This window comes from Trichosurus vulpecula, chromosome 8 (assembly GCF_011100635.1).
Source record: "Trichosurus vulpecula isolate mTriVul1 chromosome 8, mTriVul1.pri, whole genome shotgun sequence".
NCBI lineage: Eukaryota > Metazoa > Chordata > Mammalia > Diprotodontia > Phalangeridae > Trichosurus > Trichosurus vulpecula.
Window position 1 is genome coordinate 130,830,515 of NC_050580.1, and position 72,089 is coordinate 130,902,603.

Consider the following 72,089-nt stretch of genomic DNA (forward strand, 5'->3'; position numbering starts at 1 on the left):
TCATCTTCTTACTGGAAGAAACAGGGGGATTTGGCAGTCCCGGTTGTCTTGAACAGCCTTTTAAGGTTTGTACTGCTCACCTCCTGCTGTGAGGAAGGGGGTAGAAAAGGTACCATAAAATTATCTGCTTCCACAACCCTAGACTGATTACCATGGCAGGCGAGGATCCTACCCTCTGGTCAAAACACAAATAAATGCACAAAAACTTCTGCAAAGATGATTCCACTCAGCACTGGTAAATGGAATGTGTGCACCCTTGTAAACAACACAAAATCCAGTAGATCTCAAAGATGAACACCTCTTGTTGTAAGAGAACTCAGCAGATATGAAGTTGGAGCTGGTTACACATTTTTCTGGAGAGGCCACAGTGAAGGGGAGCTCTGTGGAGCTGGAGCAGGTTTTGCAATCAGAACTAATCTAGTCAGCAAGGTTGTATGCCTATCAAAAGGAGTGAGAATGCAATTGCCACTTGTAGGAAAATGCTACGCCACCATCATCAGTGCCTATGCTCCCATCATGATGAACCCTGATGAGGTCAAAGAAAAATTTTATGAAGACCTGGATACCCTTATCATCAGTGTGCCAAAAGAGGACAAGCTGATAATTCTGAGTGACTTTAATTATAGTGTTGACTCAGGCTGCCAGACATGTCCAAGAATCCTTTGGAGGAATGGAGTTGGAAACAACAACTGCAATAGTCACTTACTACTGAAGACTTGTGCATCTCATGACCTTCTCATCACCAATGCTGTCTTAAATTTACCTAAATGCAATAAAACTTCATGGATACCCCCTTATAGCAAATATTCACATTTGGTAGAATAAGTGATTGTAAGAAAAGACAGACAAAATATGAGAGTGATGAAGACACGTGTGGTGCAGAGTGCTGAACTGATCACAGGCATATCTTCTCCAAGCTAAATATTTGCATTCAACAAAAGCAGAATCCCCAAGGCAAAATGACTATCAAAAGAATTAATGTCAACAGATTAGAATACTTCTCTGAGTTAGAACAGTTTGTTGCTAACTTGGAGGGAAAGTCTAGCCAACATGCAGTTGACAACAGTGTAGCAGAAAAGGAGTGGGCATCCTTCAAAGATTTGGTGTATAGAACTGCATTTGCTCATCGGGGTCAGAACATTGGCAGACATGAAGACTGGTTTGATGAAAATGATGGGGAAATTCAGAAGCTGCTAAATGAAAAACAAGAACTCCACAAGGTTTACCAGCAGGATAATTCATCTGTCTCTAAGAAGGATGTATTTAATTCCATCAAAAGTAAAGCACAAGTGAAGCTTAGAGAGATGCAGAATTCCTGGCTCAGTAAGAAGGCAGATGAAATTCAGTTTTATGTTGATAACAACAATCCAAAGTGCTCTTATGATGCCCTAAATGCTAATTATGGGCCAAAGACCTATGGTTTATCTCAGCTACTTAGTGCTGATGGAGCCACATTGATTAGTGATAAGGACATGATCCTAGATAGATGGACTGAATGCTTTCATAATGTTCTCAACAGACCATCATCAATCAGTGCTGAGGCCATTGACAGTTTACTCATGTTTAAGTCAATCCCTCCCTAGCTGAAGTTCCAATGGAAAAAGAGGTTTTGAATGCCATTACACTCCTTTTGTGTGGCAAAGCACCTGGTACTCATTCTATTTCAGCTGAGATTTACAAGTTGGGAGGGGAGATCTATTGTTCACACAAAGGCTGACTGAAATTTTCTAGGTTATATGGCAAGAGGAGGTTATCCCTCAGGAGTTCAAGCCTCCATTGTCTGTCTATGTAAAGGTAAAGGAAATAGATTGCCCTGTGACAATCACAGCAGGGTCTCTCCCTTAGTCGCTGTTGGCAAGATTCTTGGTCATGTTGTTTGAATGCCAAACATATGCTTGCCAAAAAGACTATTTTATGGAGAACTCACATAGGGCAAGCGCTCACATGGTGGTCAGAAGAAGTGATATAAGGACACTCTCAAGGTCTCGGCATGCCATGCTGAGAGAATCTACCACAAATGTTCACATGGATTATTTGTGCCCAACCTGTGGGAGAGCATTCTGAGCTCACATTTGTCTGATCAACCACAGTCGACTCTTTATGACTTGACTCTAATATAGTGATGTGATTTGGGTCCTCTTTGAGAAGGAAGGACAACAAGAAACTACATATTTTATTTTTATTTCAAATTTTAAATAACATTTTAATAATATAATCAACTATACTTGTTTAATAACTACAATGCTTATTTTTACTTAATTTCAGTGCATGATGTATTATTTTTCATTCTTAAAGTCTTCAAGATTTGGTGTCCATATGTTTTTATTCATTTTTCCTATTATGTAGTTGCAGTTAATGTGTTTTGTTATACTAATTAGATTTTTGGCTTTGCATTATTTCACAAAATTTTTTAGTTAATTATATTCCTTATACTTATTATTCTGGATTGCATTCTAATTTACTTTACATGTAATGGAAATCTATTTATTTAACTATTCCCCTATCTTTGGCTATTCAGATTATTTGCAGTTGCAGATTGTACTTTGCTGTATCTTTCCAGGCCAGGGTAGAAAGGTAGAATAGAGGTCTCCCATCCTTGAAGGGTCAGTTGGCCAATGCTGCTCTCGCTTCCCCTTCCTTCCTTCCTTCCTCCCTCCCTTCCTCCCTCCCTTCCTTCTTTCCTTCCTTCCTCCTCCTCTTCCTCCTCCTTCTTCTCCTCTTTCTCCTCCTCCTCTTCTCCTCCTTCTCATTCTCTTTCTTCTTTTGCTCTTCCTTCTTCTTCTGTCTCACTGTCTACATGGGAAGTCCTACCATTACATGTGGTTACTCTGTTCCAAGGAATATTATTTTTGATTTCTTATACTTCACAAGATGTCTTGGGGTTTGGGGGGTTAGATTTTCTCCTCCTATTTATTTTATCATCATTTTTATAATGTTTTATATAAAATGTTTTAATATAAAAAATTATAGTGTTTTATAAAAATAATTTATTCTTTGTCTTGTGTAGTTTTCATTTATGATTTCTTAAAATATAGCTCTGAAAAAACAGGCTTTGAAAAAGCCCAGTATGATTCAAATGGAGCTACTTGACTCTGCCTTTAAACCCAAATCACTCTGGCTTTCATTGATTAGCCAACCCATTGCTTTGGTTTTGATGGCTCAGAGTGAGTATAAACAGCAACTGTTTTCTGGTCAGAAACTTTGAGGATCTTTCTTTTCCAGACTGATTGTTTCATGGTGGTTTACTAGGCCATCTTTTGGTTTAATTCTTGCCTAACTCTTAATCACTGAATGGGCTTTGCCTCAGACAATGTGACACCGGGGAAAGACCTTAGCTTAAAAAGGCCGAGGTCCCTCTCTGTATCCTGGGCCATCCACATCAGTCATCTTGACTTATGTCTTGCCATTGGACTCCAGTGAATCTGGAGGAGAGAGTGAGGCTGATGACTTTGCACAGCTCTGCCTCATTTAAATCCAATTCACTCACAAGTTAAGACATCATCCTTGTGATGTTATTGGTCCTCTTTGAGAACAAAGGGTGAATAACATACAATCGTCTTTGGGATTGTTCTCTTGTGATCTGGTATCATAGAAGCTGGCCTGGTGAACTTTGGAAAAAGTATTCAAATCTTTTCCCAGTTTCATTCTTCACTTTCCTGCAGACGTGTTCTATCTGAGATTTCTAGCATCAGAATATGCACTTGGTGAGTAAGCATTTTGGAAGTTGGTTTGAAGAAAAGGCGGGGTTTACTTATAGATTTCCCTTATTCAGTTTTTTAAAAGCATGTCAAAGTTTACTGTCATTTTTTATGTTAGGAAATATACATGGTAATTTTTTCCTAAGTTATGTTTTCTATTAAACTTTAAATTCAGCTTTTGAATTTTATTAAATATTTAATTGAGCGAATTTATTTATTATTTGTAGAATTTCCTACAGATATTGGCTCTCCTGAGTAATTTTATTCTTGTAGCATCTGTTCTCAAAGGGGTTATGAATCAGAGTAGGACTCTATAAATAAAGGACAGACATAAATGGAGCTATCTTAGCCAAATTGCAGGTCAGGCCACAAAAATTCTGCTTAAATAATTTCAGTTGTTCTTGGTTTTAGTTCTCATTTCCTTTTCTAACCCTTAGGAGTAAATTGTCATTTTAAAATTTCCCAGTGGGAGGTACATTTTAGTGGGAGTGAAGTAATTCTTATCTACCCATAATTCACTGCATCACTCAGGGTTATGAATTCATGTGGATGAGTGCTGAAAATTTATTTGCCTGTAAAAAGTTTTACTGGTCCTTCCAACTCTTGATAAGGTCACAGCGATTATAGATCTGGTAAGAAAGACATTTTAACATGGAAAAAAGTTATCACTGCCAGGACTCATCCTTCTCTTCATCTATCACACATACACAGAAACACACATAGAAGATAATATTTATAAATGTGTGGAATTGTGAGATTTATTATAGAAATTCATGTATTTTATATATTTATATTACATGTACAAATTAATTATACATGTATACAGGCAGATATATACATATGTGCATATAATGAATTCAACCTGATTCATCATTTCACTTCTCTGGAGTTATAATGAGGAAACTGAAGCTCACAGAGGTTAGGTCTAAGTAATAATAAGTGGCGAAATCAGAGCAGTAGAATCCTGGTGTTTTGGCTCCAACATTGTCTAGTATTCTTTCTTCAACAGGATGGCATTTATCACAATTGATTTGAGATTTATAGATTCAATTTAATTCCATTTATCTAGCCTTTTTAAAGGGCCTTCTGTATACAGACAACTATGCTAGGTGTTGGGGGAGATGCAAAGATTACATAAGATGAGCATATAGGTTAGTAGGAGAAGACAGAATCATGGAAACACAGAGTAGGAAGTGATCCCAATTCAAGCCACATCTACAAAAGAAATCATCCTATAATATTCTCAAGAAACGGTCGTGTAGCCTTTGCTTGAAGACTTCCTGTGATGGGGAACTTGCTACCTTCTTGGAAAGACTATTCCACTCTTTAAAGAATACTATTTTTTTCAATTATGAAGCATTTTTTTTCTTCCTCTTACCTCCTCAGTGAAAAGAAAGGAAAGGAAGGAAGGAAAGGGAATAAACATCTATGTAACCCCCACTATGTGCCAGGTACTTTGTAAAGTGGGTTTTACAGATATTATCTCATTTGAGCCTTACAAAAAGCTGCAAGATAGGTATTATTATCCCCATTTTACATTTGAGGAAACTGAGGCAAATAGAAGGTAAGTGACCTGTTTGGGGTCACAGAGCAAGTAGGTGTCTGAGACTGGTTTTGAAATGAAGGAATGAGGAAAGGAGGGAGGGAGACAAGAAAGAAGGAGAGAGAAAAGGAAGGAAGAAACCTTTTATCAGTCTGCTGAAGCCTAAGGAAGTCCTTTCTCAGAATAATATATTTAAATGCATGAAATACAATTCATAGGATTGATTCAATTCAATGAAAATATATTAAGTGCCTATCAATCATGAGCATAGCATCGCATCTATAGAAGGGAGTGATATGGGCCAAGGCTGGGAAAGCAGAGTGGAACCATATTGCGGAGGGCCATGAATGCTGGGAAAAGATGTTTGGCCTTGACTCAGGCAATGAGGAGTCACTGAAGACTGTTGAACAGAAGAATGGCAAAACTAAATCTATGGGTAAGGAAGATAATTTTAGTAACCGTATGAAGAATTTATTAGATAAGAGAAAGTTTGGAGGTGAAAAGATCTATTAGGAGGTTATTTTCAGGACTATAGGAAAGTGGTTATAAAAGCCTCTGCTGGAGTTGTGATGGTGGGAATGCAAGGTAGCAACTAATTGGCACAGTGGATAGAGTGCTGTCCCCAGAGTCAGGAAGACTCAGTTTTCTCATCTGTAAAATAACCTGGAGAAGGAAATGGCAAACCACCCTATGATCTTTGCCAAGAAAACCCCAAATGGGGTCACAAAGAGTCAGACACGACTGAAACTACTGAACAATAATAACACAAGTGTGTTTAATTGTCCCCCACTGGACACAGCACAAATACAATATCATCCATTTAGATTGGTATGACTCTCAAATTATGAACCATGCATTAGATTTCCTATATGCCTTGGAAGCCAAGTGCTGCTGTAGGTTTTCTAGCAGGACAAAATCACTCTATTGACACCTGGGTGCTTAGTTATATTCTTTTTAAAATGGATGTGGCAAGTGGTATGAAATGAAAGCAAGTTGACTCAGTTTCTGTCACCACCTTCAGTTGTCTAGATGCTGTGGTTGGGGTCTGATCTTTGGTTTTGCAGAAGTGGTGGCTGCATATTTGTGTGATCAGGAAGCAACCAAGTTTCCCTCATGAGGGATAAGTTAGGTTGCAACAGTGAGTCGAGTTCCCTGGAAAGAAAAGCTTGAAATTTCAAATAATACAATACCTTGCTTAACTGTATGAACAACTAACCCATGAATGTCCTCTCTGGTAAGCAAACATTGTGTTACCAAGACAGCTGGGGTGAACTTCAGTATGTTAAGGCTTAGGCAACACACACAGAGCTGAAAGACGTGCTATATAGCCCCTTGAACAAATGTGCTTCCTCAGCAAATGTGATGCCAATTGCCATTCATATATTGCATTAAAAGGAAAAGAAAGGCAACCCAACCTCACTAAACCAACAAAGGTATTTGAAAAGGTTTCTATTCATTCTCATCATGTCCCACAGCTGCCAGTTTCAATAGCTGGTGACTAAAGTAGGCGTCACCCAGGAGCAGGCAGGTATTGTATCTGGAAAGCCTACCCTTATTCTTCCTAAGCAATGGCCTGCAAGGAATGTTTGAGTCACTAATCCCAAGGAGACAAAAAGAGAGTCCAGGAATTAAAGCTGATTATCATTATTTGGGGGAAAAAGAAAAAAAAAGAATGAGGTACAGCCACTGAAAATGAAACGAGGCAGGAAAGGATAAGGAATTAGTAAAAGAGAACTAAATTCCTTGATAAGGTCACCTTTTTAATTGCCTCTTCAGTAATAGAAAGGTCAACATTATTCTTCTTTACCTTTGCATTTACTCTTACCCAGAAGTCACTCTGTAGCTCTCTATATTGACTCCTTTCTGTATTTCATAAGGCTACATCTCCAGTTCAGAGCTGACTCCCTAACTAAGATGGTGGCAAGTCTGTGTTATAACTATTCCGATGATTTCTACTAACTGACTACATAAAGACAGCTTCAAATACATTGCGACAAGGATTTAGTAAACGTCTGTGTTGCAGCCATCATCCTGAGGATTGGGAATACAAAGTCAAAAAGGGGAATAGTCCCTCAAAAAACATCTTGCTGGAAGAAACTTCATGTACATAGAAAAGTAAATGAAAATATACATGAAATAAATACTAAGTAATTTAGTGGGAGTACTAACAATTGGGGGGAGTGTAGAATAGGGATTTAGGAGGTGGCACTTGAGACTTGGATGGGCATAGGGTTGGTAAGATGTAGAGGAGGGAGAACATTTTCAAGTAGGTTGACAACCTGATGCTGTGGAGATGTTAAGGAGATGCTATGTACGTCTACGTACATGCTATGTACCTACAATAGTAGGTAGGACAATTTTGCTGGGACACAAATTGCAGCTGACTTAGATTGGTGTCCCTCAGGCAATCAACTTAGAGTTAGCACCATCAACTTGTTATGGCAGAAGAGAGAAACAACCTAAACAACACAGAATTAGAGAAAAAAAACCCTAGCTTTGGAAAGGATTCAAGGGAATTTGGTCGAGTTTTGAATTTGGGGCAGGTGAGTGTTTAAACCATAATATGGTCTTCAACTAGTATGCCTTAAAGCCTGATATGGTAGAGTTCAAAGCCAATGGTTTCTTTTTTCCCATGTATGCATTTTCTAATATATGTAAAACATTTTCCAACCATAAAGTAAGATATAAATTTCAGTTGTTTTCATATGAATAAAATGATCATGTTCTTTTGTATTAGTTCAGCAAAGTTTTGAGTGAGTTTTATCTCATACACTTGAAATTCTTCTGGCGAAAGCAATTCCAATTATTTAGGTGACCAGAATAATGAATGAGGTTCTATGGTCATCTGGAAATGTTATAATGTGAAAGATCAAAAGAATCTGAAAACGAAAAGAAAGTAAAGGGGCCATATCTTACTCATTTTCTTATCCCTGAAGGTATCTAGAATAAAGTGTTGTAGATGATGGGAATGCAATACATATTTAGTATATATAAAATGAATTGAAGGAAGTCTTAAAACTGCATGTTTTTATTTTTTGCCACCTTATCTTGACCCCTTACAACTTCTCTCTCTTCCGCTGCCTCCGTTTCTTTCTGTCTCTATCTCTGTCTGCCTGTTTCTCCATCTCTCTCTCTACACACATACATGTATGTATGCATATATGTATTTACATGTACATGTATATATGTTATGATATTCCATTTTTATAAACTGTGTCTAGATGCTAAGTGTACCCCATATTTAATTTTTGTCTATAGAATGCCTAGGACCTTATGAATATACAGGAAATAGTAAATTAAGGGAGCAAATAGTTATGAATTAAGATCATTAAGGCAAAATTGGATTTAATAAATAACAGTGTAATTATTATATTGCATGTTGGTTTTGCTCCTTTCTTTGAAATTTCTATGCTGTAGGACCTTGACTGCTAAACAGATGATTTTGTATTCGATCCTAGAAACAACAGGGAGATGCTGGAATTTATTGAGTGGGGATGTGGCATGGTCAGACCTGTGCTTTAGGAAAATCACTTTGGTGGCTAAATGGATATTGTATTGTAGTAGGGAGAGACTTGAGGCAGGCAAACTCAGCAGCAGGCTATGGCAATAGGCCAGGTATGAGGTGATAAGGGGCTACAGCATACTGCAAAGGTGAAATCAGCAGGCCTTGGCAACAGATTGGATACAGGGATTGAGGGATAGTGAGGAGTCTCAAATGACTCCTAGGTTGCAGGCCTGAGGGACTGGGAGGATGATGTTGCCCTCTACATTAATAGAAAAGGTAGGGGATGGGGAGAGAGTTAAGAGGAAAAAATAATAAGTTCAGTTTTGGACATGTAGAGTTTAAGATGTCTACTGAAAGGCAGTTGGAGATACAAGATTAGGTATCAGTAGAGAGGTTAGGGCAAGATAGATTTGAAATCATCAGCAGAGAGATGAAAATTAATTCCATGGGAAGTGGTGAGATCATCAAATGAAATAGTGTAGAGGGAGAAGAGAAAAGAGTGCAGGACAGAGCCCTTTGTGACACTTACAGTGAGAAGACCTGATCTGGATAAGGATCTAGCAAAGGAGACTGAGAAGTGATCAGATGTGTAGAAGGAGATCAAGGAGAGAGTGATAGCTCCCAAAATCTGGAGAGCTGAAAGTATCAGGAAGAGAGTGACCAGCAGTGTTAAAGACTGCAGAGAGGTCAAAGAAAATGAAGACTGAGAAAAGGGAATTGGATTTGGCAGTTAAGAAGTCATTGGTAACTTTTGAGAGAGCATCTTTGGTGGAATGATGAGGTCAGAAGCTGAATTGTAAGGAGTTAAGAAGAGTGTGAGAGAAGAAAATGTACAGATATCCCTTGTAGATAATCTTTTCAAGGCACAGAAAGACCTCTTGCAGAAAGTGGACTTTTAGCTGAGCCTTGTAGGAGGCTAGGAAAGCCAGGAAGTGGAGGTGAGAAGAGAGAACATTCCAAGTATGGGAGACAGCCAGTGAAAAAGCATAGAACTGGGAGATCATGTCCTCTGTGCAAGGAACAGCAAAAAGGCTTGTGTCACTGCCTCTTGTAGAAGGAATAAAGACTAAGAACATTGGAAAGGCATGTTGAGAAGGGCTATACATTCTAAACAGAGGATTTTATATTTGATCTTAGAATTAATTGGGGTGGGCACTAGAGATTATTGAATGAGAGAGTGACTTGTGTTTTAGGAAAAATCACTTCGACAGGTGAGGGGAAGATGAATTGGAGTGGAGAGAGATTCGGAGGAGGGAGATCAACTGGGATGTTACGACAACAGTCTATGTGTGAGGTAATGAGCTCAGGGTAGAGACTATGTCACTGGAAATATGCGAGTATATAAAAGGATGTTGTTAAAGAGAACATGGCAAGACTTTTGATAAGAGATTAGATACATAGAGTGTGAATAAGGAGTTGATGATAATACCCAGGTTGTAATCCTGGGTGACTAGGTTTTGGGTGGCACTGTTGACAGAAATAGGGAAGTTGTAAAGAGTGGAGTGTTTAAAAAAATGAATTTTGTTTCAGCCATGTTGACTCCCAGATGCCTATAGGACATAAAGTTTGAGATATTCAAAGACAGTTGGTGATATGAGACTAGAACTCAGAACAGAGAATAGAGTTAGACATATAGATTTTGGAATTATCTACATAGAGATAATAACTGAACCCATATAATGAGATTACCAAGTAAATAGTATAGAGGGAAAAAAGAAGAAAGTTCAGGAAAGAACCTTGGGGACGCCCATGTTTAATGAACATGACCTAGATGAAGTTCCAGTAAAGGAGACTAAGAAAGAGACCAGACACAGATGGTGGAGGGGGGTTGGGGGGGAGTAGGAGAGAGTATCTTGAAAACCTAGAGGGGAAATAATATTCACAAGGAGAGGGTATTCTACAGTATGAAATGCTGCAAAGAGGTCTAGAATGATGAATATTGAGAAAAAATTATTGGCCAGCAATTAAGAGATCATTGGTAGTGTTGGAGAAGGTAGTTTCATTTGAGTGATGGAGATGGAAGCTAGGTCTTCAGAGGGTTTAGAAGGAAGTGGGAAGACAATAAGTAGAGACAACAACTGAAGAGGACTTTCTCAGTGAGTTTAGCCAAGTGAAAAACAAGAGATATAGGATAGTAGCTAGCAGGCATGGTTGGATCCAGTGAGAAGTTTTTTGTTTTTTATGTCTGGGGAGAGATGGTTGTATTCTAGGAAGGAGGAAAAGAAGGGAAGGGAATAAACATTTATATAGCACCTGCTATGTGCTGGGCACTGTGCTAAGAGCTTTTTACAAATGCTATATTTTATCCTTACAACATCCCTGAGAAGTAGGTGTTATTATTATACCCATTTTACAGATGAGGAAACTGAGTGGGAGGTTAAGTGACTTTTTAATTTTTGTCTTTCTATTCTGAGTCCTTTAAATAATCCATGAAATGAAGGATAAATAGGGAGATAATGTAAACAGATTAAGTCACTAAGGAACACTTGAAGATAGTAAATATTTGTTATGAATTGTCTAATACACACACATATATTCTGCATAACAGTTTGTGTTCTTGTCCTCCTAAAATTATATTGTTTTTACTTACCTGTTTATACTTGTCTCTCCTAGTAGAATGAAAACTCCTTGAGGTCAGCGGTTGTTTTTCATCCTAATCTTTTCTAGGGCCTGCCACATGGAACTAGAAGTGACTTAATATAAAAGTTGAAGATTTCTGATAACCGTTACAGTATGAGTAGGATTTAGGTAGGTGAGAAAGAAGACTGAGGGCTAACAGTGCTCTCTCTCTCTCTCTCTCTCTCTCTCTCTCTCTCTCTCTCTCTCTTTCTCTCTCTCTCTCTCCTCTCTCTGTCTGTCTCTCTCTGTGGGTTGGAGGGTAAGACAGGGCATAGGATGAGCAAAGGCATGAAGGATGAAGATTCCTGGGGTGGCGAGTGGGGGAAGACAACAATGAAACATTCTGCCTGGATGGAGGGGTCAACTGTAGCTCATCATGTGTTTAGGGTAAGCATGAGAGGTTCTAGGAACTTCTTTGCCTGTGATTCCCTGGCTATACTCCCAATGGCCAGAAAGGACCTGCTTAGTGTAGGAAGGGAGAAGAAATGGGATGAATAAAGCATCTGTTACGGAAGATAGGAACGATTCATGAAAAGTAAGGAATATCAGGTTTAGATTAATCATTTAGAAGCAACAACAGGTCTAATTCAGAGACTATTCCATTATCGCATACTTTATTTTAAATTATGACTTAGTCATAAAACTTCAAAATGAAACAAAATTAACTTTTTAGTTGGCCACAAACAGTGATGATATATGCCTTGTGGAGCAGTAGAGCTAATGAGCTAATTCACAAATGTAGACCATTAAAATAGTATTAAAATCCATTTGAAAGCCAGTGATTTCCCTCTGAAAGGATTCAGAATGTTTAGATTCAGTATACATTTTCACCTTTCCAAAGTCACCAACTCATATTTTAGCTTTAAAATTAGAGCTTCCCGTGAGGACATGACTTCCAGAGATGACTGTTGAATAATCATTTTTTGCGAGGATGTAGTATGCTTCTCTCTGCTTTTTTCTCATGCTTATTAATAATGCTTTTTGCCACAGATCTGATCTCAGACAATTTGTACAGGAAAGGAAGTGCTGCTATATTTACTCACTAATATGAATAATTTGAATCCAAGCATGCATGAAGTCTGATTATGGTTTATTTAAATCTCTGGATGTTGAAAAGCATTTGCCTTAGTGTTGCAAAAGTTTCCTTCACATGAATTTTCAAACACTTGTTTCACAAGGAAAAAAAAAACTACCAAGCATGAAGACAAAGCCAAACCCAAAAGAACAATATGGTAGATTAGAAGTTAGAAACTGACACATAGGTTGGATACTTCAAGGATCTGACAACTTCTGGGGTTAGGTATTAGGGCAGTAAACTACCTTAAAAAGTGAAAATTGTAGTTTTCCTAATTTTCACTAGTTTTCTGCCAGCTCTGAAAGAATGAAATAAAGTAAGTTTCAACATCTTTTTTTCCCCTGAAAAACAGTATTTAAAATAAACTTTATTTTGAAAAGTACATGCAAGCAATGGGTAAGATTCCAGGGCAATAAGCATAAGAAAAATATCTAAGGCATATCCTTCCAAGTCCCAGGGAATTTTTGAAGTCCATAAAGTAGAGAGAAACTTTGAATTGGCAAGGTTTTTATTTTGACTTCTATTCCCTTAAAACATACACAACACACAGAGACAAGGCTAAGTTGCTTTGTCTGCTAGGGGATGCTTGCTAATCCTATAGACTTGTCATTTTTCTTGTTAGCAATTTTCAATACTTTTTTAGACTGGTCTCAGGAAATAACTCTTTAAAATTTTTTTTTCTTTAACTACATTTTCTTGTTAATTTCTCATATTATCTTGCTCCATGCAGTTAAAAGGTCATCATAGGATAAACTGAAGCAATATTTTGTTTAAGTTCCTGGAAACATCTACTGACGCACTGTGCTTTGTAAGTTTTATGTTTTCTTTAGAGGTAGTTGATGCTTTGAGTTCAGACTTGGTAAAGATTGTCTGAGAAAATGTCTAAGTTTCAGCTGAAATGTGCCAAAGTCACACAGATTTATCTCACTTTCTAAGAGGCAGCACTGTTCAAGGCTGAGGGTTTCAAAGTGGAAGCCCAGATCCTGTGGGAAGCCATGGCCTAATTCAAGGGACTCAAGGCCTCAAAGGGCTTTGATCAACCAATCAGAGGATGGGAAAATGGGTTGTGTCTCACTTTCCCTGAAATAGACATTTATGAGATTTATCATCAACAAAACCACTATCCTTACTTTCCAAAACAGTCCCCACTCTGACTCTACCTTCTAATGTCCAAGCTCCAAATTTTGGCACCTCAGGGCTTACTTTACTCCCTTTCCCCCTACCCCAGTAATAACCTAACCCATTCCTGGGAATCCACAGCAGCGACTATGTAGGTACCACTTGAAAAATTACCTCCCATCCTTATCCCTGTCCTTCAAATCACCTTATGTCTATAGTAGGTGCTCCTTGGAGGTTGAGCTCTGAACTCCAGGCAATGAATGGCTGGTGAGTAAGAAATTCTTCTATCCATTTTTGACAGCAAGGAGTCATTTGCACAGGATGAGCAGGTATGGATGGGTTATGTTCCTCATTAGAGATCTCATTAAATTATCTTTCCCCTCAACTTCTGAAGTTCTCTGTTACCCTCAAAGGCACCATCCTTCTAGACATTCAGGTCCATAATTTCAATACTATCCTCAACTTTTCACTCACACTCACTCCATGTATTCTGGCAACTGCCGAATCTTGTCTTTTCTATCTCTACCACATCTTTCTTATATGTCTTCTTCTTTGTACACCACAACCACCATTCCAATTCAGATCCTCATCACCTCTTCCCTGGACTATTGAAACAGCCTCCCAGCTGGTCTCTGTGCCTCAAGACTATCCCTCCACTAATTCATCCTCCACCCTGCTGCCAAAGTGATTTTCCTAAAATGCAGGTTTGATCATGTCTGTTCTGTATTCAATAAACATTGGTGACTTCCTCTTTACTATAGGATCAAATATGATTCATATATATTATCTTACCCTTTCTTTAGTTTCTGTATTTGTATACTGAAAATAATTATCATATATATAATTTATAAATAAATAAATGCATGTATATGGAAGAGCAAAGTTTTTTTTTAATCACTGAGTGGAGTGAATTACCAAAAAAGTTTGGAGACTACCGGGTCTAGTGGAGAATGCGTCTGCTTAATAGAGGTATAGTTGTGGAATTTCTGAAAGACCTAGAAAGTTTTGTGGGAAAATATGTTAATATGTACAAATAAAATTGTGAAGTGGATTTTTGCTCATATGTCACTAAGTATATGTTGAGTAAATGTTGCTGTTTTTCTTGCCGTTCAGTTGTTTCAATTGTGTCTGACTCTTTGTGATCCCATAGGACTTTTCTTGGCAAAGATACTTAGTGGTTTGCTATTTCCTTCTCCAGCTCATTTTACAGGTGAGGAAACTGAGGCAAACAGGGCTAAGTGACTTGCCCAGGGTCACACAGTAAGTGTCAGAGGCCAGATTTGAACTCAGGAAGATGATTGCACTACCCAGCTGCACCCCCCTATTCAGTAAATGCTGGAAATCAGTGAGCAAATCTTTTACAATTGCAGACACAGCTCCTATGGAAAGTTCCTAATGATAGTGAGCTATTATGTAATTTGTACAATATAATACATTATTTGTGGAAACATTCATTGACTTTGGAATTAGAAGACGTGGATTTAGGTTCTAGCTACAGGGTTGAAGAGCTGCGTAATCATGGGCAAGGCACTTAACTTCCTGGGTTTTAGAAAGTTGTTGGCCACTTTTTTTTAGATTAGAAACAATAATGGTGACACTTCCTGCTTTACAAGTTTCATGAGTGAAATGCTTTGCAGTCTAACATGAAATATAAATGTGAGCCATTACTGTTTGTATCAGGAATTATTTGTCTTTTGCTCCTGTCAGGGAATGTTACTTTAAAGAGGTCATGTTTGATCTGTTTTGGAGATGCTGTGTGAATCAACCCTGTAAAACAGGTAGCATGAATAATTCACATTATATAGTGTTTAAAGAATTTGTAAAGAACATTCTTTATGGCAAGTCTGTGAGTTCCATAGAACATTTATTATTAATATCCCCATTTTACAGAAATTGAGGCACTAAGAAATTGTTATATAGCTAATATAGCTGAAGATTTCAAACCCAGTTCTTTTGCCCTCCTTCCCTCCAGTTCAGTTCTCATTCCATTATACCAGGCTTTAATCATCAATAAATGGTTATTTCTGTGCCTCAGTTCATCACTTTCCTATATTTTCCAGCATGTTATCGGGTAAGAAACCAAATCTAGGGCAGTGACTCTGAGTGACAACTGTATAAATGACATATGTTATCAGTAATCATAAGGTCAGACTGATTTATAAAATGAAGAGCTGGATCATTTTCACTATATTGATGAAATGGGGTTGTCAGAAACCATGTTGGTTGTGGTGTGTGTGACATTAACGTAATCTGTTGTCATGACTTCTGAAGGAGAAACGCTTCCCACCACAATGCTCAGAGAATGCTTGTGGTTGATTTTCTGTGAGTTCAAAAGTCTGTTTTTCACTATCATCTTGGTGATTATAATAAAGCCTGTGAAGCGGCATGGTTCAGTGGGAAAAGAGCTTGATTTGGAGTCAGAGGGCTTGAGTTTGAATACTGGTGTGACCTTGGTTAGATCATTTAACTTCCTTAGGCCTTGGTTTCCTCACCTGTAAAATTATGGGGTTGGGCTAGATACCCTCTAAGGATCCTTCTAACTCATTTTAATCCTTTGCTCCTATAGATGGAAAGACACAGAGGACAGAAAGAGCTTAAGAAAGTTTTGACAAATTTTTCTGAGCCGTATTTCACCAACTAGTCAGTCATATGAGTAGATGTTATAGGTAGTTGCCTAAACTGTGTGATTTTTGAGGTAAGACAAATTTTTCTATCTTATCTTACCCTCTAAGAAATTCTCTCCCACCTATTCCCCAACATTTAGAATGCCTTTAATAGAAGAAAAAAAAGACATTCATTCAAAAATTAAGGATCATGGTTTAAATGCAGCTACACTTAAGTCCTGGTCATTGTTCCTTATCTTGAGTGATTGACCACTCAAAGTCTGAGGGTTGAAAAATGCAATTTCTTTAATAAAACCAGTTAGTGGCCCCCAGGTGAATGTAGTTAACAGAACAATAAAAAACTGATAAAAGTAGTATACAAGGATGATAAAATCAGTCAGAAGGTAAGTACCCTAGGGTTTCAGGAATGCCCCGTCAGAGTCTCAAGAGTTGTTTAAATTCCTGGCCCCAAAAACCCACAACTGGGTCCTATATCAATCCATCTGGAGGCCAAACTGCACCCATTATGTTCCATAGAGTTTTGGCTTATGGCATCTGGGCACCACATTTGGTGGTATGGGATGTTGGGGTTAATTCTAGACACCTCAGTTTCACTAGTATCTTGGCCCACAACACTTCAAGGGAAGTAATATGTTAAATTCATTACAGCATAAATGACTAGTATCAAGTCTTTTTCCCCCAAGAGTAGTTTTTTTTTTTAAATCAAAGGGAGACAGTTACCTAGGGTGGAAGAGAATAAGAAAAGAAGGATCTCAGGGCAATGATCAAAATTTTTCCTTACAATTTTGCCTCTACCTCATCCTAACACTCATTATTTAAAGTACTATCCTATCATGTTTCTAAAGATGGTGACTAGAATAGCCTGTCTTGAACTTATTGAACCAAAATCCTCTATTGTGCATGACCTAATTGTTGGTCCTCCAGCATAATTAATTTGACATACAAACACTTCACTGAAATGTGTATCATTTTTGTAGGAAATGGTGCCAGTAATTAATTAATTTCAAAATACACAGCTTCTGCTTTCGATGCCACAGTTTCCATCTGAGTCAACACGTATTTATATTTCTGTCTGAGGGAGATAACACACCCAGCTTAAGGAGTAAACAATTACGGAAACAACTGAACAGTGTTATTTGCTTGACCTCTTCTTGCTTGTGCATTCAGAAAAAAAAAATTAAAAAAAAAACAAACAAAAATGAAAACCAGCCATGAATGGCATTGCCAAATGTTAACCAACAACAGGTATGTGGTAGCTTGCCCCCCCCAAATTAATGAATCTCAGAAGCTTCACAGAGCCCAACAGTTATTAGAATGTTCGTATGAAATCCTATATATTTAGGAATTATTAAAAAACTCTGTTTTTCCCCTTGCTTATCTCACCATGTCTCTGCAAGAAACATAGTTTCTTCTTCATTGTTTCTCCCAGGAGTCTCCTAATGTCTCATTTAGCCCAATAAGTTTATAAATCTGTGTTTTTATTATACTCCAATGGGCTTCTGTTAGCTTTCATTTAAACCTATGAAGTCACCATGGTGAATTATTGCTCCAGAGGGTAATAGTAGCTTAGATACTCAGTGACTTCTAAAATTTGAAAACAGGTGGAGATTGTTAATTCTAAGGACCTAGGTCACCTTCAAAAACATCTACCCTAGGAAGTGAGGGGAATGGGATGATGAGGAGATGGATTCTTGCTTCCTATAAAGGCAGCTAGATAGTGTGGTGAATAGAGCACTGGACCTGGAATGGTAAAGACTCAAGTTCAAATCTGGCCTCTGATTAGCTGTGTAACCTTGGGTGAGTCACTTAACCTTAGTCTGCCTCAGTTTCCTCAACTATAAAACAGGGATAATAATAGCACTTGCTTCTAAGGGTTGTGAAGATTATTTGAGCTAATACTTGTAAAGCACTTTGTAAATTTAAAGCTCTGTATAAATGCTGCCTATTATTATTCTTATCCAAAGCTTCAACCCCATTCTGGCAGTATGAGTACCAGCTTCTTCCAGAAATATAAAACAGCAAGTATTGAATTGACTTCTTACAAAATGGAGAGAAATAAAATGACTGATTTCTGAATTGTAAATCTTACCTGCCTGTTCAGTTATGGTCTGCTTCAATCATCTAGTTTCTTGTTTTCTCTTCAACAAACTTTATTCCCAGAAGGTGAAATATGATTTAGTTATTAAAATATGAAAAGAAGCTCATTTGTTTAAAGACGTATTTTTCCTATAAGGGATTTAGTGTTCATAAAATTAGTATGTCCTGATTATTTGGTATTCCTAGTCTGTGGAGCTATAAGAATAACCATTCTCTCACCTTCCCACCCCACCTCAAGTCTTAACCCCCATCATCTGCCATTTTATAAAGTAAATGCTATCAGTTGGAATGGCAGTTCAGATAAATCCCTATGCAGCATATAGGTCACTATAGCACCATGCAGTGGGATTCTTGAATGGGAGAAAGGCTCTTAAAGCCCCACACTGAAAATTAGACTTGTACCTTAACAAAAGGGGGAAGTGGCAGGACCTTCTTCAATAGATGCTGACTTCCTCTTTGCGACAAATTGAATGTTCCATCTTTGCAACATAGACCATTCATCTTATTTGAGGTGGATCATGGTTTGCTGCTTCAGGCTCTAGGTTAGCCATCTATATTCATTAAGATTGCCACAGTATAGAGGAATGGGGGTAAATGATGCTTGCTCATTTCATGAAGATCTAGTATCAGAATCCTAATTTATCTAGAAAACACAGGGTAATGTTCCCAATTCTTCTTGTCTTCCTTAACTGGTGTTCAATATGGGCCTGTCTAGCTATGTTACTGAGAAGAGAATGGCTTCAATGTGTCAGTCTAATCTTTTTAGGCTATTCTAAAGACTAATGCTGATATGTGAGACCAAGGGAATATACTTTGTTTATAGAGTAACTCTGTGAGCCAATTATGTAGTAAAAATTAAATACCTTTTTTTCTTCTTGAGAATGATAACATAGTAAAATATTTTTCCTTTTCGAATGAGGATTTCCTAGGTAGAAACTTGAGTTTCTCCTATTGGAATAGTAATTATATTATAATTTATATTACATATTATAGCAATTCATATTCTATATTATAATAATTACATTATATTTATGACATGACATAATGGATAAAAGGCCATTTTTTGAATCAGCAAGACCTGGGTTCAAGTCTTGTGTCTGACAATACTGTTTGTAGAACTATGAGCCAATCACCACTTCTCCATGTTCCAGGCAGTTCTCTAAGATCATAAGTTACTTGAGTTGCTGATTTGAGTTTGTGGAAGAATTTCCACATTGCATGTGTCTAACCCCAATTAAATAAAACCTTGACCAAAATGAAATAAAAATAGCTTATTTGTGTAGCACTTTGCTATTTGAAGTTACTTATTCTTAGGTGGTACAGTAGATAGAGTGCTGGGCCTGAAGTCAGGAAGACTCATCTTTCATCAGTTCAAATCTGGCCTCAGACACTTACTAGCTGTGTAACCCTGGGCAAGTCACTTAACACTGTTTGCCTCAGTTCCTCATCTGTAAAATGAGTTGGAGAAAGAAATAGCAAACTGCTCCAGTATCTTTGCCCAGAAAACCCCAAATGGGGTTACAAAGAGTCATACATGACTGAAAAACAACTGAAATTCCTCTTATGTTACTAAACTGGAATTAGATTAGCATCCTAAAGAGGAATATTTCTGTCTAGCTTTTCTTTCAGCCCTCCAGCCATCTACCTACTTTCTCATTTTTTCATCTGACCACAGACTTTGTATGCATCATCATAGAAAAGGCTATTTTATTGTCTATTGGTTATATATATATATGTATATATATGTACATCTATATATATAGTATCCAATTAGTATGTCCAACCTTAGTTCAAGAAGGGGAAATCCCAAAAGAAAAGTATAGATTTGAAGGTACAAATTTAAAACTCAGTTCTTATTGCTAAGGCTATTTGTGTGTCAAGAACAATTTCAGTGATAGAAGCACACCTGATCCTGAATTAATTTCTCTCTCTATTTTCTTTGCTTTCGGTGTTTCATTGCAGAGGGCTGGAAAAAGAAAGAAGGGTAGGAAAGCAGGCACAGTATTCTAGCTCAATTTTATTGCATTCTCAAATTAATCGATGGCAAATAAGTAGGTCTTGGGTTGTTCTTTCCACCTCCCACCAGATGCAAATGATTAACTCCTCAACTTTCATTTAGTGACTTGGGGACACAGTCTTTAATGGATACCAAATGGAGGCCTCTGACGTTAGATATGGGAAAACAGCCTTAAAAGCTAGGATTCGTTAAGCCTGTATTCAAGTACTTTCACAATTAATCTTAATTGTTCCAAATTATTCCAAAAAGACCTTTCACAAGTGTGTAGCGGTCTCAATGTTAGCTCTTTGGATTCTTTCTCAATTTAAATGAGGAGGAAACTCTGGCAGGGAAGTGATGATTTATGGATGGGAACTCTGCTAGACAGCTACAGTGCTCATGTGCAAAGAGAAACACACCTGTTCGGGAATTTTAAAAGTCTAAAACCATTTAACCAGCAATCAAGCAGCAATCAAGATTACCCAGTGGAGTCACTAAAAAAGTGCCAGGAGAGAGGCGCATTCTATTTCAGAAGTGTCAGAATGGATAATCAGGTGCAAGAGGAACAGGGAGTGGAAGAATTATATTTAGAGCTGACTGCCTGGGTGCGCCCATCCTCAGGTCTAGGATGACTTTTTTTTCAGAGCTGGTGATAGGAATGTCACCTCTTCACTGAGCTGAAGAAGGTTCCCTATTTCTCCCAGTGACCCTTAATTAGAGAAGTCCAGTCTTTCCTGTGGTCTCCTATATCTGAGACATAGTATTAGAACCATAACTGGGGCAGGCCAAGTAGAGATTTGTCTCCGGACTATGAAATTTATAGGGCATAAATTTAAAATGATGATTTTGAAAGATTGCATAATTTTAAAGGATATTGCATTTAAATTTGACAAATTCCCAAACTTATTAAATAGCTAGAAAATTAGCAAGAATGATTAATTTAACTAGGAAGCTACTGGAGGGCATGATGCTTCCATACTCCTACATTGTCTCTACAAGACATGGGAACTCCTTCTTAGCTAGTAGCTTTCTCACCAATAGGCTCATGATGTCTGTCACAGGATCTCCTTGACATTTGTCAATACTACTTGGCTCAGGCACCAGATGGATAGATATAGCTCCGTACACCGTTGTGACTGTTTTATCATACTTTCCCCTGTCCCTTCACAGTGCTTACTTCATTCTTCACGACGGTCCAGACTAATGCTAACTGGCCCCATTGTTAATCTCAGGAGTATAAACCAGGACTGGGGATGATTAGACACAATTATTTTATCTTCTTTGATGACATTTGAATCATACTTATTCCACTTATGGAAGAACAGCCTCTTTTATTTAATGAGAGTAACAATACTAATAACTAACAGTTATGGAATGATTTAAGGTTATATGTTTTACATATATGTATATATATATATATTATACACATACACACACAAAATCTCCTTATAACAATCCTATGAGGTAGTTATTCTTATCCTTGTTTTACAAATGGGAAACCAGGGGCAGCTAGGTGGCACAGTGAGTAGAGCACCAGCCCTGGAGTCAGGAGGACCTGAGTTCAAATCCAGCCTCAGACACTTGACACACTTACTGGCTGTGTGACCTTGGATAAGTCATTTAACCCCAATTGCCCTGCCTTCCCCCTCCAAAAGAAATAAAATACAAATGGGAAAACTGAGAATGAGATAAGTTAAAAGATTTTCCCAACATCACATGGCTAATAAGCACCTAAAGTAAGATTTGAACCTGGGTCTTTCTGACCCCAAATCAGTTTTCTATCCCACCACCTGTACTGAAATTTGATTGCAGGAACACTAGGCATTCAGATAGTCACAAGACAGGAGTAGAAACAATTCTTTTCAAGAAAACGCATCATAGAATCCCTGTGTGTGTGTGTGCGTGCGTGTGCGCGCATGTGAACCCATGACTTCAATGGTATAAGGCAGCAGTTCTTTTCAAAGTGTCATCAAAGACTCCCTTAAAGAAACCACAAGGTCAAAATTATTTTCACAAAAATATTTAGACATTTTAATTTCAAATATGATAAAATTGATAGCTATAAGCCACATAAACAAAAGATCTTTAGGAGATCTTCAATAATTTTGCAGAGCGTAAAAGAGTTCTGAGAACAAAAAAACAGAACTATTGGTGGAAGGAACTTCTACCATTGTCAGTCAGCAGCTGGTCTGAAATTAGTAGACTTAAGAGTCACTTGGGACAGCAAAAGATAAATTATCTTACTTCCCCAGGATCACATATCCTAGATGTATCAGAGATAGAATTTTGACCAAGCCTTTTTGCCTCCAGGACCAGCTCTCTACCCAGGCAGGCAGCAAGAGGGAAGAGAGCCACCATTGTTATCTTCAAAATATCCTAAGAACTCAGATGTCCCCTAGCACTTTGGGTGGACTTCCTCCTTTGAACTCTTGGGGGAGATTAACAAGAATCACAGAGGATGCACAGATGGCTTGTGATCCATATCTTTGGTGGGAATAGCCAATTGGAGTGAACACAAATTTCCCTTCCAGAGAAAATGATCTTTGAATTGGAAAAAGTAGAAGAAAAATAACTTCTGAAGGGCTGATAAATAAGAATGAAGGTAAAATGAATCTGTGATCTCACTGTGGGGGATGGACATAAATTGTGAAGAGTCAATTTAAGTTCGTTGGAAGGAAAAACTTTTAACTTGCTCAACTCATCTAATGGCTGATTGATCAGACTTGGGAGGTAGCAGATCTCTCCTTCCCAGAAGCCTTTATGCAAAGGCTGATCAGTCTCCTGGTATGTTGTCAAGGAGATCCTTTTTCAACTATGGGAGGCAGTAGATGGCTTCTGATGTCCCTTCAGACTTTGAGGTTCTGTGATTCTGTGATAGTGACTGGACTCAGCCTATTAACTTTCACAGACATTTATCTCCGAGTTAAAATCAGGAGGGTAATTAATGACCACTGTCCTTACTGTTCTCATCCTGCTGTTCTCTAGTTTCTGCAGAGAGAAGTCCAGGAGCCAAAGATGGCAACAGAGCTGATCATTGCAACCAGTCTTAAAGACTTTAGGCTTGCTGTTTGAATGATTATTACCCACAAAATCAGACTCTCCTTCAGACAAATGTAATTATTTAAGGAGATGCTATCATATGGCAGGCCTACGGTATATCCAGCGATGTCATTAGGACACATCCATGCTTAGGGCCCCTGTAGTCACGAATAAGCATTTCTTCTGTATTCTTTTTATCCCCTTTATGGTAATTGTACCCTTATAGAATGAAAATGATCAGGGATGTGTTTGGGAAGAGTTTTGTCGGGTCTGCCTCTCCAATTTGGATGTCACTGGGATGGGGAACCGGTTAACAGCCCATTCTGGCTTTTATATCACTATCTCCATGTTATCAAGGTACTTTCTGCCTGTTTAGGTATCTGTGCACCATTTTGTTCCTGCACACCCTAAGTAGAATGCTAAGAAAAATGAAAAGGTATGAATAATGAGGTTTAGGGTAGCCAGGTACTACTGGCCCGTGAAGGAATTCTACAACATCCTGGTAATCCAGGCCACTGCTAGAGGGGTGAAGGGTTGAGGAAACATGTCTGTGAGTGAGAGACAGCATAAATTGATAGAAAGAAAATTTTGTCAGATGCTTAGGACTCTGCTCGACTGAGAGGAGAAGACGTTGTTCCTTGTATGGGAAACTTTCTACCACCCACCACCCACCACCCACCTCAGACATCATCAGGGATGCTTGGTCAAATGTAGCGAATGGCTGTACCTCTATGTGGGGATATTTAGGAGTTTCAACAAATAGCCGAAGCTTTGATAGTGTGGTGTGTTTTTTGAGGTGGCTTGAAGCTCTCCTGAGTGATGCGCCAGGAAGCAGCAGCAGCACTAGTGAGAATGAGTTCTTGGTTTAGGTCGCAGGGCGGGGAACCTGCAGCCTTAAGGCCATAAGGCCGCAGGTTCCCCAGCCCTGCTTAGGATATAAGTTCCTTGAGAATAGGGACTGGTTTATTCTTTGGGTTCCTATTGGCAGTACCCAACACAAAGCCTGGCATGTAGTAAGCTCTTAATAAATACTCGTTTTAGTTAGTTGTATTTGATATGAAAGTAGAGGGTGAGTAGAAGAACAGGAACCAGTTGGAGTGGTGGGAATTTTGTAGATGGCCTGCCAGAAGAATGTGAGAGTAGATGGGTGGAAAGATCACATCTGGGGATTTGATGAGCAGCTCCTTTCCTTACATGAATTTTTCCAATAAACTGTTTCCCTTCTGGATTTTGTTCTATATGTCTCTTTTTTGTTGCCTTTAATTGGGTGATGTGGTATTCATGTTTTCTACTGTTCATGCCAACTAGATGCTGATTCAATCTTTTAATTAGGAATTAACTCAGGAAGACATGGGTTCGAATGCAGGCTCAAATACTTGATAGGTGTGTAATGCTGGAAAAGTCACTTAATCTCCATGTGTCTCAGGTCCTCATCTTTAGATGGGGAAAATCATAGCACCTACCTCCCAGGGTTATTGTGAGGATCAAACAAAAAGGTAACTGTAAAGTGCTTAACACAGTCCCTGGCACATAATAAACACTATATTAATATTAGCTATTATAATTATTATTATTATTATCAATTAGGTATTAACTCAGGAAGACCCAAGTTCAAATCCAGCCTCAGACACTTACTAGATTTGTGACCCTGGGTGAGTCACTTAACTTCTATCTGCCTCAGTTTTTCATTGGTGAAATGGGGAAAATAACAGCACCTACCTCCCAGGGTTGTTGTGAGGACCAAATGAGATAATATTAGTGAAGCACTTAGCATAGTTCCTGGCGTATAGTGCACAGTATATAAACGCTGTTGTTGTTTAGCTGTTTTAGTCATTTCTAATTCTTTGTGACCCCATGTGGGGTTTTCTTGGCAAAGATACTGGAGTGGTTTGCCATTTCCTTCTGTAGCTCATTTTACAGATGAGGAAACTGAGGCAAACAGGGTGAAGGGACTTGTTCAGGATCACACAGCTAGTAAGTGTCTGAGGCTCAATTTGAACTTAGAAAGATGAGTTTTCCTGACTCCAGGCCTGGTACCCTATCCACCGTGTCACCTAGCTGGCCTCGTATAAATGCTCACCACTATTATTATCACTGACTTTCCCCAGATCCTGGATGTCTTTCACAAGTCACTTCTGCCATGGTGGTGCTTAATGTCTTACGTGATAGCTTTACCTTTCCCCCTAGAGTTTTTGGCCATGCCATTGGCCATCACATTTTATATTCAAGCTCGGAAACATTTTTATATTTTTTTTCTCCTACATTTTGGAAGAAAGTGTTCATTCATAACGGTTTTATTAAGTTCCAACTTTTTGCCTTGTCTGCATCTCCTAAGGTCTTCCAGGCCTAACCATTTGCCCTGTTTCTGAATCTTCTAGCCTCTCAGCACTACCCTTGGATCTCCTTATGTAACCGAGAGGCCCTCAGCTCATATCTACTTGGCGACTACAACCCTTGGGCCTTTCAGCGGTTCTGCAACCAACTTCCTTTTATTTGTTGTATGTCCCTACTACAGTACGAGCTCCTAGACAACAAGAATTGTACCATTTTTTCTGTTTGTATCCGCAGAGCATACCACAATCCTAGGCACGTAGCAAGGGCTTAAGAAGTGCTTTTTTATTAATTTATTCCTGTTCTCTCTTTTGCTTTCAATTTTCTGATTTCAGAAGTGAGGCATGACTATTCTCTGTTTATCATTGCTGCATTTGAATGAATATAAGAGAAAAGCTCCTATGCAATCAGACTAAATCAAGCGGGCCATCAAGGAAAGAGAAGACTTTTTTTCTTTTGAGGTATGGGTTGTGATTCTTCGTCTAAAATCATTCTCGGTGCTTCATCTCAGTATGGCAATAAACCTAGTTTCTCAAGGCTATTTCAGTAAGTACAAATTCTCAGAAGTCCTACCAAAGTGGAAAGGCTAGATCACGGACTATGTGTCTGCCGTTCGAAGATCACACTTCCTAATTCTAAGAGACTCTTTAAGATGATTTTTTCAGCAACAAGTGCCCATATGAAACTAGAGAGGGTTTGTGATCTGCATTAGTGGATGGATTAAAAACAATGGATCCTGGCTGAGCTTGGTGACACACATAATCCCAGGTACTAGGGAGGCTGAGGCTGGTAGATTATTTGAACTAGGGAGATTTGGGCTGTAATAGGCCACGTTGATTGGGTGTATACACTGAATTCAACTACAATATGGTGAGACTCTGGGAGTACAGGGGTCACCAGGTTGGCAAAGGAGGGGTAAAGCTGTCTAGGTCAGAAATGGAATAGGTAAAAACTTCCCTGCGAATTAGTGGTGGGATGGTGCCCATGACTTATTGTTGCATTTCCAGCCTGAGTGAGATAGGGAGACCTAGTATTAAAAAAAGGCAGCCTCCCCTCCCCCAGCACAAACAAAGCTCTCCATAGAGCCTTCAGATGTCTAAGTATGAGGCTGATGGAAACAATTCGGCATTATTCCCTTCTCTATTGCTGCCAAAGACTGTGAACTGGCCATCAATATAACCTTACAAATTCACATAGAAATTCATACTCAAGACCTTCAAGAAATTGGACATGGGGCTTAAAACAACTCTGGAAAGCATTGCTCGTTAGTGCGTCTTTTGGAGGAAGACATCCTGGAAATTTAAGCTTTTCTGTTAGTCTTGGAGCACAGATGCTAAAAGACACAATTGCTACAAAGGTAGAGAACTAGGGGCCAAAGATACAGAGCATCACATATGTTGTCAGCCAAGTTCACTGTGTTCGTTGTGTCTAATTGTTTTTCTTTGTTGTGAGGAAGGGCTATATTGTGGGATATACAGGGAAATGACTGCCATGCAAAAAAATAAAAGGCACTTGCAGGACTGGAAAAAAGTGACGCTTGAGGTTTAATGAATTCTACTGTAGTTATTGGCAGACAGATGCGTATATTCTGTAGGCATAATCATACATATATACCTTACATAAATACACACATAAATACGTAAACATACATATATACCTTACATAAATACACACATAAATATGTAAACATACATATATGAGAGGTGGGGGAGAGAGAGAGAGAGAGAGAGAGAGAGAGAGAGAGAGAGAGAGACAGAGAGAGACGGAGAGAGAGACAGAGAGAGACGGAGAGAGAGACAGAGAGACAGAGATGGAGAGACAGAGACAGAGACACAGAGACAGAGAGATGGAAAGACAGAGAGACAGAGAAAGACAGAGATAATGAAATAGCACATAGTAGGAGAGTACTTAGGAGAGGAGTTGATGGTACTGACAATAGTGGAAATGGGGGATCAGGTTTGAATGTGCATATTTTTTAACAGCTGATTGCATGGTGGGGGTAGGATTGGATAGAAAATGGGCTGTGTGAGGAATGGGAACAAATCTATTTGCCTGGCTACTTTAATTCATCTTCTTAACCATGAAGAAAAAAGGAGTTTTACAACCTATTTTTGAACTTTCAGCTTCATATAATTTTAGATGATTTTTGTGAAAAAAATCTTTAGAAAGCCCAATAAATTGGATAACCTGCTATGATGTCATACTCTGTTAGCAAAACCCAGGAGAGGATGGGAAATGTATCTAAGGAATTAGATGCTGTTTTAAAATACCTAATTCTTCTCTTTATTCCATTTGCTTGCAGGACTAAGTCACCTCAGCCCTTACCCCCTGTGAATTTCAGCAACATTCTGCTCCTTTGTGGATATCTGAAGTTGTTCAGACTTTGCCCTCACATTTTTATAATGCCACTAGGGCTTTCTATAATCACCTCACGGTGTACTGCCTGTTTTATTTTATAGTTTAATTTACACATTTTTCAGCTTGGCTCTCCCTTGGCCCTTTCAGCTCTCCACACTCAGATGTCTGTAAACAGTGAGAAAAATTCCATTATGCTTATTTCTCAGGGCAGAAGGACAATTCCTGTAGTCTCAAGATCATGTTTCATAAGTTTCCTCAATGGAGATGTTTCCATTTCCACAGTGTGTCTATTAGTAATTCTGCAGTTGGGAGAAAATAGTCTTTCCCTCCTCATCAGGTAAATTTAATTTGCATATTTCCATTATTTTCCTATTAACTGGTACTGTTCTGCAACAGTGGAACAATATAAAATACAGGCACATAGGCAGTGAGGCATCAAGCTCTTGGGGCCACTTCCAGAGATTACATCCCTGTAATGAAGAAGCAAGAGGAGAGGGAGTCATAATAGGTTCTTTTTTTTTCTTTTAGCAATTCAGGGATGAAATCAGGATTTGATCTGATGCAACATGACTTGCTAGCAGCCCAGATAGAATATCAAATGATCCATATGAAATTCAAGCCTTAGTATAATCCTCCAATTATGTCCATTGTTCTTCCTCAAGCCTGAATGCCGTGCATAATGGTATGCAAATTGGAATTTAGTTAACAGGCTTTCTCTCAGTCTATTCACTTTAATTATGACCTGATTTTCCTTTTTAATTTGTGTGTGAGACATCATGGTGTACTTAGAAATATGACAGTTATGGAAGAAAAATAAAGCTAACTCTTGCATTTAGATTAAAAACACTTTGGACCAGTTATCCTAACTAGAAACAGGGCATTTTGGGGGGGCTATCGTCATCCCTTCTACCTTTGTGATCTCTAGCTTCTGAGCAAACTCATTTCCATGTATTTCAAAAATCAACTTTGGATCCTTCATCCTGTTACGATATACACCATCATTTTTATAAAGGAGTTAACAACTAAGATACAACCTAAATTAAGCAAAAATGTATGATCAAATCAAATCAAATAAATTAAGAAATGACAGAATGCTTTTCAGTTCCCATGGTTGTACAACCCTTGAGACATTAGTGATGATGATGGTGATTGTGATGGTGATGATCTTCAGTGAAATTGTCCCTCAAGGACTGCAGAATATTTTTCATATGTTAGCTCATTTGATGCTTCCAACACAGTGAGGTAGGAGTCATTACCCAATCCATTTCAGTCTGGTCTTCTTGTCTGGCCTCCTGCTTTCAGAGAAAGGGAAGAAATGACATTTCATCAGCTTCCCTCACTGATCCCCTCTCCTAAGCTGATTAATACTTCCCTAAGAGGTCTCTACTCTGAGGCCAAACCCCTAGAGATGTTAATAACCTACCTGAACTGATTCCTAAATGATTAGCAAATTTCCTCCTGGTTATAACTTCCCTATCCAGTGATTCTGAACCCCACTATCATCATTCAAACCCTATTCTCCATCACCCAATGGCTAATCCCTTATTCTCTTTCACCTCACTCAACCTCCCCTATCAGGGTCCTATACTAAAGCTACCTACTCTTTCCATTGTGCTTTCTAGGACACCTGTTCCATAGGTAACAAACTTGCTTTCATCTTAAACCTTTTCCCTTCTCACTCCTTCCAACTTTCGGTTCTTAGATCTAGCTCCCTCCTGATGACGGAGACTTTATGGACTCCATATTCAAGCACTGGGTGCCCTTTCACTCATTCCTTTGACTCATTGGTCTGCATGGGGAAATTGGAATACTCCTTGTTTCTCGTTGGCACTTACAGATTCTCCCCCTACCACCATCATTCAGGAACTTTTTGTTCTAGGTTCACTCAATCCATATGTATGATCCAATGAAAATTATAGTAATTGCTGCCTATTTACCTTCAAAATACTCCTCTTCTTTCTCCAGTGATTTCAGTCTGGCTCGGAGTCTGGTTCTCTCCTCCACACCTTCTTCCCTCACATTAGGGGACTTCAACTTATTCAAAGATATTCCCTCAAATACTCTAACTTCCCAGTTCCTCAGTTTACTAATTTCACATGACTTCCTCTTCTGTCAGCTACATTTACATTTATACCCTTGGTCTTGCCACCAACCATGAATCCACCACTTCCATGTTCGTGAACTCTGAAATCTCCTAATCTGATAACAATCTGTCACCATTATACCTCTCCCTCTGCCTCATATCCCTTAAACCTGTTCTTACCATGACCTTCAGCCCTTTCAGACTTCAGTTCTTCTATGCTATCATCTCTATACTATTTGCACTCTCCCCCTTTCCCCATCTTGACTACTTGATGAACCAGTTCAACTGTATGATGTCCTCTTCTCTCCATTCCCTATCCTACTCTGTTGTCCTATTGGTAATCTTGCCCTGCCAAGCCTCAGCCTGAGGTCAATCCCCTGCCTTCCCTTCTAGTCATGTACTACTGGACAAAGCTTGAGAAAATCATGATATTGTGCTGACTGGGCCCACTACTAATTCAAGTTACATGATCTTGACTGAGCCCTCATTGGAGCAAGGCAATTCTTTTATATATCTTTAATTGATTTGCTATCCTATTTAACACAGCAGCTTTTCCATGTCCATTCATCCCTCCTCAACCTTCCCATGACTTTCCCTCATTCCACCCTCCCAGCTAAGAACCTTGCCTCATATTTCACTGAAAAAATGAGGTCATTTGCAGGGAGTTCTCTCTTCTCCCTCTTGATCTCACATTCCTTAGATGCCTTCTACCACTATCACTTCCTTCATCCCTATCTTACATGAAGAAGTGGCTTTTCTTGCCAAGACTAACCCCTCTACCTGTATCAGTCATCCCATTCCTTCCTCTCTTTTCTGATAGTTTGCCTCCTATTGTCTCTACTCTCGCACTTAGCTTCAATAGCTCTCTGCCTAATGACTGCCTATTTATTGCCTAGAAACATGCCCATGTCTCTCCCATCACCCAAATACCCTTATTTAATTCCCATTATATGTTGTCACATATGTCTCTATTTTGTGGCTAATCTCCTTGAGAAAGCTCTAAAACATCATTGAACCAAAGCTGCTCCCTCTAAAGTTAACAATGATTAGTTGACAAATCTGATGACCTTTCCTCAATCCTCATTTTTCCTGTTGCCTCTGCAGCCTTTGGCACTTTTGATAATCTCTCTCCTCTCTGGATTTTCATGGCACTGCTTTCCCCTGGTTCTCCTCCTACCTGTCTTCTCTTTTTCAACGTCTTTTGCATGGTCTTCATATAGACCCCTCAATAATAATGGTGAATGTCTCCCTAAGGCTTTGTCCTGGACCCTCTTCTATTTATTCTATACTATATTGTTTGGTCATTTCATTATCTCCTACACATTCAACTATCATCTCTATGCTTATGATTTTCACATTTGCTTGTTCAAGATTTTCTAACCTCTCTTCTAATATCCAGATTCACATATCTAACTGTTTGTTAGACATCTTATACTGAATGTCCCATAAATATCTTAAATTCAACATGTCTGAAACTCATCTTTCCCTCCAACATTCCTCCTCCTTCTAAACACAGCCATTACTGTCAAGGGTACCTCCATCCTCCAAGTCACATGGGCTCCCAATCTAGTAGTCATACTCAAAATTTTCACTCTCTTTCACCTCCTTCCATATATCTAATCTGTTGCCAAGTGTTATCAATTTTACCTTCCTAGCATCTTTCATTTTAGCCCCTTTCTCTCCTCTGACACCACCACTACCTTGGGACAAGGCCCTCATTACCTCATTGCAACAGCCAACTGCTAAAGCTCAGGTTTGATCATATCATCATCTTTCAATAAATTCCACTGGCTGTCTATCACCTTCTGATTAAACATAAAATTTGCAGTTTGGTGAACAAAGTCCTTCTTAACCTGGCTCCCTCCTATCTTTCCAGTTTTCTTATTTCTTACTTATTACCATATATTCTGTGATCCACCTGATTCCAAGCATTCTCTCTGGCTATCCCCCATGCTTGGAATGCTCTCTTTTTCTATGCTTCATTCAAATCCTTGCAAAATCCTTCCTCCTTCAAGAAGACTTTCCCAGTCCTCCTTAATTACATCTGCTCTATAACTCATAGCCCCTCAGTAGTCCCTGCTCCTAGGGCCCTTCCCTCCCTCCCTCACTCCCTCCCTATGATTGGAGATAGTGAAAGGTAGACATCAGTGAGGAGGGTGTCCAGAGCAGCCACCTTATCATTTCCCACTCAACCAGACTCAATTCCACTCTCTCCCTTTGTTCCCCTTTTCAGCTTCTTTTTATGTGTTATCTTCCCCCATTAGATGGTGAGCACCTTGAGGGCAGGGGATATCTTGGTTTTCCTTGTGTTCTTAGTGCTCAGTACAGAGCCTAGCACATAGTAGGCATTTAATATATGCTTCTTGACTGTCTTACTCTTTTATAGATGAAGAAACTACTTCAGAGAGGTTAAGTGACTTGCCCAGGGTCTCAAAGCTAGATGAAATCTGAGGTGAGATTTAAAACCAAGTCTTCCCAGCTCCAAAGCCAGCAGTCAGTGGCATGAATATTACTCTAGGGGATCATATCCACATACTATGATATCAATTTACTGCACAACTTGGTACTCTTCTTCCATGCAAAGTCCTGATGGAAAGAATACCAGATTTGGAATCAGAAAACACAAGGTAAGCTCCAGTTGAGAGGTTTGGAACACTACTAGACATTTTAAAAAATCTGTAAGAGAAATGGCATGATGCAATGAAAAGAGGTTTGGCCTTGGAGTCAGAAAGCCCTGGTTCATGAAATCAACGACTTAGAGGTCAACCCAAAGTCAGTGTTGTATTCAAGTCTGTCATTTGACCCATAATAACTGCATGACCTTGGACAAGTCATTTAGCTTCTCAGGTAACAGTGAGAAGATGAAAATCAAATGAGTTTCCAATATTTAGCAACGGAGGGAGTTTCCACACTTCATAAACCCATCCACTCAAAGGTCTGTTTAAACAGCAAAAACAACAAACCATCCTACACCTTCCAGTCCACTGAGGGGATAGTACTGAGTTCTTGGCTAGATAAGGTTCAAATAAAGCTTTTTCACAAGTGGCTTCCTTTTAGTCAGCAGATTTTCTTTTTATCTGGATTTCATTGTACTATGAAGAGAGTGGTGGAAGATGCCTCCTCTTCAAGACATTTATATTTGATTGTTGTTCTGCTATCTAGAAACAGCTGTCCTTTTCTCTCTCTCTTAAAGGCACGCTTTTCTCTTTTAAAGATCCTGCTTCTATCTTTACTGGGTCATTGTTATTAAACCCAAACCCAACACAGAAGAAAATGCTTCTACCCTTTTCCTATACAGATGCAATTGCAAACAGCATACTCATTTCTTAAAAATAAAGCTATAGGACCAAGAGTTTCTCTAACCAGATATTTGAATGAAAGCTCACTAAGCTCTACCTCATCCCTCTGATTAGGTCCCCCTGATATTTTATAATAACAGCTTAACTAGATATCGAATAGCTATAGTGGCTTAGTGAAGCCACCCATTGCTAAAATGTGGACAATCAGCATCTTTGCTTAGAATGTTGTGTTCTGTATTATTTTTCCCCATAAACACCCATTAGAATGTGCGGTCTTTTGGAGTAGGGACTGTCTTGCTTTTCTTTTTATATCCTTAGCACTTAACAGAGTGGTTTGTATGTAGCACTTGTTAAACACTCATTCATTCATTCATTCATTCACTCATTTATAGAATGAAACACAAGAGAAAAAATACTTTTCAGGTGGGAATGTTTGATCATCCCCATTATCATCTTAGTGTGACTGCATAGTTTGGTTTAAAAATTCAAATGATTAGCTCTCTTGGCAGCCTATTCAATAATCCATTCAGAGCCAATGCATGGGAAATTTTATGAGAAATCTTTGGGGTGTCGAATTTTTTTTTTAGTCATCACGACTTTGGCCTGAAAGATTACATAGCCAATTAATGAGAAGTCCCAGAAAAAGCAGTGGGTGAACCAGCCAAGGTTAAAGGAAAATAGGGTAACAGAACCCTTCTCTAGAGCCATTTAATTATAGGTTTAGAAAAGTATCCTCTGAAGTTTCAGTTTGGCTCTAATTCCTCCTTCCCCTTCCCCAAAGGCTGGAAGGTAGAATTGTTCTTATAAATGGGCATTAATTGGCTATTTGGAAAGAACTTTTTGACCTTAATGTTTCTTAATGGTAATATCCAACACATTCACATGAGCTGATTTTAGAATAGCACTGGACCAGAAGAAGGGATTCAAATCCTGTGTGTTTCATCTACTAGTTGGGTAACCATGGGCAAGTCATTAAACCCACCTAAGCCTCAATGTCATCATCATGAATGAATGGAGTGAGTGAATTAAAAAGAATGGGTTGAACATTCACCTCATACAAAACATTTTGCTTAGCATTAGTGATACAAATAGAAAATCAGGATAGTTCTTGATCTCAAGGAGCTCACATTCCAGTAGGTAGAGACAACACATATAGGAGTTTTCATTCAACAGCAAGGTAAATAAAAAGTTCCAGTGGTTCTTAGGGTGCAGTAGCAAAGTATATAGTAATGCATTTTCTTTCTTGTCATTTACACCAATAAACTTCTTCTATAAAATGGGAATGAAGGAGCTATCTCACATGGTTGTCAAGAGCCACTTTCTAGATTCAGTCTAACAATGATGGCTGTAAACTGCCAATAGGAGTTGTTATTACTAGAGTGCCAAGCAACACAGGACATCTGGAAGGCACCTTAGTGCTCTTTGGAAAATTGGACCCCAGGATAAGAGATCCAGAGCTGGAAAGGATCTCAGAGGTCATCCTGCCCAACTCCCTCATTTTACAATAGAAAGTAGTAGATTTTTGTAAGCTTATGGAAATCACAGATATTATAGCAGTAGGTTGCAGTGATTTGGGTTGAACTTGATCTATTTTTAATATTGTCTACAGTTAGGGCAGGTATTTATGATCTGTCATGCTATAAGGTTATAAATTCTAATTAAATCATCCCTCCTAGTGACAAGAGAGTATTTGATTTCTACCCGTAAGAGATAACATGGATCGCACAATGTTGATACTGCCTAATAAATTATCCAACAGATAAATTAGGACTCCAGCAAAGAAAAAAAACATTAACAGAGAAGCTCCAAACATGTTGTTCTCCCATTTTCTTTAAAGATGCTCAGTGAGTCAGAAATATGCCAGTTTATTTTATTACCATACAAGAATAAAACAGTAGTGAGAATGAAAAATACATTTTTTCTAACTAAAAATAAACAAACATCTTAGAGCTGTAAAACCCCTGCAGTTGCCAAGTCTTTTTATAGCTAATAATCACAAAAGTAAAATATTCAGTGTTAAGGAGATCAGTGCTTTAGAGCTGTTTAAACTATTTCCTCAAGGGTCTCAAAGTCTTTTATGAATGCTAAATGAAACCCCTTATATACACTTGAGATTTTGGAGACACTATTCTCACTTTACAGAAAAGGAGACTTGCCACTTACCACAAAGAATTAGCACATTCCTGATGTAAGAGCCTACCAGAGACTGACTAGCTTGGGAATGGATATGATGGGCCTGACTTCCAAGTCTCTCTGCAAGCTATTAGACTCTGCATATAAATTGAGCTACTGGTGGGCTTTAGCAGCTTCTGATGAGGATACACTGGTTTTAGAACAGGTTGTGCTGAGGTAATTTGATACACATCCTTTATAATGTTTATGCTAGTGGTATCTCTAAGCATGGAAACCCTGCAGGCTATAGATTGGCAGTATGCCAGAAGCCTAGAGGCAACAACTAATTTGCATGTATTTGCATAATTTGAGGATCAAAAATAAAGGTGCACAACCACAACATTTACTCTACTTGAATCATCTACTAGAGATGATAAGAAATTACTTCTTGGCTGATTTTTTGCCAAGAATGGAATCCTGAAGTTGATCAACTTTAGTGAGCTTTACATATACAAGGATTGTTTTTTAATGAACTATAAAGTAGTAGAATTTTTTTTTATTTGGAGTCAAGAGAAGTGTGGGTAAATCCTGGCTCAGCTAGTTTCCACCTCTATGACCTTTGACAAGTCATTAAACCTCTGTAGTCCTCAGTTTCCTCTTTTGCAAAATAAGGATATCGGGCTAGATGACTTCTAAGTCCCACCCAGTTCTAAGTCTTTGGTCCTATGATCAGTATAGTATGAACAGTATAGTATGATACATAGTAGAGACAGACTGTGGCAGTCAAGGGACTGCTATATTTGGAGTAAGTGAAAAGGAGTTCATAAGAATGGGGGAAGGTTAATACAAAAGAGATTAGGGAAATAGCCTATAAAGAGAGCAGTGATTGATGGTGAAATTATAATTTGTCTTAAGCAACTTCTGCATACCTAGACCAGTAAGCTTCCCACCTACCATGTCTGCCTTTTGCTCTACTATGTGGGGTGGGCATCACAATGGCTCTGCTCATACTCCTTTCTTCTAAGGACAATACATTGGTAAATGTAGTAATGAATCCTTATTTTACCCCAGAATTAGTTCTATAGTAATCAATCTATAGTAACCCCTGCCCCTCCCCCAAATCCAAATTTTAAAAAATATCACATGCTTCTTGATCATGACTAGACATGACTTTCCTTTGCCATCTCTACTTATTGCACGAATCAGGAAAATTGTGGCAAGTTCCTTAATACTGGTTCCTTCTTTTGGCTGGACTTAATGATTCTCAAATGGTTCCACTGCTGCTTTCACTAGCACACTCTATAGAGTAATAGACACACAATAACTCCCCTAAGCAATCATTTGTGGGTAATTTCATTTCCTTGTTATTTAAAACTCAAATTATTATCATATTCAATTTGGCTAAAAAAGAGCACAGCATTCATGCTGTGAAAAGACAACTAAACAAATACCAGAGAGGCAACTAGTTGTTCTGTTTCTGCCAGTCATGGGGAAGAGGTTAGAGAAATTCATCTAAGTCTGGGATCAATTTCTTGACGATGATAGATGAGGAATAAGGTACTGAACAGATGGAAAAGGGAATAATTAAAGAAGACTAAGCACCTGATGCTGATTATACACACCTACAGGTGCTGATAGACATTTGTGAACCTTTCATTAGACATAGCCAACATGATCATCCTGGAATAGATTGGGGTGGGGAGGAATTCCTAAGGTCTAAGAAGGAGAAAAGCATGAGTAGCTGATTCGCAATGGAAAAATTAAGAAAGTGGGACAAATATTGCTCAGTAAAAACTCTGGGAATAGACAGTTTATCCCAATTGAAGCACTTGAGCTTTTAATAAACATTTCATAATTTAGGAAGAGGCATTTATGGGAGAAAGCAAATTTGAGATATTTTCCCTCATGGAAATCTATAATTCATTTTGGTACATACAACATAGTAATGGAGAAAGACTAGATTTTGGATCATATAACCAAACACAGACACTATTTAGTCATTGATGAAATGGCAGGAAAAGAAGATAAAACATAGGAAAAAGAACAGTATTAGTTCAAATAAGTGCTTTAAAGGGAGCAGGGAAAGTATCTGACCCCACTCAGTATGACTACTGTATTCATGTACACAAGCTCTTCCCAATGTTGTTCCTGTGGGTAATCTACTTACTAGAGTCAGTTAGGAGTGCTTCCTTCGTCTAGGTCAGTTATAGATTCTCTTTTAAAAGTTCCCCCAATGGAGTTTTAAAATAAACAATAGTATTCTAGAATATCTCCATGGCTTTCCATTAACATAACCTCCCCAAAACATGGCTTTTTTTTTTAAAAAAAAGCATTTTAATATAGTCCTCTCAGTGGCATTATCTCCTTTGAATTTGTTACATTTTTGGGGGGAGGAGAGAGAAATTGTACTAATATTTAATAACATTATATGGTCTAATTAATTCATGTTTTTGAAATATTCCACTGAAAATCATGACCTTTGTTAAAATTACTTTTTCATTCCATTCAAATGACTTGAGTTCTTTGAAATTTTCTCAGTGGACTGGAAAAAGATTTTTTTTCCATGGAAAAAGGCATGTGAAAGAAGATTTCACTGGGGATTACCATGCCAGAGGACAGCTCTTGAACAAATGGTTGAATTTTTAGTAGGGAAAAATGTTAATGCATAGAGAAAATTACAGTATGTGGAGGATAGCCAGAAGGAGGTTAGCTCTTTTAAAAAGTGATTTTACTTAGCTTAACTGACTGGCTTAGAAATTAAGCAAAGCTTTTTAACCTTAGGTAAATATCTGTGCTATCCCCTAGAGTGAATGAGGAATCCCCTTGCTTAAATCTTGAAGGAATATTACTATTTTAATAAAAAGGAATAATGGTCCTATAATTTGATAAACTGTTGGCTTTTGCATGATAATCACTTTGCAAAGTAATAATTTGGCATAGGGAGTTAGGAAACATTATGGAAAATATTGATTTTGTTCCCTTTCATTGGTAATGTATTTGCGATTTGAGGTATAAGACATCCCAAGATGGTTTACACAGACCAGATCCAATATTGAGAGCTAAACCCCAAAGGGTAATTATTTTTCTCTCTTGGGCTCATTACATCTCCAGGTGAAATTCATTCTAAAAACAAAACAAAACAAAAACTCCAAATTGAATCTGGATCAGAAGTTCTCAAACTTGTTTGGCCTACTGCCATCTGTTCAAAAATAAATTACTTGGTGCCCCCCTGGCAATCTACTTTCTTTAACCCTTTAAGATTTTTTTTTGAAATTTGCATCATTTGAACAATATAAATTTTTTAAAAATGACATCTTAAATCAAATAGTTTATTGTAAATTTGTGTTTTTTCCTGCATTGAAATTTTAATGATGCAATATTGCATCATGTAACCAGATAGCATCATATTATAAACAAGTCATTATACCCATATATTCCTGCTGATGCACGCTGGACAATGTGTGATGTGCTTACCTACCAACACTTGCTTGTTAAAATGCATCAGTGGACTTGACCACTGATCAGTTATAACTTGCAATTTATGTGTTTATTTGGAAAATAATGTAATCACTATGACTTTAACTTACGCAACAGATGAAATATGTATGAATGGTTTTTCAAAATTTTCTTATCTTCTTCACTTTCATTATGCTTCCACCACCCCCTTATTTTTATTTAATGCTCCCCACTTGCACCTGAGGTTACTACTACCCCCTTGGATCATTCCAGTGCCCCCCTCCCACCATGGGATGATAACACCCACTTTGGGAACCTATGGTCCAAGTTCATTGAGCTTTGGGAGTAGAGTCTAATGACTTTGGCTTAAATCCTGCCAGGGATATGTACTATCTGTGTGATCTTGGGCAATTCATTAAGCCGTCTTTTAGCTTCAATTTCTTTATCTGAAAATGAGAGGGATGGAGTAGGTGATCTCGTAGGACCCTTCCAATTCTATCTACGAGATAGCACTGTGCAGATGGACACAGGGCCCACTGAAGGTGTCCAAGGATGTGGAAGAGTATACCTGACTATCCATTGCTAGACAGTACTGCAGACAGTAATGCAAGACACTGAAGTTACAAAAGTCCCTGGGCGGAGGGTTGCCCAATATGACTGTCATTACTCCTAGTTCTATTTGTTTAAGTTAATTTAAAAAAATTATTATTGAACTGGTGATCCTTGAGGGCCTATGCTATGTAAAGGGAGTTCGTTACTACCCTTGTGAGGGTTATAAAGTTGTCAAATACTTAAATTCCTAGTCATCCAGGTAGGGCAATGAGCCAGAGAAGTCCTCCAGGATGTATTCAGGCCCTTTACTTCAGGAGGAAATCTCTGACAAAAGGTATATATAATTTTTTTTTATTTGTGATCCTTTATGGAGATGGGAAATTTCAAGCCCTCTTTCTCACAGGGAGCTTCATATATGCTTTTTTGTTCTCTCCAATGATGCCAGCTGGATAATGGTATTTTTCCTCCTCAGAAACCAAATAATAAAACCAAATGCTTACGTCTCTCTTTTGTACTTGTTATAACAGCTTGAATTAGTGTTTTTTGTGCATGTTTATATTGCACCTTGACTTTGACTACATTGTAAGCTCTATGAGAACACAGACCTTGTTTTATCTGTCTCTGTACACCACAGCACCTAGCACAGTTCTTTGCACACAATAGGTGCTTAATAAATGTTTCTTGAGTTGAATTAGATTGGTGTAGGCATGAGCATTGTTAGGTTGTAAGACACTGAAGGCAAAAGTTATATTTTAATTTTATTGTAGATTTTTAGCACAAAAGGGTAGCCAGTAGTTTGGGTGTAAGATAGAACACCTTTGTTATCTGACACTGCATTCCTCAATTATTGTATTTATTTATTTTTCTATATTCTAATACCTACTTTTCTTATTTACTTTTTTCTTCCTACTTATTGACACAGTTCCCTTTCTTGATTCAATTCCCTTTCTCAATTCCTTATTTACATGTGCTATTACCTCTCTTCCATATTTAGTTTAAAATTCCACCAGTCTTGCTGTGAGTTTTCTGTCTTGGTGTGTCAGGTTGCTGTTGATACACTCTCCTCTTCAAAGGGAAGAGATCAGCCCACCCTGAATTCCTGTCTTGTGGGAAGAGAGAGCTAGCTGGATTATATATGACTACCATCAACATGTCTTTCCCATGCTACAATCTCTTTCACTTCTCGCTATGTTTGAATAGAAGAAGAGAATTCACTAGCCAAATGTGTCTCTCTTGGCTATAGAATAAAGTCTCTGAATATTAGGGACTTAAAAACGTATGGAATTGACTGTAATTCTGTTTCTTAGCATGATGTTCAAGGGCCTCCTATTACTTTCTGTTTTTCTTTCCCTTTTGCTCCCTTTTTGCTTATTTCCTTTATTGCTCCCTTTCATGCATTTAGCATTTTAACCAATTGACCTACTTTCTATTCTCCAAACATTCTATGTACATTCACATTTTAATGCTTTGATCATGTTTGCTTTTTCTGGAATAACTTCCACCTCCTACCTATTTATTGAAATCCTATTCATCCTTCCATGATCTATTTGAACACCATTTCTCTATGGAGACTTCCCTGATTCCCTAGCAAGAAACAATCTTTCCTTTTGCTTTGTTCACATGGTACAGTGAGCAAAGTACAATACTAAAGACCCTAAACAAAGTGCAATATTCATATCATTTATATTCTTTACAATATTCTGCCTTTTATTGTAGTTTTAATATGTTTTCTCTGCTTTGAGATCTTACTCATCATTGCGATGTTTTACAAGATACCTTGTACACAGAAAGCCCATCAGTATTTTCTGTTTATTATTAATGGGATTCTTGGGGGCAAATAATTTATGGTAGTGGACTGGAGAAAGCCAACCACTGTTATTGCTATTAAATGTACTGGGACAATTAATTGAAATTAATTAGTTGGGATATCAAGCCAGGGCAGAGGAAGCCCCTGAAAATTGATTTCTGGATCAAATGTAGGGAGAAAGGGATAAGGTAAGATTATATATTACTTTTTAGGAGAATCTGAATCTATCCACTTAGAAACGTGATACTATGGCTTTATGTGTCTTGAATTAATGAACAATTTCAATTCTTTGCCTTCTTTGCAGCTCTGGCATATGATTCTTCATCCTTCATCCTCTCTAGTTACCTTCAGCAAGTGTTCTTCTGAATTCTCATCATGGCAGAGGAGACCAAGATTCCTTGAGGAGTATTTCAGAAAAGCACAAGATCTTGTAGGTTCTACTGAGTTGGAACGGGCTTGCATAGGAGTTGTGGAGATGGACTATCTTCTGAAGACCAACTAACTAAACATGGAGAAGCTGACAATGAATGTTTTGACCATAGTAACTCATTCACCTATACACTCTGGTGAGGAAGCGCTTCAATCTTTGGTATAGATCTTTTGAAGTATCCTCTAGGATCCATCAATGGACTCCAAAAGACCTGTGGTTATTTCCTCCCATGATGGAGAAAATTCTAAGAAGTTTCATTTTCAGTGACATAATAGCACTAATCACAAATAGGTAGATTGCAAATGTGACAAGCCAACAAAGTTTATAATCTATAATTGTCTTTAACATTCATTTAAAAAACAGCTTTGGGTTCCAAATTCTCTCCCTCCCTCCTGCCCCTTCCCCACTCATTGAGAAGTCAAGCAACTTGATATCAATTATACATGTGAAATCAGGCAAAGCATATATCTACATTAGCCATGAGCTATAATTGTCAAAAGGATTTTGAATATGATCTCTTTTTTGTGGAACCAGAAAAGAGTTGGCCATCTATGGATTTGAGCAAGGCTTTTGTATGGAACCCCTTTGTTTTTAGTCTGTTTCCTGTGCTATGCCAATAGGTTCCAGACTATTTCAAATTCTAGCCCATTTTTATCTGTAGCTTCTTCTAATGGCTCAGTAACCTTAATAACAATTACATCAAAAATATCAAGCCCTGCTGCCAGTGGCCTTTGAAATCATCATTATAATTCTTATGCTGAAAAGAACTTAAAGCAAATTTTATCATTTGAGCAATAAAATGGAACATCATAAATATTTAACTTCTTCCTATAATTATCCATGCTGAACAAGATGACACGGTGCTTTAATAAGCTTCTGTAGAATTTGTGTTCATTTGTTCTTGGGCAAGAAAGAGAAAGTTACTGTTTGAGGATGGGCAAGCTTCACATATCTGACTCACTTAAGCTGATGGGTTTAGGGCCAGCCAAGTTGTTGGTGATGTATGGGAAATTCTGTCCGATCATGTGTGATCATTCTAATCAAATAGGAGTAACTGGAGGTAGGAAACTTATCATCTTTTTCTCTTTCCTTCTTCTGAAATCTTTTCGGGAAGAAACTTTTTAAAAAAATCACCATCCATTTTCTTTCCCCAGGGCTATTATTCTTTAATAATTGGCATGTGTTACATAGCAACATTGCTGTGAATAGATTTGATGTTGATATTTGAATAGCCAAAACAATTCAGTCTCAGATGATTCTGATTCATCACTTTTATAGTAAAGGAAACTTTACTGCCTAGATGATAAAATCATAGACTTAGAACTGGTAAGGACATTAAAAACAATATCTTCAAACCTCCTAATTTTACCAAAGATGAAACTGAAGTCTTTTAAGGTGGTGTAACTAGACAGATATCACACTGACTTGGTGGCAGAGGTGGGGATAAATACTAGGTATCCAGACTCCCAGTCCAAGAATGTATTTCTATTATGCTATACTGCTTCAGTTCTGGTATTCTTTTATAGCAAAAAAGACTATGAAGGAAGAACAGCTCAAACTCTTTGGGTAATAGGTCTGATGAGAACAAACTAGAAAAAAGTATAGAAAAGAGAAAAGGGAGGGAAAGAAGAGGGAAAAGAGAAAACAACTCACATTAGGAATAATTTGTATTAGAAATACTGTAGTTTTTGGACACCATTTTTTTTTTGAGGAAAACCTGAACAGTCCCTATATACTCTTCTGAGGGGAGATGATTTCATATGAAAAAAAAATCAGTGCAACAAAAGGCAATTAACAGAATGGTGATCATTTAGGATCCGAGCCAGTTGTTCCTCTCAGTTTCTTATGGATTTAAGAAAGTCCACAATATATAGCCTGTCTGACAATAAAGGGATTGTTCAACATCGCTCTATTCTGTGGTGTCAGAAGTGCCCTGTGACACCCATAACTCACACTGATTGGTGCCACAGTGGGGCCAAAACACTTGCTGCCCCAGGACTCCTCATTTATATTCATCTGTAGGAGCTCTTTCTCATCATAACTTGGAATGACTCAGTGGCACTAGGAATGCCCACTCTGAAAGCTTCTGCAGAGTATTTAATTACTGAGTGTTTGCCTGCCTGGCTATGGAGAAAACATATAATACCAAGTTTAATCATCTCTTTGGCAGGTAGTGCCTGAGCTTCCATGTTAATTAATCTTTAATGCCATTAATTGGCTGTCTGCACAATGACAAGAAAACGGGGTAAACATTGTTCACAAATCAATTTACTTCTCATTCTCACCAGTCTGTTGTCTTCCGAGTGGATAAAAAATAATTATAGGCCTTTCACCAACTGGACTTCCAGTGTCCAGCTGATAAGACTAACCAATAAAATATTCTAGCCATGTTCCTTGGCTGCGATATGCTAATTGAGAATTTTTCACCTTCTTTGAAATGGACTCATTTGTTTGGTGTGGATCAGGTATAAGATAAGGAAGGCAATATCGTAATGTCTCTCTATTTCCTGCCTGTTGATTTCCTTTCTTATTGAATTTGCCCTTATGGTTTGTTTTGACATTCAAAAATCACCGAGAAATTGTTTCTGGACTTGGATATGATCCAGAAATATTATTTCCTCAACCTCTCATCTGATGCAAGCTCCATGATATATAGCTTGATTAATTTCATATGCCATTGTTGTTACTAGGCAGGAGTTATGTTAGAACTAACGTAGCCTATATCTATTTAATTCTAGTAGGAGCCCTGCTATTCTGTCCTGATGGAGGAGGTTACGAAACACAGGTAGGACCAGCTAACACATATTAATAGGATGAATGCATTTTAAAGGAGGTTTAAAAGTATTATAAAGGAAAAGGCTTTTTCTTGCCCTCAAATGCCATTTTTACATTTGGCCTTCATTGGTTCCGACCTCTGACAGTAAGAAAGCCAGTTTTTCATTTTTGTTGGAATGTACAATGCCAGGTGAAGGGGATAAATTACATTTTAAATCTTTGTTCAAATATTTAGCTGGGTTTTTATAAAAATGGTTTTGTACCAATCTTTATTTACAATATATGGCTCCTTCAGTTTCTAATTCCAACTCTACTTAACTAAGGTAAATAAATTGAGGTTGTGGAGCCAGGGTGTCAAAGGAGCGGGGGTGGGGATGGGGGTGCCTGGAACATTGTAGGCTGGAGAGCAGTAGAGTAAAGGAGAGGAATTTTCCTTTCTTCCATCTCCTAGATTTCAGTCTTAGACAAACTAAAGAGTAAAAGAAGCATTTTGCTGTAGAAAGGAAGGGAATTAGTGAGGGCATCCTAGAGAGGCTTATAGTAACAGGAACTGATTCTTTTCTGGACATGCTTTAGGGGTTATATTCAGGTATGGAGGCAATATAAAGTGCCTGTGTATAGTAACAAGCAAGGCACTATTCTGCCTCTTAAGAAAACATGCTGGCTGAATCCTGGCTGATGATGCAAGCTTTCTTCCCAACCATGCTCACTTTGTAGACAAGCTAACTGAAGCACAGAGTTAGTTGCAAAATGATGATGATGACGATGATGGTGGTGGTGGTGGTGGCTAACATTTTTATATGCCAGGCAAAATTATTATTTGCAATTATTATTTCATTTGATTCTCACGACAACACTGGAAGATAGGTGTATTGTTATTCCTGTTTTTTTAGAGTAGGAAATTGAGGGAAGTAGAGGTTAAGTGACTTCCCCAGGGTTACACAGCCAACAGGTATCTGAGGTTGGGTTTGAATTCAGGTTTTACTGACTCTAGGCTTTATATATTTTGCACCCTAATTGCCCGTATCTTATTTTCCCCTCAAATTTTATTCAAATCTTTGGATATTTGCAGATGTTCTCCAGTATGCCTTGAAACCAAGGTCCCATTTAACAATGAAGAGTTTTGCTTTGCTCATCATTTTTAGTAATTAATCAGAAGTACCTCTTGCGGTTATATTGTCAAATACTAGAAAATTGAGCTTGGGGTCATGTAATTGCTTTATACAGTTTAATGAAATATATGTGTATATATATGCAATTAACGAATGTATCTAAAATATTTACAGTGATTTCTTTTTCTTTCACTAAAATCTTACTCTGCTGCCATAGTGATGTGGTTCTTAAAGTCCATGTCATTGGAATATTATTTCTGGCAAGGCCTGCCTAGGTGGATAGGCTTTCAATACAGTTCTGGTCAGACTATATGTCTATCATCTGAGAACCAGCATAGTCCATTGTGGAGAATATCATCATTAAATTGACCACAAGTGAAAAACTGTGGGTCCAAGACAGCTCCCAATGTCTATCTGCAATGGAGGGATAGGTATAATTTGTTAGTGAGGTGTCAATGTAGCTATCCTATATTAAAATCTACTATAGTACATCTTCATGCCAAGGAAGTAGGTTTAAGTTCTCAAAATGTATAATTTCTGGGAATGAGCTCTGGTAGTTATCTCCAAGCTAGAATAGTTTAAATATAGCACTGCTTGGCACTGTAAGAGGCTCATCTCCAGAAAGCTAGCCACCACTGGCCACCATGATTATTTTTTTTGGTCAGAGTAACTCATGAAGACTTCCTGCCAAGGCTGTGCGGACAGCACTGGTGGAGTGCACACCCCCATCAAGGAAACTGTAGCACTTTGAAATGTGAAGAATTTGTCCTGAATTCATAAGAATACTTTTGAGGAGGAGAGGTGCATTGGGAAATGTGTTGGCAGGTAATGGGGCTGTTAATAGGACAGAGACGTAAACCTTCTCTAATAAGCTATCCACAGGACAGCAAGATGAAAAATTTGCAGTCACAAGTTTATTTATTTATACTGAAGTTAACATCTTCCTAGAGAAAGATTGGCATGGTACTCTTTTGGAGCCTTCAGTATTAATTGAGAAACATGGGGACACTTATGTACCGCTAGCTCTCCTCTATATACCCTAATTTTCAGGTCTTCTATTTTTACTGCAAATAACTGTTATTATTTTCCCTCTTATTTGCATAAGCATCAAGTCATTATTAGGGTCTCAAATGCACAGAACTACTTTGTATTGCAGCTTTTCTATTAACTTATATCACTTTTTGGGGAAGTCACTCTAACTTAATTATGCTTGCTTTCCAAGAGAATGATACTCTCTCTGGCTGGGATAATTAAGCAGCCCTAATTAACCTTAAAAAAGGAAAACATAGCCCTGTAAGTTGCTGGATCACCCTCATTAGATTAGTCTGGCTGGTTTTAACTGTCACACTTATTGCTGCTAATTTGCATATCATTTCCCATGGTTCTTAGCACCATAACTTGTAATAAAACAGTGTTTTAGAGTACACTAGAGACTGAGTTAATGGCAATTGGCTATATAACATGTAGAGAATAGTCCAATATGATACAGCTCTATCTCTCCATTTACTGCACACCACTTAAAGGTACAATTTAAAGGGGAAAAAGCTCTTTCAGTAATCATCTTTTTTAATAATTAGCTTAGGAATCATTTGCAAAAAAATCAGGTGCAGCACTTTATTAATGTGAACTAAGCTATTCCTGGAAATGTTAATGGGAAATAAGCCCCTTGGAGATTACCCAACATTTGAGGATATGTATGGATGACTATTAACTATGGCTGCAAGCCTTCTCTCTACTATTAGTAAACGCAGCTATAAAACATGATAATAATATGTTGGGATTCTTTAGTAGATCTGTCATTAGAAAATTGCAAAGGTTTTTCTAGAAAAGCCTCAGAGCTGCATTGGAATGATCTTAATGGGTGTAGGATTCAGAAAGAAAATACCTGGACACCTCACAGAGGAGTCAAAGTCTCCTTTGCTATCTTTCACTTTCCTGCATGTAACTCCCTTTGATTCAATCTGGGAACCTGCCATGATTATCTGTGCATTTCATTGTGCCAGAGCATACTGATAGTAAATGCAATAGAAACTCCTGCATAAATGTTTAATAAGAGGGGTTATTCCCTACCTGCTATACTCTCACATCAAAGAAAACACATTTCAAAACAGAGCAGCAAAGGCAAGGATATAAAACAGTACTTTGGTGTTCAGGATTATCTGTCCATTAGTTACTGAACTGAGCTAGTCTAAGTTTTGGACCCCATAATCCCCTGAATCAAAAAGCTTATCAGCCCCTCAGGAAATAAGGATCTGAAGATCTCATTTGAGAAGCAACTTAAACCTCCTCTATCTCTTCTGGCCAGGGGTAGATCTCTAACCTAGATGCCTGGGTCACTGTTACAGGCTAGGAGCTCCTATCAATATTGCAATTGATACTCCAGATCTAATGACTATCATTATTTTTTATCTGTGAGAGACAGTGTTGTGCCATGGAAAGAGCACTGGAGACCAAAGTCCTATGGTTTTATTTCTAGCTCCAACACTTTGGTATAGTGCAAACTGTATTGGATTTAGGGTCGGAGGATCCTGGTTGGAATCCTGGTTCTGCCAGTGACAAAGTAAGTGCCCTTAGGTCAATCACTTAACCTGTCTGGGTCTCAGTTTCCTGATCAGTAAAATGAGGAACTTGAACTCAATGGCCTCTAATGCCTTTTCTAGCTCTAAAACTAGGTTCCCAAAAATCATTTAAAATTTTATAAACTTTGTTTACCTCATGGGTAATATAGGGTTAAATAGACTTGGAATCCCTAGATTATAGCAAGGATCAAATCAGACAATATGTGTAAGTGCCTTATAGTAGTAAAGTATTGCAGAATGTGTAATATAATGTATAAATAATGAAGAAGATGATGATGATCTTGCTTTCATCTGCATCCTGTTGCCTTCTATAAGGATATGGCGCTTTCTGCTCCAAATCACACTGTATTATGGCTTGGGCACATTATTGTCACAGATATCACATATATGAAGTGTCTATTTTTATACTCTGCTTCTTGTCCAGAGCGTACACATTCATTTCAGAGAAATGCACTGAAGTAATAAGCCAAAGGCTTTAACATTGTGCAGGAAACACAAGTTATAGTTTAATAGACAGTCTATAAGAGCTTTATGGTTTTTTTTAGTCATTAAGGGGGTGGGCTGCCAGCAGTTTTCTTTATCTTCATACTTCCAACCGCATTAAAACAACAGAATTGTAAATACTTTGGCCAGGTACTTTTCTACACAGTATCTGCCTTCTTAATGACTAAGCCTCTTTAAAGCAAGTGGGTTCCTTTGAAACCAGTTATTATTTGCTCTTTCCTGGCTATGCCTAGTTGCCGCTGAAGCTACACTATAAACTAATTAGAGAATTGATATTTGGAGAAAGTTATCAGTTTACCGACAAGGGCATTGCCTAATCTTATTATATACACGTCAGTGGCTGTACATGTGTGAAATTAAGTTGATTTTGCTGATTCCCACAGACGGCCTGTTTTTATCTTGAGACAACATTCCCAATCACAAAGTGCATTAACAGCTGTTATCAAGGGCTTACTGTAATATGTGGTGCACTAGCAGCAACCCTTTGATACTGCCTTCAAATGCATTATTAGCAAGACCCACAGAAATAGCTTTGATAGGTATAAGATTTACCCAGTGGAAGCAAAGCCTAATGAAAAAAGTCATAATCTTGGTTGCCAGCTATACCATTCATAGATTTAGTGCTGTGCTAGAAATGAAGGTTATTCTGCATAGTCATCTTGCTATCCTCATTCTCTTCTGTTCATCAGTTTTCTCTATTACTTAGAGGTCAGCATTGACTATCAACTTGGAGGATGGATAACATAAAACTGGCAGGAAAGATTTTGGATATATCTTAGATGACTGATTGAGGATTTTAAAATATCTCCGAAGCCTCAGATGGTGGATTGAAATATGTGAGATGGAAATGAATAGGGCTAAATATTAAGACTTGAATTTATGTTCAAAGAATCAATTGTGCAAATATGGGATATGGCTAGGGAGAAAGCTCCTATTACCTAGAGGCTTTAGTGACTGTAAGTTCAGTATGAATCAATAGTGGGATGTAGCAAACAAAAAGTTAATATCATCTTGGTACACATTAGAAAGAAGTATAGTATTTAGAGCAAGGGAAGAGGCATTCACTCTGTAAGTAACCTTGATGAGACTATAGTCATTTGAAATTGGTGAATATTTATTAGATACCTATGAATTGCTAAACACTAGCCTTAAAGGAACACAACAGTCCCTACCCTCAAGGAATTTATGTTTTACTTGGGGTGGGAGGAGGGATGGAGATAAAACATGTGCCAAGATAAATAAATGCATGATTATGTGAAGAACAGTGAGTATAATAAATATTTATTGAACCAATGAATGAATATACTATCATAGTAAAGTCACTTAACCTCCCTGGAGCTCAGATTCCTAAATGTCAAATGAAGGGGCTGGATGAGATGTTTCCTGAACTTTAGCTCTTATGATCCTAAGCAGAAGGTTACACCCAGACAGAGTCTTGAAGGAAGCGAGGGTTGCCATGGGACAGAGATCAAGAGAAACTGTTTTCTGGACATGGGGAGGCCACATTTTATAAGGGACATTGACAAACATTAACATGTAAAGAGTAGGGCAACCAGAGTGGATCAAGCAATGCAAGATGCCATTAAATTAACTGAGGCTGTTTAGCTTGAAGATTTAAGACACCTTAACAAGATGACTGTGGTCATCAGATGGTTGATATACTGTTATGTGGAAAACTGATTGGACTTATTCTGCTTGGCCTCAGAGGTCAGAACTAGACCAGTGTGTGAAAGTTACAGTGATCAGCTTCACTGGGGATATTATGGGTCCCTTCTCATTAGATGTGTTTAGGTAGAAGGTATATGAATACTTGCCAGGGTTATCTTAAGATTCATGACTTGGGTAAGGGGTGAAGAAAGATGAGCCCTGAGGCTCCTTCTAATTCTGTAGGTCTATGATTTTTATAAGCTTCCATCGAGCCTTAGGGTAGTTCTCTATCCATTAAGATAAAGGATGATTCAAATGACATCCACATAATATTGAAATAGCCCCATGAAAAGTATATGCTTCAGTCCTATTTAGGCTACATTATACCAAGCAACCATTTTGAAAGGTTTTTATTTTAGTGGAGAGGGAGAATCCTATGATTTTGTTTTACATCCTACAGCTATTGACCTGTTGGCATTTAGACAAAGAAAACAAGGTGCAGACAAGAATTTCAGAAAACAAAATTCTTGAGATTCTGGAAGTTCCTCAAGATTCTGTGACTGTCACAAGCAAGAGGTGATGTGAAGTCTGTCCAGCTGTTAGATGTAGCTCAAATAGCACTGGCAATATAGGGGTTAACAGAGATACAGCACTTAGGTGTGTGAATGTGTGACCCATCCATCACACCATTTCAGCAAGATTTTACATGCTAAACATGAGCCTGTGCTGCTCATTCATTGCCCAAACACAAGGAATGAAAGGAATTTCTAATAGGCATCTGAATTTCATTGCAGGTAGACTTTGTATGCTGCTTCAGTAATGAAAAATTAATAAGCTCCTAGAATCATTCATTATGAGAGTTGAGTAAAGAAAAGATAATTAAATCTCCAAGTGATGGACTTTGCTGATTCCTCTGATTGGAAGTGATTAAGATCAGCTGTTCAAGGGCATGTGGAGGGCGACCATGTCCTTTGCTTGGATGCTGCATTTCTGCAGCTGCTGCCTAGCTCCTGGTGTTGCTGATATTATTAGGATTATCCAGATTAATGGATAGACCACTAACCTCTCCCCTACATTGTTCTGCTCAGAGTGCTCAAAGTGGGTGGTGCCATTATCTCAATAATTTGGGTCAAAAACCTAGCATCTCAGAGGAGAAGAATAGGGAGTTTCCAGCATTATGGGAGTCTTCATCAGTTTAGAGAAACCAGATCCCCATTAAACTTATTCAGTGTTTCCATATCTCGTTTATTAGGAACCACTTGAGTGATTATGGGTATTTGATTATTCGAAAATATAAACAAGAGAGACCAAGGCAGTCTCTGATCAAATTAAAGAGTTTTCTTAAACAACCTAACAGAGTATAAATGGTCTATGCATATTACAAGGAATTGGCCACAAGATAAAGGTGACTGGCTAAGGGTCAGCCATGCCCCTAGTGACTTTAAAAGGCATTCTCAGGAATTAGCTATGGAAGAAAAAAAAAACATGATGAGTGTCAGGGGACTTCTTTCTCTCTCTCCCCACCCCTACCCAAAGCAAATCGCAATGGACTGCTGCTGCATAAACACAGAACCAGAGAACACGTGCTTACAGGCAACCTGAGAGGAAAATATAAGGACATAGGTTCCTGAATCAATTCAGGAGGATCCAGCTAAGGGTATTTGAGGGGATCCATTTAAAGTGTTCATATAGGTTAGCAAGGCTCCCAGAGGCTGGTGCCTAGAACTGAGATCCTGTTTAGGAGACAGCTGCCCCAAGAGTCAGGACCCTTTCCAGTCCTAGCTTTCTAAAAGTCCATAGCACAACCCTAGTTCAGGATTTTATTTGAGTCTCAAGTCTCAAGCTGGGTATCTGAACAACAACACAGCAGAACAACATCTAGAAGAGATGGTGAGACCAAATCTAATAGGAGCAGTATGAGGACATCAACAGCTCTTTAAACTTGTGGCTCTGCAGAATTGGAAGTGTGATTTGAAATTCCTTACACATGTCATGGCTAAATATGTGTCTTATGTGTGTGCCATTCTACTTGTGAACCCTATACACATATCTATTCTTCTTGCTGATGCTGGCTGCATTGGTGGAAGAGTTCACCCCAGGTTTGTGGAGAAGATTTTTTGTTATTATGCTATTCCAATAAATGCCTTTGCTTTGACCTATCTCCTCTGGCTGTCTATTGAAGGAAAACACATTAGTGGGTGCTTGTGAGTTCAAGTTTTAGAAGTTCAGACACAGAGAATATCTTGAACATGGAGTAGTTGTCCCACAGTGTGTCATCAAATTTTGGGTCCAAATTGTAGGGGTAGGGGGTAGGTGACTCAGAGGAGTACTATAAATATATAATTGAAGCATGTCACATCCTCCAAGTATATTTTAGGTATTTTACTGATATACAAAAAAGGGCAAGAAAAATTAAATAATTAAATGAAACAAATTAAATACCTACTGTATACCAGGCACTGGAGATACAAATAAAGAAATGAACACTCTTTTTCCACCAGGGAGTAGGGATGGGATACGGATATAGCACATTTAAAGATAACTATAATTAAAGATAAACTTAGGAAGGGAGAGTAGATTCCTACTCACTAGGGGCATCAGGGAAGGATTCACAGAGGGTATAGTACCTAAGATGATCCTTGAAACTAGATAAGATTCTGAGATTTGGAAGAAATGCATTCTAGTCTTAGGGGTTAGCCTGTGTGAACGCATGGACATGATACATGAAATATTGAGTTTAGGGAAGAGCCAAGAATTCAACTGACCTGATTCTACATCTTATGCAAGGAATTGTTATTAAAGCCTATTAGAAGACACTTTGGAGGAGACGCTATCCACCTCCTATGGAATTCCTAGCATGTCTTCTTATACCCCAAATCTTTCAGAGACCAGTATTCTTGGTATCTAGGCATTGAACATTAGAACACATAGAGAGTGAATCCCACAAAACCAAGGACACAATTTTTCTTGAGATATATAATGGGAATTATGAAGCAAATGAACATTGGAGGAAATTAATAGCTTAGTATAAAAATGCACATCTGTCCAAAATAGCTAATGTATAATGAACATAGAAGTTTTAATACTACTCCTAAAAATAAGACACAAATTATTCCAGGAAAGAGGATAGCAGTAAATAGCTCTCCTAGTTGCTGTAAGGATTGGCTGTCCATTAAGCCACATTGACTTCTTGATATGAGCAACGAGGATTTGGACAGCATGTGAGAGGCAGATGGAGTGAATCTGAAAGTGATGATAGCTTTGAAAAGGTCTTGAAGTGGCAGTAGAGAACAAAGAGTGTACCAACTCCTTCTCTAGGTCCAACCTGTCAAGGGATATGAGAGAAGGAGAAAGTAGCACTGGAGAAGGTGGCTAAGGACCTTAGCCTAGGGATAGTTTATTCGGGAGAGAGTCAGTTTTCCAAAGGTATAAGAAAACAGTTGTGATGACAACTGATTCACAATGAAGGGAAGTTTATTAGAAATCAAGCTAGGGTTCTATGTGGTACAATTATGAGGGGAAGGAACGAGAGGAAAAGGAGTAGGTTGTTTTATGATTAAACTCGGAAAAGAGCATGGAGAAAAGGAGTTACTACATTTGTTTATATGTTGATGGTCTGTTTTTTTTAATGATGCATTCATTTTGTAATCCTCTTTCACTCTGCAATTCTTTTCTTTTCCAGATGTGAAGAAACACTTCTGTTAGCAGCTATCATTATATATTTACCTATCTCCATGGGATTTAGAGCTTGAAAAGGCTTTAGAGATTCACTGTAATGTGTAGGAGTTCTTAACCTATGGTTTAAGACCTTTTAATATGTATTTAAAAACATTTCAATGGAATCAGCTTCTCTTTAATTGTATGCATATCTTTTCAATAATTTAAAAACATTCTGAGGAGTTTAGAACGCACAAAAATGTTAAGAATCTCTCCATTAGTCCAAAGAAAAACTGACACACACACACACAAACTGAGGCCCACTGAGGTTAAATGACTTGTCCAAGGTCACACAGTTAATGCTAAATAGTAGAAGTAGAATCTGAACCCAGGTCACATAACTCCAAACTTATTTGTTCTACCATGCTACCATGATCTCAGGGACTCCTTACACTATTAAAAATTATTGAAGACTTTCCCCCCTCCCAACACTTTCATTTTTGTAGATTATGCCTATTAGAACTTACCATATTAAAAATTAAAATGACAATATGAATATGAAAATAGTTTTGATCTTGTGGACCCTCTGAAAGGGCCTAAGGGACCCTCAGGACTCCCTGAACCACTCTTGGAGGACCTCTGCATTATGTCATATTGTCTTTTCATAACTAGTTTCAACAGCTAAGGTTTCAGACTATTTTTCAACTTACACAGTAAGGTTATAAGTTCCTGATGGCATATAGGAAAACACTATCTCCTTGATAAGATATCACCAAATTATTTTGTAGGAGTCATTACTTCAGAGAATCATTCCTCAATATAGTTTTTTATGTTTTAAAATATGTCTCTTTTTAAAAATTGATTTAATATTTTAGTTTTCAGCATTGATTTTCACAAGAGTTTGCATTGCAAATTTTCTCCCCATTTCTACCCTCCCCCTCACTTCAAGATGGCTTATATTCTGATTGCCCCGTTTTCCAATCAGCCCTCTCTTCTGTCACCTCACTCCCCCCCCCCCCCCCCCCCGCCGCCATGCACTTTTCCCTTACTTTCTTTTAGGGCAAGATAGATTTCTATGCCCCATTGCCTGTATATCTTATTTCCTAGTTGCATGTAAAAACTTTTTTTTTGAACATCTGCTTTTAAAACTTTGAGTTCCAAATTCTCTCCACTCTTCTCTCCCCACCCACCCTCCCTAAGAAGGCAAGCAATTCAACATAGGCCACATGTGTATCATTATGCAAAACCCTCCCACAATACTCATAGTGTGAAAGACTAACTATATTTTGCTCCTTCCTATCCTATCCCCCTTTATTGAATTTTCTCCCTTGACCCTGTTCCTTTTCAAAAGTGTTTGCTTTTGATTACCTCCTCCCCCTATCTGCCCTCCCTTCTATCATCCCGCCTTTTTTATCTCCTTCCTCCTTCTTTCCTGTGGGGTAAGATACCCAATTGAGTGTGTATGGTATTCCCTCCTCAGGTCAAATCCGATGAGAACAAGATTCACTCATTCCCCCTCACCTGTCTTCTCTTCCTTTCCTACAGAACTGCTTTTTCTTGCCACTTTTATGTGAGATAATTTACCCCATTCTTTCTCTCCCTTTCTCCTTCTCTCAATATATTCCTCTCTCATCCCTTAATTTAATTTATTTTTTTTGATATCATCCCTTCATATTCAACTCACCCTGTGCCCTCTGTCTACACACACACACACACACACACACACACACACACACACACACATATATGTATGTATATTGCCTTTAGCTACCCTAATACTGAGGTCTCATGGATCATACACATCATCTTTCCATGTAGGAATGTAAACAAAACAGTTCAACTTTAGTAAGTCCCTTGTGATTTTTTTTCTTGTTTACCTTTTCATGCTTCTCTTGATTCTTGTGTTTGAAAGTCAAATTTTCTATTCAGCTCTGATTTTTTCACTGAGAAAGCTTGAAAGTCCTCTATTTTATTGAAAGTCTATATTTTACCTTGGACCACAATACTCAGTTTTGCTGGGTAGGTTTCCTTGATATGGTTAATCCCATTCTTGGTAGAGAGGAACTCATTGGCTCAATTCTCAGAGGATATCACTTCCTGATTTTCTTTCTAGATTTTGACTTTTGTTTGACTTTTAGTGGGTAGAGAACTCTTGAATGTTTGATAGCTCCTGAAGGGTCGTACATTCCAGAAAAAGTGCTATAAGAGGCGGGCAGAGAGGTTTTCACCTCTTTCATCAAGAGAACTGGTTGCTAACACTCTATAGGGTGTGAAGAGAACTTAGCTCATTAACACAAAATTTCAGAATCATACACTTGGAAGGAATGTCAGAGCTAGGTCCACAAGTAGGAAATCTGTCACTTGTGTGAATATCAGTTGAATGAGGCAGGAGTGGGGAAGATAGATATCTAAAGTATGGTCACTCGTATCATGGGAACTGAGAATGTCAAGAAACTGGGAGACTAAGGTATTTGAAGGAGGAAAGAGTTTTTGAGGAGATGGTAAGCCAGTAACTGAATGTGCTGGGAAGAAAGAAGAGTGAATTGAAAAACCATAAGTGACAGCAAAAAAGATCTGAAAAAGATGAAGTAAACTTTATTATCCTTTAGCATCCTTTTCTCCTTAATCCTATATTTCCTTTCTCAGTCTTTCACTGTCTTTTCCCTCACACAGATACAAAATTCCCCCCCACCCCCACCCCCACTCCATTCTTACAGTGATATCACAAGTTGGCTTGTGTTTTAGTTTATTATATCACAATGTGAATGGGTTGCTAAGGGACATTGCAATATCTTCCTATATAGATCACCCAACCTAAAAGAGACAACTTTCTGAATGGGATAGTTTAAATAGAGTACTCTTTTGAATGAGGAGTAGTAGTTGAAGACAATGAATTCTAGAGTTTCTATAGGCTCTAGGGATTATAGAATTTTAAATCAACTAATCCCTCCAATCATCACCAGGATCATAGCTGAAGCATTTCCAGTTTGGTGGGACTTTTCGAAGCTTTCATTCTGCCAGCAAAGCCTTCCAAAACCCAAGGTCACCTTCATATTACAATGAGGCACCTGAGTAGGGCTTAATGGAATGGCTTAGTCGCAGACTGTCAATCTGTCAAAATTCAGAGACTGATCACCAGGATGGTGGTAGGGGGATGCATTTATTAATAATAATAACTCTCAAAAAACATGTGTTAAGTTGTAGCAAGATTCAGATTAGAAACAGTGCAGGGAGTAACTTTATCAGTGAAATTATAGATGCTAGAAATACTAACTTATAAATATTCTTTCTAATAAGCCTATCATCATTTTCTTATAATTCATTTATTTAGATATAATTTTCTATGTCCATGTCCTAGTGACCTAGGGCAGGACAAAAATATAAATACATTTATATAAGAGAAAAACAGGAAATACAGAGTTAGATCATAAGACACTAAGTCCTAAACCTGAAAGACAATGTATTTCCTCCCTCCCAATGAGGGAGGTTTCTGATAATTTGCACAGGGGCTACAGGGAACAGCCCCCAGCTCCATTTGGTATCCTATCTATGTGGGCAGTTAGGGCTAATCGCCTCTTTGTCAACTTCAATTTCCTCTCTGGTAATATAGGATAAGATTCATTATTTCAGACTCCGTGAACATTATAAGAAAGAGTTATCTGTCTGCACAATATTTGATCATTCATCCATTTTCATTCATCAAATATTTATTCAGCATCTAGTACGTGCCAGGCTGTGATCCTACTTACAGTTCAGGCACAAAGACAACTAAAGGACAAGGACATTGGTTTGGAAGTAGGACTGTTGAGTAGAAATGTCAGGACTAAAACCCCAATATCTTAAGACTAGTATTGGGCAAGTTGCTACCACTCTGGGCTTCAATCTCATCAGTTAAATGAACAGGTTAGAAGAGGTGGTCCTAAGGCCCAGCTATAAGCTGTCAGGGCATAGACTACTATTCCTAAAACTAGCGGCCCTTTTCTCGTTATTCACTTATTCTTTTTCTCTTCTGCCTGTGCCTTTCCCTAGAAGTGCAGGGACTTTGTGGGTACCAGTAAAAGTATGTCATATTAAGGTCAATTTTTCATAGTACTTCACAGCTGACAAAGCACTTTCTTCCCAACCACCCTTTGAGGTAGGTAGTGCAAATATTACTATTTCCTCTTAAAAAATGAGTAAGAGTCTGTTCTTGGCAGAGGAGGGGCACTCAGAAAATTCCTTCTCAATTGTTGATCATACCCCCTTGCTGATCTCCTTCTTCCATCCTGCTCTCCTCATCTGCAGGATTCTTCTATCATGTATGTCTCCTAGAAGAGTGGCAAGACAGGGTTTTGGAAAGCAGATTGGAGGGAGAAGGACATGAAGGCTCAGGGCCCTGAGGGTGGCAGACTGATTCAGTGGCAAGTGTTACGGGGGGGAAGGAAACAGCAATCTGACCCTTGTGCCTCATGTCAAGGCTTAGGGCATGATCCTGGGCAATCTCATGGGATTTCTGGTTCTTGCCAGAGGCTATATAGTTCCACACTTACTGGAATAGAATGCCATCTAAAATATACCCAGTAAGTTACTATCCACTCTCTGTTCTGAGGGGAGCCAATACTGCTGGAGGCACCTTTTAGATAGTGTGAGTTATTAGGAAATTCTTCTGTAAAGCAAGCCCAAATCTTCAACTTTGCCCACTCTTTTTAGTTCTGGTCCATAGAGAAACCAGAGTAAGTCTAATCACTCTTCTACATGGAAACCTTTCAAATACTTTAAAACAATTAGCAGGCCACCCCCAAGTTTTCCTTCTCCTCTCTAGGCTAAAAACCCTTAGTTCTTTGAATTGATTTTCATGTGGTATTATCTCCATTCCCCTTACCATTTTGGTTGTTTTTATAGTTGTGCTCCAGCTTATTAAATGACCTCTCCTGGATATTATGCTGCTCTTTATGCAATTTAAGATTTTACTACCTATGGGGAATACAATGCCACACTCCCTCCCTCACTCCCTGTCAGAGAGATAACTCCTTTGTAATAACAAAGTTTTAAAAAGAGGAAGAAAAAAGTTCAACAAAATTAGTTAACATATTGAAAAGTTTGACATTAAATGAAGTGTTGCACAACTCTTCAAAAGACACGTTTTCTCACATCCCTTCTTCGGAGTTAAATTTGATAATTAAAATTTGGCAGCATTCAGTGGCATTTTTGTTGTTATTTCTGTTTGCTTTGTTTTCCTACATTCTGTATACTGTTATTTTCATTCAGCTTGCTTTACTTTGCATCAGTTCATACAAGTCTTTCTATGTGTCTCTGTATTCATCATTGTCATTCAACAATGGATAAGTGATCAAAGGACTTAAAGTGTTCTCAAGAGAACTGCAAATGATTAACAGCTATATGAAGAAATGTACCAAACCACTAATAATAAGAGAAAAGTAAATTAAACTACCTCTGAGATCTCACTACAAACCCAACAAATCGACAAAGATCACAAAATGATGGGAGTTGTCAATTTGTAGGAAAGACACCATAGTGTTTTGCTGGTGGAATTGTGAATTTGTCCAACTGTCCTTGAATACAATTTAAAATTATTCAAAGAGAGTGACTAAAATAGTCATACACTTTCATCCAGATATTTGATTGCTAGGCATGCCCCAAAGAGGTCAATGACAAAAAGAAAGTCCTCACATACAGCAAACTATTTATAGATGCACTTTTGTAGTAGCAAGGAGTTGGAAATAAAATAGATAAGCATTGATTGGAGAAAAGTTAAACAAACTGTGATACATACATGCCATGGAATTACTACTGTGTAATACATAGTTGATATACTCATTAAACCCAAATATATGACTTTATATTTTTTCCTATTAAATTTTGTCTTATTAGAGTTTCCAGGATCCTCAATCCTCTAGTTTTGGTTAGCAGGTCTCATAGACAGTTCTTATGTCAAAATTTTCATGCATGTACTAATTTACCATGCCAGTTCAATACATTAAGGGTCTTGAGCAAGGCTGTACAGAGTGTCAAAAAAGTCTTAGTGCAGTTCTAGATTCTGGATTTCCTGCTTTATCTTGCAATATTACACTATCTTACTCTTTTACTTTTGATTGCCAAGCAGTAATGCAAAAAGAAGTTTTTGTCCAGCTCTCATCTGTGCAGTGGTGTTGATCAGAAATTCATTAACCAGCAAAGTTGTATTTTATTAAGTACATTTAATTCATGTCCCAAACTCTGGGCTTACATGGACTGAGTTCAAGCTTGGGAGCTTCCCCAAAATAAAATATCTGACTCATGTTGCCCTTACCCACAATTTTTCTTGGAGAAAACCCATAACCTAGAGGTCCATACATGGGGGAAAAAGCATCTCCAGTTCCTAATTAAGCATTCAAGGTCTTAATGTATATCACTCACCAGACAGTATTTATTTCAATGTACAGAGAGAATATAGAGAACATGAAGGGTTCAAAATTATGCCTAAACAGTCCACACAAGTGTCCTTCCTCTTTGATGAGAGTGATGTCCTCCTAAAATCCTGTATGGTAACCTCAGATTCATCCAACTTTTGTTTTGTGCTATCCATAGAAGGAAAATCAATCTGAGTTCAAACCTCCCTGATTCCCCCCACCCCCACCAACAATATGATGATTCCATGTTTACCACAGGGACCTATAGAGGCTTCTAGCAAGAATATCATGCAAAATTAACTTCATTTCCTTTATTAGCAGGCTTAGCAGACTGGGAGAACAGGAAATTCTGTAGATATAGTTTAGATTTCAGAATAGCAATGCAAAGTTCCTCATGCTATTCTTTTTTTTTTTTTTTTTTTTGCTTTTTGGCAGGGCAATTGGGGTTAAGTGACTTGCCCAAGGTCACACAGCTAGTACATGCGTCAAGTGTCTGAGGCCGGATTTGAACCCAGGTCCTCCTGACTCCAGGTCTGGTGCTCTACTCACTGTGCCACCTAGCTGCCCCACCTCATGCTTTTCTTGTGGACAAGATGGAGAAATATGGGCAAGAAAACAATATTATTAATTAAATTAGGAACTGGTTGAATAACATGGCCCAAAGAAAAGTTATTTCTGAGTCTATGTCAACTCGGGCAGAATTCAGCAGTAGAAAACTCATGGTATTAGAAATAACTCAATAAATTGGGATAGTGCTGACCCTTCCTTCAAAGTTCCAATTGCGTTATTCTTAAATGGAGCGTACAAAAGGACGAAAGAGCTGAGGGAAAAGAAACTATTAAAATGAAAAGCATTTGGGGTTGAAAGTTAGGAAACCTAGATTGTGAATTCTATCTTTGACACTAGCTTTTGTGAATCTGAGCAAGTCACACTTTTCAGCCTCAGTTTCCCCATTTGTAAATAGAAATAATAATACTCATAGTAGCCTATTAACATGGTTGTGGTTGGGAAAGCAGTTTGTAAACATCTGGTCATAGTCAAAATGTGACTAGTTATTATAATTATTAATGAAGCCAGGTCATAAAGTTAGAATGATGCAATGCTCCATATATGACAAAGGCACCTTGCAGAACTTCTTTGTCTAACTCTTTTTTTCACTTTCAATTATTTTATTATTTATTATTTTAGTTTTCAACATTGATTTCCACAAGATTTTGAGTTACAGAGTTTCTCCCCATTTCTACCCTCCCCCACTCCAAGATGGCATATTTTCAGATTGCCCCATTCCCCAGTCAGCCCTCCTATCTGACACCCCACTGCCTCCCTAGCCCCTTCCCCCTTACTTTCTTGTAGGGCTGGATAGATTGCTTTGCCCCATTCGCTATGTATCTTATTTCTCAGCTTCATGCAAAAACAACTTTTTCTTTTGAGCATATCTGATTTTATAATTTTTATTTAATATTTTAGTTTTCAACATTGATTTCCATGAGATTTTGAGTTACAAATTTTCTCCCCATTTCTACCTTCCCCCCCATTCCAAGATGGCATATATTCTGATTGCCTCATTCCCCAGTTAGCCCTCCCTTCTGTCACCCCACTCCCCCCGCATCCACTTTCCCCTTACTTTCTTGTAGGACAGGATAGATTTCTACTCCCCATTCCCTATATATCTTGTTTCCCAGCTGCATGCCAAAACAACTTTTTTTTATTTTGAGCATCTGCTTTTAAAACTTTGAGTTGCAAATCCTCTCCCCTCTTCGCTTCCCACCCACCCTCCCTAGGAAGGCAAGCAATTCAACATAGATCACATATGTGTTATTATGCAAAACATTTCCACAATACTCATGTTGTGAAAGACTAACTATATTTCCCTCCATCCGATCCTGTCTCCCTTTATTCAATTTTTTTCCTTGACCCTGTCCCTTTTTGAAAGTGTTTGCTTTTGATTGTCTCTTCCCCTTATCTGACCTCCCTTTTATCATCCCCCCCTTTTTATCCCCTTCCCCTTACTTTCCTGTGGAGTGAGATACCCAATTGAATTTGTATCTTATTCCCTCCTCAAGTTGAATCTGATGAGAGAAAGATTCACTCATTTCCCCTCACCTGCCCTCTCTTCCCTTCCAACAGAACTGCTTATTCTTGCCACTTTTATGTGGGATAATTTACCCCATTCTATCTCTCCCTTTCTCCCTTTCAATATATTCCTCTCTGACCCCTTAAATTTATTTTATTTTTTTAGATATCGTCCCTTCATGTTCAACTCACCCTGTGCCCTCTGTCTTTATATATGTATATTCTCTCCAACTACCCTAATACCGAGAAAGGTTTCGTGAATTACACACATCCTATTTCCATGTAGGAATGTAAACAAAACAGTTCAACTTTAGTAAGACCCTTATGAATTCTCTTTCTTATTTACCTTTCCATGCTTCTCTTGATTCTCGTAATTGAAAGTCAAGTTTTCTATTTAGCTCTGGTCTTTTCATTGAGAAAGGTTGAAAGTCCTCTATTTTATTGAAAATCTATATTTTGCCTTGGAGCATTATGCTCAGTTTTGCTGGGTAGGTGATTCTTGGTTTTAATCCTAGCTCCTTTGACCTCCAGAATATCATATTCCAAGCCCTTCAATCCCTTAATTTAGAAGCTGCTAGATCTTGTGTTATTCTGATTGTGTTTCCACAATACTCAAATTGTTTCTTTCTGGCTCCTTGCAGTATTTTCTCCTTGACCTGGAAACTCTGGAATTTGGAGACAATATTCCTAGGAGTTTTTTTTGGGGGGGGATCTTTTTCAAGAGGTGATAGGTGGATTCTTTCAATTTCTATTTTGACCTCTGGTTCTAGAATATCAGCGCAGTTTTCCTTGATAATTTCTTGAAACATGATGTCTACGTTCTTTTTTTAATCATGGCTTTCAGGTAATCCAATAGTTTTTAAATTATCTCTCCTGGATCTATTCTTCAGGTCAGTGGTTTCTCCAAAGAGATGTTCCACATTGTCTTCCATTTTTTTCATTCCTTTGGTTCTGTTTTATAATATCTTGATTTATCATCAAGTCACTAGCTTCCACTTGCTCCAATCTAATTTTTAAGGTGGTATTTTCTTCAGTGGTCTTTTGGACTTCCTTTTCCATCTGGCTAATTCTGCCTTTCAAGGCATTCTTCTCCTCGTTGGCTTTTTGGAGCTCTTTGGCCATTTGAGTTAGTTTATTTTTTAAGGTGTTATTTTCTTCAGTATTTTTTGGGTCTCCTTTAGCAAGTCATTGGCTTGTTTTTCATGGTTTTCTTGCATCACTCTGATTTCTCATCCCAATTTTTCCTCTACTTCTCTTACTTGCTTTTCCAAATCCTTTTTGAGCTCTTCCATGGCCTAAGACCAATTCATATTTTTCTTGGAGGTTTTTGATGTAGGCTCTTTGACTTGTTGACTTCTTCTGGCTGTATGTTTTGATCTTCTTCGTCGCCAAAAAGAGATTCCAGAGTCTGAGTCTGAGTCCTTTTTTTGCTGCCTGGCCATGTTCCCAGCCAACTACTTGACCTTTGAGCTTTTTGTCAGGGTATGACTGCTTATAGAGAGTACTTTGTCCCAAACTTGAGGGGCTGCACTGCTGTTTTCAGAGCTACTTCTACTTCACTGTCACCACAAGCTCTGCCACAGCAGCATTCCTCCTCCCTCAGGAACTGCCAACCAAGACTGCAACCCAGATCCAAGCAGGGCAAAAGAAGCCCTGCACTCCTGTTCTCATCTGCCACTTGATTCCTCCCACCACGTGAGCCAGGGACTCTGCAAGCAGCTGATGGAGGAGCTCTGGAAGCAGCCACAGGAGCAGAGTCGCACCACCTCTGCCACCCCCAGGGTTGGGGCCGGACTGCTTTCTAACCCAATCTAGCAGTTTTCCCACTAACTTGCTACATGGTCTTTGGCTTTTGTGGGTTGAGAAGTCTGGTAACTGCCACAGCTCAATGATTCATGGCCCTAAAGCCTGCTCCAGGCAGACTCCCCATTTGGTCTGTCCTAGCACTGCCCATTCTGGGCTGTGCTCTGCTCCTAGCACTGTGTAATAGACCCTTCCTGGTGACCATCCAGGCCGTCCTGGGCTGGAGACCTGCCTACCTTTGCTATTTTGTGGGTTCTGCAGCTCTAGAATTTGTTCAGAGCCACTTTTTACAGGTGTTTGGAGGGATTTAGGGGAGAGCTTAAGCAAATTCCTGCTTTCCAGTCACCATCTTAGCTCTACCCCCTGTCCAACTCTTTGATATTATAGGTGAGGAAACTGGAGACCAGAGAAGTAAATAAGGTCACATGGCTAGCTATTGGCTGATTCAGGACTAAAATTCTGGGCTCCTGATTTTCAATGCACTGTCCTCCATACCATGATGACTCCTTCAATTCTAAGCACAGAAAAAAAATATTGAAAAAGATCTGCAGGAATTACAGGGGCAGACAGATTTAATCAGGAATTCCTGCTAAAGCAATCAAGATGAAATGGATAGTAATTATGATAATCAGTTTGTGAACTTTAATGCCATGTTCCTAATTTCAAATATTATGAAGTCCTGTACAGTGAATCAATTTGTCATTGGAAAGATAATAAAAATTCCGCATCTATGGGGATGGGTTTTGTTTGGTAGAAAATTGAGCATTCTTTTTCATCAGTAGCCTCATTATGTTTCCTATTTCTCAAATTAAAGTACATAAATTCCATGAACCCCAAATATAGAAGCTTTTTTTAGAATGCAATATATTTGATATAGCTATGGCCACACAGAACCTTATAACCAACTGATTCCGTGAAATCGTTTTAAAAAATATTTCATCAGATTACATAGTGATTCAAGAGACCTAAGATAATTTAGTCCAGCTCTATCATGGACTAAAAGAGTGGAAGTAAAGCCCCCAGAAATGTTAAGTGATGCATCAGATCACACAGTTGCAAAGGAAGGACTTAATCCCAGCTTTACTATTGCTAGGCTGGCACCCCTTTCTCTTCCACCATGCTGCCTTTCACTTTTCAAGTAGTTGTTTTGGAACTATATAGACACTGTATAAAACAATAGAATCTTCCATTCTTTTTCACTCTCCTGAAAATGCTCCAGTGACTCTTTATTGCCTCTAGGATAAAATACAAATGCCTCAGCTGGCATTTAAAATCCTTCATGGTTTGGCTCTTTTCAGGGCTTATTATATATCACCACCTTTCAAATGCCCTGCATTCAAGACACGGGCCTCCTTGCTGTTCCTCACAAAAGACACTCCATTTTTACACTCCCAGCATTTTCACTGGCTCTCTCCTATGCCTGGAATACTCTGCCTCCTGGCTTCCCTGAATTCCCAGCCAAAGTCGTATTGCCTTTGAGAAACGAGTGCCGATTCTCCTCAGTGCTGGGGGATCTCCCTCCTATCAATTACCTCCAATTTATTCTGCATATAGCTTGTTTATACCTACTTGTTTGCATGTTGCCACCCCCTTAAATTGTGAGGTCCTTGAGAGCAGGGACTGTGTTTTGCCTTTATTGTATTCCTGGGGCTTAGTACAGTGTCTGGCATGTAGTAGGTACTTAATAAAAGCCTCTTGACTGACTGAATCCCCAGCACCTAGCATAGTGCCTGGCACAGACCAGGTACCTCTGAAAAGCTGGTTGTTTGCTGCAGTCTCTTTCTCTCCTGAATTGGTGGTTGATTAATTATCTTTCTGCCCCTGCTCTAACTATTCCGTTTCCTCCTAGAGGTACCTTTCTAAGAGCAACCCCAGATTTATCCATTAACTTGAACCTTTTCATGAATAACTCGGTCCTAAATGTTCTTGTCTCTGGGCCAGGATATTCACAATCCAATACTGGCTCTTGAACACAGACACTCTAACACTTCGGTACCCTGTGATTTCATATTCTCTCTCTCCACTTCCATCAATACCCTCTCATGGCTTTCATTTATGCAAGGTGTAAATAACTACTTTGAGTACTATTACTTCCAGCTTATTTGCATTTTAATAGGGATCAAATAATTCCAGGCTTTATCCAGAAGATAGGATGAAATTATTATTTTGTTTTGGGCAGTGGGGGATTAGAGTCTCCCTGGCAAATGTAATTAATAAAGCGGCCTTATATTTTTCTTTCTTTAGCATATTGTTATGTGCATATCGCTATGTTAGGCAGTATGGGAGATGGAAAAAAGGAGTCACAGAATATTGAAATATCAAGAAGAAATCTCATTTTATAACTCAGGAAATTGAACCCCCTCTCCCCTAACTAAATGATTTACCCAAGCATAGATATTTGGATAGTGGCAGTTAGGACTAGTACTCAGCTGCCCTGAGGCCAAATCCCAGGAATTTGTCTATGGCACTAAAGTAGGCTTCAGCCCCTGCTCCTAAGGAGCTCACAGCTTAGGTGAGTTTTTTTTTTTTTTTTTTTTAATATGCAACACATTGTGCACATTTGCCTCTGGGCAGCCTATCTTTGCCTTAGGGATCTATCTGTTCTTGCCTTTGTCCCATTATTTTGAATACTCCTCCACAGCTTACTCAAATCTCTAGATTCTCAGAGAAAAATGATCTTGGTAAAGGGTTAACTATAATAGTGATTTCCCCTAGAAGTATTTGTACAGAAAAGCTGTGTGGTTTGTCCTTTGTTCTTGAAGATGACCATGACATCAGGATAATGATGACATGACTTGCAATTGACTTTGATTTGAGTGAGTGAGGGCTGTCCAAAGTCATCAGCCTCCTTTTCTCCTCTAGAGTCATCTGGGTCCAGTGGCCAGATTTTTTAAATTAAGATTTTTTTTTTATTTTTTAGTTTACAACACTCAGTTCCGCACGTTTTTGATTTCCCAATTTTCTTCCCTTCCTCCCCAAGACAGAATGGAATCTGATATATCTTCTACATATAGCTTCACATTAAACTCATTTACACAATAGTCAAGTTGTAAAGAAGAATTATGACCAATGGAATGAATCATGAGAAAGAAGAAACAAAACCAAAATAAAAGAGGAAAAAAAGAAAAAAGAGGAGAGCAAATAGTTTGCCTCAATCTGCATTCAGATTCCACAGTTCTTTTTCTGGATGTAGATAGCTCTTTCCATCATGAGTCCTTAGGCATTGTCTTTGAACCTTGTATTGCTGAGAAGAGCCAAGTCTATCAAACTTAGTCATCACAGAATCAATATATCTGTGGTTGTGTACAATGTTTTCCTGGTCCTGCTCCACTCACTCGGCCTCATATGATATAGGTCTTTCCAGGTTATTATGAAGTTTGTATCTTCCCCATTTCTTATAGAACAATAGTATTCTATCACATTCATATACCACAACTTGTTTAGCCATTCCCCAATTGATGGGCATCCCCTTGATTTCCAATTCTTTGCTACCACAAAAAGAGCTGCTATAAATATTTTTGTACATATGGATCCCTTCCCACCTTGTGTGATCTCTTTGGGATACAGCACTAGACGTGATATTGCTATTTTTATAACCCTTTGGGCATAATTCCAAATTGCTCTCCAGAATGGCTGGATCAGTTCACAACTCCACCAACAATGTAACAGTGTTCCAATTTTTCTACATCCTCTCCAGCATTTAGCATTTTCCTGTTTTGTCATATTATCCAATCTAACAGGAGAGATGTGGTGCCTAAGAGTTGTTTTGATTTTCAGTTCTCTAATCAATAGTGATTTAGAGCATTCTTCATATGCCTATAGACATCTTAAATTTCTTCCTCTGAAAGCTGCATGTTCATATCCTTTGACCATTTCTCAATTGGGGAATGACTTGTATTCCTATAAATTTGTCTCAGTTTCCTGTATAGTTTAGAGATGAGGCCTTTATCAGAGATAAAGGAGATGGTTGTAAAGATTTTCTCCCAATTTTCTGCGTCCCTCCTAATCGTTGTTGCATTGGCTTTTTTATACAAAAAACTTTTCAATTTAACACAATCAAAACCATCCATTTTGCATTTTGTAATGCTCTCTATCTCTTGTTGTGTCATGAATTCTTTCCTTTTCCATAAATCTGATAGGTAAACTCTTCCTTGCTCTCCCAAATTGCTTATAGTATCAGCCTTTATTCCCAAATCATCAACTTTTGACTTTATTTTGGTATACTGTGTAAGATATTGGTTGATGCCCAGTTTCTGCCCTGCCATTTTCCAATTTTCCCAGTAGTTTTTGTGAAACAGTGAATTCTTAGCCTAGAAGCTGGATTCTTTGAGTTTATCAAAGAGTAGATTGCTGTAGTCATTGACTAATGCATCTTATGTACCTAACCTATTCCACTGATCCACCACTCTGTTTCTTAGCCAGTACCAAGTAGTTTTGATGACTGCTGCTTTATAGTACAGTTTAGTATCTGGTATGGCTAGGCTACTTTCCCTAGCATTTCTTCTCATTAATTCCCTTCATATTCGGGACCTCTGGTAGTTCCAGATGAGTTTTGTTATTATTTTATCCAGCTCTGTAAAATAATATTTTGGTAGTTTGATTGATATGGCACTAAGTAACTTAATTGAGGTGAAAATTGTCATTTTTATTATATTGTCTCTGCCAGTGGCCACATATTGATCAGGAAGACTGGAGATGGCCCAGGATGCTATGGGAGACTTTTTAAGCTAAGGACTTTCCAAGTTCTCACTGTGAGGCAACACCCATTCCATGAATAGGCCTCTTTAATAACCCCTTTAATCCAAAAAAAAATCAAACTGGGAGGGCAAGACTCTCAGGGTTGCTGGCCAAAAGAGAAACAGTTACTCTTGACATTCACTCTTAGCCAGGAGGGCCCAAAAAACAACCATAGGTGGTGCTTAGGCAGGGACATATTGTAGTCCAATCAGTGAGATCCAGAGTGAATAGGGTTTAAGGCTTGGTCTTTGAGAAAGAAACCTAGCCAGCAAACCCCAAGTTAACAAGGTAGGTTTCACCACCAAAATTTACCTTCCTTTGGGCAGAACATCCTCAGTAAGGGAGTGGGAGTGGGAGCAAAGCCCAGTTGCCCAACTGGAGCTGGCCAGCTGAGTCCCCAACAGGGGGGCTCAGTCTACTTAGAGGTTGTGGTTTGTTCCTCCTTCTCGAAGCAGGATTGCCTGGAAGAAGGCAATATTAAACCATTGGAACTATAGACATGGCATTACCTGGGTTAGGTATAGTTTCACTAAGGAGATTTTTCTGGCATTTAGACTGTCTTCCACCCACTCACCCACTCATTTTTGACAGTTTAGACTATAAGTTTAAATTGTAAGTGGGTGATTGGCCACTTCAATCTCCATAGCTTGCTCAGAGAGCCCAGAGGTGGAAGCACTACTGAACTCTATTTAACATGTAGAAAGATCCATCCACACAGCTGTTCATATGTCCTAAAAATAGTGCTTTTAGTGCTGGGTGTATGGAATCCATGAACAAACATCTCAAAAACTTTCTCAACTGGAAGAATCTTCAGAGGCCTAGTACAACAGAAATCTTTACAACCTCTCCCACATGGTCCTCCCCTTTACCTTTTATTTAGTTGCCATTGGAAGGCACAAATTTAAGCCCTTTAAAAATGGAAATGGAGTTCTCTGGGTCATTGGGGGAAAGAGTAGAAGGTAAACCAGCATTTATTTTAATCCACTTGATGAAGGGGCAGCTAGGTGGTGTAGTGGTTAGAGTGGCAGGTCTGGAGTCAGAAAGACTCCTCTTCCTGAGTTCAAATATGGCCTCAGACAGTTACTACCTGTATTGTTGTTTATCCTTCCTTCTTGAAAAGGAACAATGACTTAGAATGGCTAGTTGTGTGACCCTGGTCAAGTCATTTAACCCTGTTTACCTCATCTGTACAATGAGCTAGAGAAGGAAGTGGCAAACTACTCCAGTATATTTGCCAAGAAATCCCCAAATGGCATCATGAAGACTCAGACACGACTGAAAATGACTGAACAACATGATTAAAGAAGGGAGTTAACTGGTTAGTCAGAGTGGATCTACCTAGATTTGTTGAGAGTCATTTTCAGTTCTCTACTTTAAAGAAGAGATGAGATGTTCTAGATAAGGTCTAAAAAATAAAATAACAGTCTTTTCTGTCTAAAATAAGTAGCCATATCAAAAAAGAATAGAAGGAAGGAAGAAGGGAAGGAAGGAACAAACCTTTGGTCACACCTGGCAGGATCAGCATGAGGCAAAATTTTGGAATATGTTGTTTGTTTTCAATATCTCCATTATCTCTCTTTTGAGGACATCTCTTATCAGTGATCCTGTTTTCTGTCACAGCAGTTCTCAAAGTGTGGTCTGTATTCCCCTCAGCATCCCCGGGAGGTTTAGGTGGAGGTCAAAATTCTTTTCATTATAATACTGTTGTTTTAAGTTCTAATATGGCAAATATTTATAGATATAACCTAAATAAACAAGAGTTCTTTGTGCAAAGTGGGATCCTCAATTATTTTTAAGAGTATAAAGTAGTCCTGAGACCAAAAAATTTGAGGACCATTGCTCTAATGCAAAAACCTATGGCTAGGAAAGGATCTGGAACTCATTCACACTGATGTGAAACTGACTGATCACACATCTACCTGTCCCAAGTCCATTTACAGTTTTACAGGGATTAGAATTTTAGAACACTACTGGTAGATTTCCAGACATTAACCAAGGGATAGAGAAGACATTTGAAGGAAAGTGGCAATTCCCAAAGCTCCTGAAGTCCTACCATGAGACTGTCACCTATGTTAGCATTGCATAAGGCCAACCTTTAGTAAGATGGATGCTAAGTGTTTATTCAACTGAGTTTTTTTTTTCAAACTGGATGGAATCTTTTCTGTTAGTTGCTTATTTTCAGGTGACTAGAATTGTCATTTTCATTAAACTGATTGAGTCTGTTCTTTGGCTCCTCATTCTCTGAAACTCCAAAATTTTTGGTAGCTTTTTCCTTCTTCCCTTATTAAAAAGAGCTAAAGTTAGTGCTGTTTTTCTTATTCTTCTTTGCTTATATTCACAGGACAACTTTCTTCTAAGGCCTTCTTAAAATTGCTGCAGCAAGCTGTGATGTGAATAATATATGAAATGCCCTGACCAGTGGTGTATGTAGAAAAAAGTGTTAGGCAGTTTTACTTACTGCTGTGCTGAGTTGTTTGCTTTATGTCAAAGGCAGATGAATAATAATATGAAATTCACAGAGACATAGCCCACAAACCTACTTCATATCCAGATATCCTTCAAAGGCAAAAAACAAAGCATGACTCCAGACAGCCAAACTACATGTTTCTTTCAATTTGGTTTTGATCTTTATCCATAAAGCTCAGACTCTGGTCTTTTGCATGGTCTTTGCCTCCTGGTGGAAAAGTTAAAAATTCAGTCAATCACAGATTTTTTTCTCCTTATTTCTTTTCTTATTGTTTTCTACTACTTGCAGCTTCATATCATGGAAAGAATTATGAACTGTCTGGCAAGAAACTTTGGTTCTGACTCTACATCTGCCACTAGCCTTTTTTCTTTACCTGTAAAATAGGGGCACTGGACCAGGTGTTGTCTCTGATGATGAAAGGAACTTTCCATTACCAATAGTCCATGTTCTTTTTCTTTTTAAAAAAAATAATTTATTTTTAGTTTTCAACATTCATTTCCACAAGATTTTGAGTTACAAATTTTCTCCCTATCTCTCCCTTTCCCCCACCCCAAGATGGCATGCATTCTGATTGCCCCTTTCCCCAGTCTGCCCTCCCTTCTA